The sequence below is a fragment of the Meles meles genome, chromosome 5 (assembly GCF_922984935.1).
Source record: "Meles meles chromosome 5, mMelMel3.1 paternal haplotype, whole genome shotgun sequence".
Lineage (NCBI taxonomy): Eukaryota > Metazoa > Chordata > Mammalia > Carnivora > Mustelidae > Meles > Meles meles.
The window spans coordinates 48628722-48700810 of record NC_060070.1 but is presented as its reverse complement, the minus strand read 5'-3'; the positions used below and the strand labels follow the sequence as shown (position 1 = coordinate 48700810).

At 37.5% G+C, this 72089-nt stretch overlaps 1 long non-coding RNA gene across 1 annotated transcript; it reads right to left on the bottom strand.

Moving 5' to 3' along the window:
• Window positions 1-24888: 24888 nt before the first annotated feature.
• On the bottom strand, window positions 24889-56216 carry LOC123942727. Its single transcript, XR_006818463.1, has 3 exons — window positions 56040-56216; window positions 50646-50721; window positions 24889-24962 (listed from the first exon to the last, which is right to left on the bottom strand). It is a non-coding gene; the product is annotated as an uncharacterized LOC123942727 (long non-coding RNA).
• Between the last annotated feature and the right edge of the window lie 15873 nt (window positions 56217-72089).

Below are 72089 nucleotides of genomic sequence, written 5' to 3'. Positions count from 1 at the left end.
ACTCCACAGTGAATATTATTCTCAATGGGGAAAAGCTGACAGCCTTCCCTTTGAGATCAGGAACACGACAAGGATGCCCACTCTCACCACTGTTGTTCAACATAGTACTAGAAGTCCTAGCAGCAGCAATCAGACAAGAAAAAGAAGTAAAAGGTATTCAAATTGGCAAAGAAGGGGTGCCTGGGTGGCTCTGTGAGTTAAGCCTCTGCTTTCAAATTGGCAAAGAAGAAGTCACACTCTCTCTCTTCGCAGATGACATGATATTTTATATGGAAAACCCAAATGGCTCCACCCCAAAACTGCTAGAACTCATACAGCAATTCAGTAATGTGGCAGGATACAAAATCAGTGCACAGAAATCACTTGCTTTCTTACACACTAACAATGAAAATATAGAAAGGGAAATTAGAGAATCGATTTCATTTACTATAGCACCAAAACCATAATAAACCTAACTAAAGAGGTAAAGGATCTGGACTTGAGGAACTACAGAACACTCATGAAAGAAATTGAAGAAGACACAAAATGGAAAAGATCTGTGCTCTTAGATCAAAAGAATAAACATTAAAATATCTATACTGCTCAGAGTATACTTTCAAAGCAAAATTCCACTGGCATTTTTCAAAGTGCTAGAACAAAGTACCCTAAAATTTGTATGGAAGCAAAAAAGACCCCAAATTGCTAAGGAAATGTCAAAAAAGGGAAATGAAACTGGGGGCCTCATGTTGCCTGATTGCAGGCTTCATTCACAAAGCTGTGATCACCAAGACAGCATGCTATTGGCCCAAAAACAGACACAAACCAGTGGAGCAGAGAGTCCAGATAAGGACCTGCAACTCTATGGTCAAATAATCTGCAACAAAGCAGGAAAAAGTATACAGTGGAAAAAAGTCTCTTCAATAAATGGTGCTGGGGAAATTGGACAGCTATATGTAGAAGAATGAAACTCAACCATTCTCTTACACCATACACAAAGATAAATTCAAAATGTATAAATGACTTCAATACGAGGCAAGAATCTATCAAAATCCTAGAGGAGAACACAGGCAGTAATCTCTTCAACATTGGCCACAGCAGCTTCTTGCAGGACATGTCTCCAAAGGTAAAGGAAATAAAAACAAAAATGAACTTTTGGGACCTCACCAAGATCAAAAGCTTCCGCACAGCAAAGGAAACAGGCAACAAAACACAGACAACCCACGGAATGGGAGAAGATATTTGCAAATGACACTATAGAATAACGGCTGATATTCAAGATCTATAAAGAACTCCTCAAACAACACACAGAGAACAGATAAGCCTGTCAGAAAATGGGCAGAAGACATGAATAGACACTTCTCCAAAGAAGGTATATAAATGGCTAACAGACACATGAGAAAATGAGCATCATCATTAGCCATCAGGGAGATTCAAATCAAAACCACATTGAGATACCACCTTACACCAGTTTAAATGCCCAAAATTAAGAAGACAGTAAACAACAAGTGTTGGAGAGGATGTGGAGAAAGGGGAACCCTCTTATATTGTTGGTGGGAATGCAAGTTGTTGCAGCCACTTTGGAAAACAGTGTGGTGATTCCTTAGGAAATTAAAAATAGAGCTACCCTATGACCCTGCTATTGCCATACTGGGTATCTACCCCAAAGATACAGATGTAGTGAACAGAAGGGCCCTCTATACCCCAATGTTCATAGCAGCAATGGCCACAATCGCCAAACTGTGCAGGGAGCCGAAATGCCCTTCAACAGATGAATGGATAAAGAAGATATGGTCCATATATACAATGGAGTATTATGCCTCACTCAGAAAGGATGAATACCCAACTTTTGTATCAACATGGATGGGACTGGAAGAGATTATGCTGAGTGAAATAAGTCAAGCAGAGAAAGTCAATTTTCATGTTTTCACTTACTTGTGGAGCATAAGAAATAACATGGAGGACATTAGGAGAAGGAAAGGAAAAGTAAATTGGGGGAAGTCGGAGGGGATAATGAAGCATAAGAGACTCTGGACTCTTAGAAACAAACAAGGTTTGGGAGGGGGGATGGGGGGATGGGTGAGCCAGTATTAAGGAGGGCAGGTATTGATTGCATGGAGCACTGGGTGTGGTGTATAAGGAATGACTCTTGGAACACTGAAAAATTTAAATTAAAAAGTAAAAATAAATTTTAAAAATTCTGAATGACAAGTAGGTTTCAGCCAAGTGAAACAGGGTAGGCATATTCTCAACAAAGGGACTAGAATAGACAAGGCACATAATAGTGACTCAGTGATATGATTTGGAAATTGCTAAAAAGTAAAGTGTGCATGATAATGACAACAGTAAATTAGGTTAAAAGGCAGATAAGGAAACTGTGCCAAAGATTTTAAGAAGTATTCTGGAACCTGTTGGGAAGCAATGAAAAAATTTAAGGAAGAATTTGACATTTAAATTTAACAATTACCCTGGAAGTGTTATGGAACACTCATTAAGTAGCAATTGCATAAAGCCATCATAAAAGTGATGGAAACTGAATGAAAGCAAGACTGGATCAGCTATGATGCATATGAGAAAAACTTAAAACATATTTGTTCACCTATTAGATGGAGGAATGGAAGAATAAATGAAAAAGAAAGGTCCAAAATGACCCCAATTTTTCCAGTCTTGATGCTGCAGTGAATAATGGTTCCATTCATGAAGATGAGGCTTTAAAGTAAAGGAGGTTTGGAAATAAAGAAGATAAATTCCATTTGCTCACATTGGATTTAAGGTGACTTCACTGTCTAACTGAATAGGAGGTTATAGAATGTTTGGATCTGGAGCTCAGGAAAGATGACTGGACTGAGCATTCAGACTTGTTACCACACAAATAATAACAGAAGTCGTGGGTTAACATAAGACCACCCAGGCAGAATATGTTGAGTAAGAAGAGTGGATATATTAAAAAGGAATCCTGAGAAGCCAACTTGGAGTGAATAAAGGAAAAGAGACTGGTAAGAAGTACCCAGAAGAATATGAAATGAATTAGAAACTTACAATGTACACAAAAGCCAATGGAAGAATTGTAGAATGTATCACTGATACATTACAAAGTAAATGAAAACATTAATTTGTTTCTTCATAATTTTTCTGAACAATGTCATTTAGTTTCATGATTTAAGTATTTCTTATATGTAGATGACTCCCAAATGTTTATCTGTATATAGATAACTTCTTTCTAAACCACTTTTATGCATTCCATTTACTTTCCAAAATTCTCTATCAGTCCCAAAGCATCTACAAACCAATATGTTGTAGTAATAAGACTGTGGACTCAAGAGCTGGGCTACCCTTTAGATGGACCTGGAGGGTATTATGCTAAGTGAAGTAAGTCAAACTGAAAAAGACAAATACTATGTGATTTCACTCATATGGGAAGTCTAAAAAAACAAGACAAGTCAATAAACAAAAATCATAATCAGATCTATAAATGCAGAGAACAAACTGATGGTTGCTAAAAGGAAGTGGGGAGGGGATGGGCATAATGGGTGAAGAGGAGTGGGAGGTAGAGGATTCCAGTTAGGGAGTTAATAAGTCATGGAAATAAAAGGCACAGCATAGGGAATATAGTCAATGATATTGTAATAACATTGTAAGATGGTAGCTATACTTGTGGTGAATATAGCATAATTTATAGAGAAGTTAAATTGCTATGTTGCACACCTGAAACTAATATAACATTATGTGTCAACTATACTCAAAACAAAACAAAAGAGCTTGTCTACCTTTGTTTGATCCTTATTCCTACACTTAATAGTATATAAAGCTTAGCTCAATTATTTAGCTTTTGTATGCCTTTGTTCCTCATCTATGTAATGAGGATAATAATAATGCCTGATTCACAGGATTATAACATGGATTAATTATTACATGTGAAATAGTTAAGATTTAAGTACTGTGTGTGACACAGAGTGAACACACAATAATTATGTATAAAACTAAATATATTAACCTTTCTCTGAAACTTCCTATTTCTGTATTTACTTTTTATCTTAACAGCCTCATCATATTCCAGTCACTCAGGTTGCAATTTTGGTGTTATTCAGTGGAATGTGAACTCTATGAGGATTGGGACTGTGCCTGCCTTTTTTACTGCTCTGTTGGCATCACCTAAAGTGTTTATTACACTGAGTGTTCAATGACTATCTGTTGAATGAATATTCAGTGTTAATTGACTTATAATTATTCCTTTTCTCCCTTACACTTAACACCTCATCTGTTAAAATTTGTTGATTCTGCTTCTATAATATCATTTACTTTTATATCTTCTTTGTCCACTGTCTCTACTTTAATTCAAATTCTTATTACTTTAAGTTGATTACTATCAAGCTTTCTAACTGGCCTCTCTGTCCTCTCTCCCCCTCTCCACTCAGTTCCCTTCCTCCTTTTCACCTTTTCCTCTCACTCACACACACACACACACACACACACACACATCTACATGGAGCACACTGACACTAGACTAAACTTCTTAAAATAGTTCTGACTCAAATACAGATTTTTTACCCTAGAATTCAAGACCTTTTCTGTTATCACTGTAATCTGTTTTTCAGTCCCAGGTCCTGAATTGGATCAGAGAAAAAAATGGAAAGTTATATATTTAAACAAATTTTCATTGCAATATATGTTAAATTGCAAAATATAGTGAATATATTAAGTATTATCTTATGGGAGAGATTGTTTAGATTGATACAACTAGGAAAGTTTATAATGAACTATAGTTTGGGATTGAACCTTAAAAAAAGGTAGAACTCAGGTAAGCAGAACAGGAAGAGAAGGGTGTTCGAAGACAATAGAAAGAATATGCAAATATAAGAATGCCTACAGAATGTACATGGGCCAGTAGTAGATTTGAGATATTTAAAGAAGGTAAAAAGCATGGGGTTTGAACAGTAATGATGGAGTTCAAATAGGAGGTAACTGAAGAATCAAATAATATATCAGAGAAAGAATTAATTGATCTGAATGGTATATCGAATTCAATAAGAATGAGAAAGAGAAATCTAAAATTATTTTGAGTTATTAGGAGTGTTGATAAATATGGGACCATGTTGAGAGAAAGCTATTTAGAACCAAAAGAAGATAAGCACACATTCGGAACTGTTAAGTTCCAAAAGAGGACTCCAATGGAGATACCCAGTGGGGAAGAGCTTGAGCTCAAGTGGTATTATGGACTAGACCAGAAATTTTGAAGACATCTAAATACAGATGGTTGTTGTAGCAATGAAAATAGATAAGATTCCTGAGAAAAAAAGTTAAGAAAAAATTTGCAACAAATGCTGTGCCCATACTGAGAACTTAAAAAACAAAAGGAATCTATTGTGGAAGACGGATCCATAACAGCAAAGAGAGCAGCTTCATCTATATCAAGGAAAAAAAAAAAAAAGCTGTTAAAGGAATCATTAATAGCATAAGAATTACTGGATTGAAGTGGAAGAGAAGTATTGGTTAGATCATAGATTAAGATCTTAAAGGTAGTCTTAAGGGGAACAGTGTATACAGAAACTAAATCACATTCACTTATTCTATAAATGACTATTGAACATCTATTAAGAGCCAGGGACTGGGGCGCCTGGGTGGCTCAGTGGGTTAAAGCCTCTGCTTTCGGCTCAGGTCATGATCCCAACGTCCTGGGATCGAGTCCCACATTGGGCTCTCTGCTCAGCAGGGAGCCAACTTCCCTTCCTCTCTCTCTGTCTGCCTCTCTGTCTACTTGTGATAAACAAATAAAATCTTTGGGGAAAAAAAAAAGCCAGGGACTGAGTTGAATACTGGAATCATAATAGAGAATAGAATAGGTGAGTTTCCTAACTTCAGAATTTATACTTTAGATGGCAAAATGGACAAATAACCAGGTGGTTAGAATACAATATGATAGGTGAGGGTATAAGTAGGGGGTAGTATGGATCTCCCCCATGCTTATGAGAGCCAACAGAAAGGTCCAGGGAAGTGTTAGCAATGCCGTTACTGCTATTGTTTGGAGAAAGTGATGTCCAAGCCAGACAATGGGGGAGAAATTAGAATGATTTCAATATTGTTCTGATACAAGAGAGAAAAAAGTAATCCAGGAAGAGGAAAATATGTTCACAGATGCTTAGGCATGAAAAAACATGATGAGAACATAGAGTGGAGAGATAGGACATAATTAGAGGTCAGATTGTATAGGACTTTGTGAACTGAGTTAAGGAGTTTCAACTGTTTTATCATAAGGCTAATGAACAATTAAGAGAGGAAATTGCTACAATTGGGCTTGGGGTTCAGAAATGTTCTTCCAAGGATGTGCAGTATGGCAAAAGGTTTGTAAAATAGTAAGACTAGACAGGGGATAAGAAGTGGTGGGAGAAGAAGCCATCAACTGAGAGCGAATATTGGATTGGACTGAGACTGTCCTAAAGACTAAAGTTCCAACTAGCATTGGTAGAGAGGCCATTATGTTTTCAACAAAGACAAATACAGATTTTGTTCTGCTTAGTAAAGGCCTAACCAATGTTAAGTAACCAGAATGCACAATGGATCATTTATCAAATTCTGTAAACTTTCTGCAGCAATGCTAAGTGACCTAGGAGGATTAAGACTCTAAATATGTTCTGGGGCTGGGGATTAGTACAATATTCAAAGTAGAAGGCTATGAATCTCACAGATAAATAATTACCTTGGAACTGCTCATCTTTGGCTAACATCATCCAAAGATGAATTATCTAATAGCATTTACCTTGAATAAAGTTCAAAAGTTGATTTTGGGGAGAGAAGAATGGCAGAGTAGATTTAGAACCCCAGTGTTCTAGGATGGAAATGGAGGCAGACAAGTAGGACAGAACATTGACCATCAGAGGTTGGTCACTTAAATGCATTAGAAGATTCTACCATACAGATTGAGATATGTTGAAATACCATATAAATACAAAACTTGATGATGATGATGACAGGGAATTTTGTCTATTTTGTTCATTAATCTATCCTCTGAGTAGTAAGGGTACACAATAGCTTTTAATATATATTAGTTGAATAAATGACTGAATTTATTAGTAACACTTGACAGGACATAATGGAGCAAAATTATTGGGAGAAAAAAGATCTAATAGAAGGAAATTTTTTTAGTTTTAATTTTAAAAATTAATATTATGGAGCTTGCTGAGAAATGAAGATCTAGTACAGAGAACAAGTCCAAAAGGAAAAAGACTTTTTGAAACAACAATGCACAGAATGTGAATAGATCCCAGAAGCCCTCAGTTTATTGACATATCTTCCCCAGTCTGATTATGCCAAAGCACAGTAAAACCAGAATATTTTCCTCTGCAGCATCATGTTTGTTAAGAAACTTTGGCTATAAACCTTAGTTGTATTTTAGCATATAAGGCCTGTTAGGAAACATTTGACAACATACAGTCAAAGGCTTAACTTTAATACCATTCAAATATTAGAAATATAAACATTGATAGCAATCTATATTTTTTTAACCCATTACATTTACAAATATTCCTCATATCTGTTACCTTACTTACCAGTTGGAACAACTCTATATATAGACAAGACAGAGACACTTTATAGATGAGTGAAGAATGCTCAGGGAGCTCACAGGATTTTACTCTGGACCACCTGATTAGAGGCCCAGTCAGGGACTAGAATTTAGTGTGCCCAGCCCAAACCAGCATTCTTTCCAGTACCCCACACAGACAAATCTCAAACCACAGTTGGGTTACATTTGAGTATGTATGGCTGGTGGTGCACAAGCTCTCAGTCTGATGGTTTAAACACAATGTTGCTTCGGCACAGAGCTTCAGCCCAGTGACCCAGTGCTGTGTCTCAGAGTACGCTGTGGAAATCTGGGTATGAATCCTAAGACAAACACTGTCCTCTTCCAGAACAGTAGGAACTGGCATTCATTAGTGTGCATTTTGTTAAGGAAAGTAATTTTTCTGAGGTCAAGACAGAGCATCTGAGCCATAGACTTCTACCAGCTTTCCTTCATAGCACTAGTTCTGGGTAATGTTATTGGGAGACACCAGGCAATTACCCTTTAGATAAGCAATATAAAAAAATGGAGGTAGTCACTCCAAAATTACTTTATGAAAGACCTAAAAAATACTGTGATATACAAATAAACTTATTTTCCTTTATATCCTTTTTGTTGCATATCCTAGAAAAGCACATATCTTGAAGAAAAGCACATTCCAATCTATAGCAGGTTTGGTTTTTCATTCTTTGCCAGCTATGAGACTTTGATTGAAGCATTTGCTTTTCCTGAGCCGCAATTTCCTTGTAAGTTAAAAAAAAAAAAAAAATCTCTTCAAGGTCCGTGATATCATTTAGGTATTTTAAATATTGAGATTTGATTGTTACATTTAAAATTTTAACACTAAAATACCTGGAGCATAAAAATAAGTCAGAGAAACGTTGAATCATGTTAATACCTGTCAAAACTGGGGGTTATCTCTCTTTTTTTTCAGATCTCTTTTTTTCCACTGTGAGGTTTCTTGGATCCTTATTCCAAGAAAGCTTAATTTAGCATTGGCCTGATTCAGAGTCTTTAGGATTGGATAGGAGAATCTTAAGTGCCACTTAAATGCCACCTTCCATTTCCTGGGCAAGAGTGCTTGGGCTGGCACAACCCCACAGCCCAGCAGGGCAGTGACAGTTGTGGTAGGAGCTGCAGAGGGGTTGCTGTTTCAGCCCCTAAAATTAGTGCCTAGAGAGCTGGAAATTCCAGTAGTCTCTGATCAGATGGTCCGGAACTAGAAATAACAGGAGTGAGAAGTTCATGAAAGAGAAGGCTACAATCCCAAGGGAGATTTGCACAAGTGCTACACACAGCTTTCAACAAAAAGGATTTCTACTCCATTCCTCCCTGACCGTCTACCTCTATATGTTCTGTCATCTCCCAGCTATTAACCTTTGATAGTAAATCATGTGGCATCTCTGTCTAGACTCACACACCAGTCCGGCCCTCACCCAATCGTTTTCCTACTCATTCTTCTTCCTCACATTCTTTTTGTTTTTCTTTGTCACCTCTCCTTCTCTCTGATTGTAATACCTCTAATACAATATATATCCCAGCAGTTCTTACACCTTTTGAAATGTCAGGCAAAGAATAAACACAAGGCAAAATGCACAAACTGAATGTTTAGTTTCTACTTTGCCAGAGGAGGGGTTGTGATTTTGCATTACATATAGGTAATGTTGGTGTCACATTATCTGTTAAGATCCCAGATTAACCCTGAAAAGATCTGTTAAAAAGCTACCTGAGACTTCTCTCCTGGGTCCGATCTCATGGTCACTCACTCAGTGACTGATGAGGTGACTTGTAAAAGTGTACTCTTCCAGTAAAGGGGGAAATTATATAAAACATGTCAGTACTAACAGTCAGTTTTTGCTAGAAGCCCCTTACCTTTTTGAAGTAAGATAAATTTTGGATCTTTAAATTGATATTCAAAGCTGGCACACAGCAGCTCTATCTGGAAATTAGCAGCTCCTGACAGTGTGGCAGGGAGCTGATACAAATAAGAGAGACACTGATGGTCTGATTACTCAGCCATTGAACTGATAATTAAGAGCAAGGCCTGGGATTATCTACATCAAGATACAGAGCTCCAGGAAATTAACCAGTTTGAGAAGGGGAATATCAATTAACTGACTTCTTAACTCTTTTGAGTTTTAGTACTAAACAAAAGAATGACAAAGACCATAGGTATATCCATTTTTACCCATTTTCAATCTGTGCCTATAAATTCAGTAAATCAGAATAATCTATAATTATTTACATGATAAAGGGAAGCTAGTCAATATTGTAGATTCTCTGGTCATATACCTTACACTCCAACTATATGAATTTTCTTACCTTCTTCAAACCACCCTGGCCTATTCAGGGCCACTAAGCATTTGAAAGCATTAACTTCCTGTCTGAACTCCCTTCTCCTCTCCAGGTTGTGGTATACTGCTATGCATTCTTCAAAACCAACTCAAAAGTCCATTGTGAAGCTTTTTTTCCCAATAGACCCCCCCAACAAAGTTAAAAACTTTCTCATGGAGGGTATCCCACAAAATTGATTTCTTTCCTTTTATAGAATTGGGCACATTATATTGTAATTAAGTCTATGTGTGTCACCTGTTCCCATGTTGTCCCTCTCTACCTTACCTCAGGATCTGGGTTTCACTGGAGCAGAGCCATTTCTTAGTTATCTTCTTGTCCCTAGTACAGATGTGACACATAGTAAGTGCTCAATAGATACCGAAATTGAGTTGTGAATGCAGATGAAGTGGTTAGAGATGGGATTGGAGATACATGCCCAGCAAGTAAATTCACAAAATTTCTTGGAGGGTTAGGCTTGGGCAAAGCTCTCATCTCTCCATGGGATGTTAAATAATACCTAAGAGATAATAAATTGTATGTTTGCACTGTGAAATTTTGAAGAGTATTGTGTTCAGCAAAATGGAATGAACTTTCTGTAACCATTTAGAAAAATAAAAGCAAGGAAACCATTCATGAACATACTTCAATGATAAGAAAAGAAAAAGTTAGGTCTGAAGTCTCAGATAAGGACTAATCCCGATTAGTGAATTCTGGGTTTATTCTAACATCCAAGTTTTCAAAATTCAGGAGTGGAACATTTAGAAGCAGTAAAAGATATAAGACCACAAGTAGAGCAAAAACAGTGATGAGTACTTCACAGATATAAAAGAATTGTAATCTGTAGATTTTCTTTCTTTTTACAGAAAACTTACAAATGTTCCCATTCTGCATAATTAATGTAATGATATGAAAAGCTACCACTTATAATTTCCCATAGTTAACCAAATAAGGAGATGTCTGGGAAGGCTGGGAAAAGCTTGCTGTTACCTCACAGATTCTGGGAACAGATCTCACCCATCTGCATGACTTCACACATGTTGGACTTGAATCTCTGAAGCAAAGTCCAAGATAATTTCACAAAAGATGAAACTTAGAATTTTTCAAAAAAGGGGAAATAAAACATCATCCATGTCTGGGCAAGAGCACTAAGGCAAACTCAACATGTGTTTATGAACATGGGAATGATGACTTATGCATGCTTCAAGGAGGCAGAAACAATTTATTTTTCTTTGCAATTATCTCTATGCATTTTTGAGGGACAGAAATTCATAAGCCTTGAGACAGAGGCAGGAAAAAAAAATCAAGAAGACAGCAAAACTCTACCACAGTTTCAACTGAAGTGTGGTATGCAAGAACCTGTAGGCAAAGAGACCGACAGGGGAATTATGCACTGAGAGGCACAGGCATGGCTCTCTATTTGGCTTAGCCTCTCTAAGAAGCACTGAGAAAGAACTTGGGAGGAGAAAGGACAGGTCTCATATGCAGAAATCAACTCTGGTAAGACACAGCTGTAAAGACTGCTGGTTCATCAGAGGACAGGAGGAAGAGCAGGTTTGATAGGAATGATATTTCTGCTGCTGACAGTTCTGTTGTGCTCTGTGCTGCTGCAAAGCTATAAGGGAAGCAGGGACAAAAGGGCATTGATGCTTATTTGGCACTGTCTGAATGAGAGAAAGTTGTGTAAGAGGCCAGCAGGCGGGTAGAATGAATGGCATCATTTAGAGCCAGAAGTCAAGCAGAAGGGATGGGGCAGGAACATTTTCATTTCTATGTTCCATCCACACAGTCCCTAGAATTGTTCCCCATATACTTGGGAACTTGGTCAATATTAATTAGGAAGAAGGAAGAAGCACACTTGGAAGCATGAAGTACCATTGAAAAAGACTGAACGTGGTTAGAGAAAAACAGAAAAAAAAAATGGAGAAGGCATACTCATTTTGGAAAGTTGTGGTCAAATCTGTAAGCTTTTAGCCCAAATGAAAAGCTGGATCCAAGCCTCTTGCATAAACTCAGTTTTAGGATCTTAAAGCAGACGAGGCTGAGTTAGTGACTATAGCAAATAAAAATTTTCCTTTGTTTTCTAATGGAAAGAAAGAGAAAGGATAAGGTCCAGAACATTGGGCATTGATGAAATTCTATGTTATTAATGAACTGGGGGCCTAAAAGGCAAAAAACTCATTAGTGGCTTCTGTGGAGAAGGCTGGGGCACTCAGTGCTAGAAGGAAATGGAAAAGCATCCAGTTAACAGCAGGAACATCTAAATCATCACACTTAGGAGGGGACTTGGAAAAACAAGACAGCATTTTACCCTCCACAGAAAAATAATAGTGAAAGAAAGCTTTCATTGAGTATATATTCGGAATGTCTTAAGTCAGGCTGCTAAATAAATAGTTGCTGTTGATGAAGGCAAGAAGATAAACAGGCATTCATAACGGTCAGAAGGGCAGGGAGCATTGGCTGTGGGATAGAGTGCACCTTCAATCTAGATCACTAAATCTAGGTAATACTCAGAAATGACCATATGATTGCCCCTCAATCTGTGGCAAATGCAAGGTTCAACCTATTAAAATGTAGTACAGCATGATGGTCTGGGTCATATGAAAAAAATCAACCAATATTTATAAACTTTACCATGTGCAAGATACTGTGCTAATCCCTGTGGGGGTACATGGAAGCATCCTTCTTCTCAAAGCATTTCCTATATATGTGGAGAAACAGGATCTAAACACATAAAAGGATAATACAACCAGTGGTATAATTCCCAGCATAGCACTGAATGACCAGATGATGATAAATATTCCAGGAATCGAAAGAAGGGCAAGATTGCCAGAGTATGAGGCATTTGAGTGGACTATCCAGAGACAAAAGTACATTTGAGTTGAAAGGGAATTTAGAAAGCAGCACAGTCCAAAACTTATTAGAGATGATAAAATGAAGGTCCTAAGAAATCATAATTTATCCATGGTATCACAGTGACTAGTAGTCTTTCAGAGGAATTTAGTATTTGAATCCCAACTTTGCCATGTATTACTGGCAAGTTATTCAACCTGTCTACATTCAGTTCATGAATAAAATAAGGATAATAATACTCAGCACAAACCAAAGGGAAAATTAACTATAACTTTTACTATTATTTATTATTACAATTATTATTCAGACATGATGTCCTTTCCCTCTGATCCAAACTCAGCCTGAAAATCTTTCTCAACACAGAGCACCAGTCAGCTTTCCCTAATTGTACAGAATTTCCAGTGATATTAAACATGGTTTTTTTTTCAGTATATCAAGGAGACTTTTACCGTTAATGATGACAAAGATCTAAAGACAGATTTAAAAACACGATTTTTTTTTCCTTTTTTTTTTCCCTTTTTATTAATTTTTTCAGCGTAACAGTATTCATTCTTTTTACACAACACCCAGTGCTCCATGCAAAACGTGCCCTCCCCATCACCCACCACCTGTTCCCCCAACCTCCCACCCCTGACCCTTCAAAACCCTCAGGTTGTTTTTCAGAGTCCATAGTCTCTTATGGTTCGCCTCCCCTCCCCAATGTCCATAGCCCGCTCCCCCTCTCCCAATCCCACCTCCCCCCAGCAACCCCCAGTTTGTTTTGTGAGATTAAGAGTCATTTATGGTTTGTCTCCCTCCCAATCCCATCTTGTTTCATTTATTGACAGATGCTGGAGAGGATGTGGAGAAAGGGGAACCCTCCTCCACTGTTGGTGGGAATGCAAGCTGGTCCAACCACTCTGGAAAACAGCATGGAGGTTCCTCAAAATGTTGAAAATAGAACTACCCTATGACCCAGCAATTGCACTACTGGGTATTTACCCTAAAGATACAAACATAGTGATCCGAAGGGGCACGTGTACCCGAATGTTTATAGCAGCAATGTCTACAATAGCCAGACTATGGAAAGAACTTAGATGTCCATCAACAGATGAATGGATCAAGAAGATGTGGTATATATACACAATGGAATACTATGCAGCCATCAAAAGAAATGAAATCTTGCCATTTGCGACGACGTGGATAGGAGAAGAATAAATAAAACACGATTTTTTTACGGTGCAATCTAACTCTTTCTTAAACCTAAATTATTTCTTGGTTTGATTTAGAGTTTCCAAGACCCACTAGATTATCTCCATTAATTCAAACCAAATTACTCAGAGATCTCCAAAATACCTGTTTGTTCCTAAAGAGTCTGCTTCAAGGTGCAGTTTACTTTTTCACTTTTAGATGTGATAAGCAGTGCTGTGGTTTAAGTTTGTTATGTGGTATATCATGAGGTGGATGTTCATCAGCGCACTTATATAGGAGAAGCTGAGCTCCCCCCACTTCAGCCTTTCAAATGAGGCACAAGCCAAATATAGTCACTCCCAATTATTTTAAATGTTCTCCTCCACTGTCATTTAACTTTTTTTTTTAAATATTTTATTTATTTGACAGACAGAAATCACAAGTAGGCAGAGAGGCAGACACAGAGAGAGGGAGAGGCAGGCTCCCTGCCGAGCAGAGAGCCCGATGCGGGGTTCGATCCCAGGACTCTGGGATCATGACCTGAGCCGAAGGCAGAGGCTTTAACCCACTGAGCCACCCAGGCGCCCCTTAACTATTTTTTATTTAATGGGCAGATTAGTCCAGGAGCCACCAAATGTTAAATGTGGGAAGGGACCTAAGGCGTGATTTAGTTCACACCCATCTAATGCACAGTTCCTTGTCACTGAAGATTATCTTCTGAGGCAGTTAGAAGTTACCCATCCCACTTATTCAGCAGAACTGAATTAAGGATGTGTTTGTCACATGAAGAAAAGTCAAAACAGCTGGCACAGGAGCACCAGTGAAAGAGAGAGAGCTCACCTATTCAGTAATCTCCCTACCAGGCCATCGACTGCTTACCCAATTCAGTGCAATATTGTGTTTGCAGCTGACACCATGGAACTTTGAGAGGCAGGACTGAAGAAACCCTCATATTGAATGATCAACAATATCTTAAGCAAAAAGACAAGACAACGTGAAAAGAGATGAGACTAAAATATGCCTGCCCTTCACGGTTCAAAGGGCATGTTTGCAATGCAGCCACACTCTACTGCAAAAAGGGACAGATGTTAGGATGGGAGTCTGGATGACAGTTCCCTCCAGACTGTTTAATGGGAAGATTGTGTGTTGTATCCAGCCCCATAATGGAGGGAATCTAAAAGGCTTGCTGAAGAAATGCTGATGGAAGTACTCAGCTGCAGACCACTATTTACCTCCTTTGATTCGCTAGGGTATAAATAATCAAAATGATACATAAATTTAATTGTCGGTGTCATGTAGTTATTTTTGAGGAACAGCCACAAATCTGAGATCTGGTATTTAACAAACAACTCAGGCTACCTACTCAGACTAAACACATAGTGTGTTTTCCAGGCTGTAATTTTATAAAAACAAAATGTCTTGAGAGAGAGAACAAGCTAGTACTATTGCTTTAAAAATCACTTTAGGAAAAGTTTCCTTACTAAACTAAAATAAAACGTAGACAATCTAATCCATTTTGCCGGCTGGCCTTGATCCGCCGCCCTGCTGTGCCATGTTATTACCTTCATTTCATTGACATCCCACACAAATGTCTTTCCTCTAACAGTCTTTAGGAGCAGGTAAACTCTTCTCTCTTTCAGGTTTCTGTTTTTGTTTTTTTCCTCCAAGAACAGAAGTTTATAGACATTTTCGTTCTGGACTCTTTAAACTCTTAAAAATTAGAAATCCCAAAGACTTTTTGGTATGTGTGTTGTTTCTATCAATATTTAATGCATTGGAGGGGCGCCTAGGTGGCTCAGTGGGTTAAAGCCTCTGCCTTCGGCTCAGGTCATGATCCCAGGGTCCTGGGATCGAGAGCCCCACATCACATCGGGCTCTCTGCTTAGCAGGGAGCCTTTTTCCTCTTCTCTCTCTGCCTGCTTCTCTGTGATCTCCGTCTGTCAAATAAATAAATAAAATCTTGAAAAAAATATTTAATGCATTGGAAATTAAACACATCTTTAGAAAAATAACTAGTTTAAAGCCAAACACAATTTAGTGAGAAGGGTGGCATTTTTTTTTCACTTTTCAATGTGAATCTCTTTAATGTCTGAATTAACCAAAGAAAGCTGGATTCTCATATTTACATCTATGTTTAATCTGTTGGTATATGTTGTTTTAGTTGAAGTATATAAGAAAATCCAGCCTCATACAGATATGTAGATAGAAAAGGGAAATTTATTCTAATAACCTTTCAGAGAATTATGGATATTCTTCCACTATCTTATTCAAAATCAACTAGTACTAATTTCTTAAAGATTAGTTGCAATGTGAAATCTGGAATATTATCAATCAACTTTTCATATTTTGTTACACTAAAATCCATTGGTATATCTATTTTGAATGGATCTTTTACTTACGTATGATTTTACAACATCCTGCATTAATCAGTTGTTAGCATACAGTAACTTAAAAAAAATCATACACATCTGTGAGGTCACAGTCCATAAGAAGTCTTGAAGTATTAGGAAACTTTCAACTCATGCTGGTGGATATGTCTTCCAAAATTCTGAGTATTGCTTTAAAACTTGTATTTTATAATTAACAACAAATATTGTCAGTTATTTTCCTTGAAGAGTCAGGCTCACTTTGTTCATTTTTGAGAAAATGTGTCCCCACCTCTGAACTACCATGGTCTGTCTGTCAGACATTCTATCAGATAAAAAAATAATGTTCCGTGGGGAAACTGGCTAGTTCAGCCCACAACCGAATTAACTGCAGGAGTGTTTTCCCCAGAGATAACCACCATACTTTTGATATGTAGCAGAAGTGATTTACATGTATCTCCCATAGAATATCAAAATATGTGTGTACTTGGGCACCTAAGTGGCTTAGTTGGTTAAGCGACTGCATTCAGCTCAGGTCATGATCCTGGAGTCCTAGGGAATCTGCTTCTCCCTCTTACCTTCTCCACTCTCATGCTCTTTCACTCTCTCTTATTCTCACTCTCATATAAATAAATAAAATCTTTCAAAAAAATGTGTGTACTCAAGGGTCAAGACAATAAATTTAGTAATTTATGCTGCTTCAGCAAGGACAATTTAAGTGAACCTGCTTTTTTTTTTTAAAAAAATTGTTTGTTTGTATGTTTATTGTTACTATTTGGGGAAGAATACAATGACCCCTAGTACAGTTTGGAACCACTGCCTTGATTTGTGCTAAGGCACCAGCAGTTTTATTCACCATTGTTTTTCTCTAGCAGTGCGAATGTAACACAGTGAGAAATGCAAATAATGCTTAGAATTGTTATGAAAATAATTTTGACCTGCAGACACCCTAAAAGTGTTTCAAGAACACTTAGGAATCCAAGGAACAAAGTTGGAGAATTCCTGTCCTAGAGTACCTCAAAAAATTTGCAAGCCAGCATAATTCTCTCTAACAGGAAGACCATCCAAATGGAGGCAATCATTAAAAAACCGTCTTCATAAATGATTGATAAGAAAGCCAACAATAATCTCAAGATACAAGAATGTTACATTCCCAAAACAAAACCTTTTCCCTTTGTCCCACAAATTTTGCCCATAACTCTTGATTACTTAATCTGTGCCTCAGTTCTTGCGGCTATACAATGGAAATTTAAAAAGTACCTATCTCATAGGAGTGTTTGGAAGATGAGATAATTTCAAATCAGGAGAGTACTTAGCACAGTGCCTGGCACATAGTAAGTACAAAATAAACCTTATTAGCTACTATTTTATCCATAATCCATCAGCCTTAATTTCCCTCACTTTGTTCAAAATGGATATCTTCTGTTGTGAACATTATAACATTTCATTTTTTCACAAGGGCAAGCTCTTCACTGAGGACATCTCTGACTCATGAGTGTAAAGTTATTTACAGTACTCTTCTGTGATAAAAATATAACTGTGTTTCTCCTTCTTCTAGTATTCTCGCATCACAGTGCTGTTTGATAATTTCTTCTTAAAAGATTTTTTTTTTAATCTTATTTATTTATTTGACAGACAGAGATCACGGGTAGGCAGAGAGGCAGCCAGAGAGAGAGGAAGGGAAGCAGGCTCCCTGCTGAGCAGAGAGCCCGATGCGGGCTGGATCCCAGAACCCTGGGATCATGACCTGAGCCAAAGGCAGAGGCCTTAACCCACTGAGCCACCCAGGCGCCCCTAAAAGATTTTTTAAAATAAGTTTAATACTGTCAAGATAAAATTTGAAACAAAATTCAAGGAGTCTATGTAATTAATACCTACTATATTTTATCCATAAGCAAAAGACAAATGGTAGTTCTCAGCCTTTGTACAGTATGACTGTTAACATAGAATGGTGAAAGTTATGGTGAGTTAAGAGTTTCTTCATACAGCTCAAGATTTTAATAGCTGAATAGCATAAAATATTACTCTTGACATGGCTTGACATTTTCCTTTATTAGAAAATATTTTTAAATAGCTAAGAAACAACACCATTAGCAAAAATATTTAATTTTTCAGAATATTACACTGGGTGCTGGCTGGCAGAGGATGAGACATACTGCTCAGTACAAATTCCACAGGCTGAATGAAGTCTTTGAATTTGAATGAATGTTCACATACCTCACAAAATGTTGCCTTCCTTCTGGCTTGGACTTTGAGAAATACCTCTGTCAGTGTTTACACAGTTTTAGGAGGGCTCCATGGTTTATGATCAGATTAGCCTATTTTCCTCCCAGTGCATGGCTCTCAAATCCACATGTGGAAGTGTTTCTCTTAAGGCAGGAATAAGTTAAGCATGTGCTTCAAGAGTTCCTGCAGTCATGAATAATCAAAGTCTAATAAAGGCAATCTGTTTGAGAAATACTAGATTTCAGACAAGATCTTATTTTAGCAAGCTAGATTATAGAGGGGGAAACTTGGGTTCTTAAACAATATTTGAAAGTAAGCTCTCTCTCCCTGAAAGCAAGTAAAACATCTATATGAGTTTTAGGCAGCAACTGCCGTGTTAAAAATGAAAGCTAGATATAGGATTGGCGTAGTGCAAAATGTGGCTAAATCACCTTCTTTGTCTCTGCTACATGCTTCTGAACTGGTGTTGAAATGGGGAAATACTGAGTCAATTGAAAGCCCTCCCAGACACTGATGCACGTCGTAGTCATGTATGGACATGGATGATGATGTTATGTAATCAGTTAAGGATACTGAGCCAGTGAGCAATGCCTTTCATAGAAAAATGTGAAGAAGAGCTGTGCGTTATAGATATCCATGGCTAGAAAACAATAGCGGGAACACATCTAAGCACACTCTATCAATCAAAGTCTTAATATGCACTTAACTGTGTTCAATGGACTTACACTCTGATCATTGGATGATAATGTTCATTTCAACAATGCTTGGGGCAGGGCACCTGGGTGGCTCAGTGGGTTAAGCCTCTGCCTTCAGCTCAGGTCATGATCTCAGAGTCCTGGGATTGAGTCCCGCATTGGGCTCTCTGCTTGGCAGGGAGCCTGCTTCCTCCTCTCTCTCTCTGCCTGTCTCTCTGCCTAATTGTGATTTCTCACTGTCAAATAAATAAAATCTTAAAAAAAAAAATGCTTGGGGCAGATCATGAGCCTAAGAAGGAACCACCACAAGGGGGAACATGTGCTAAAGAAAGGGTGACCAGTGGGCAGAGTGCTCTTGGCTATAGGAAGAAAAGAATATGAAGCTTTGCTCTCCACCTAAGCAGCAACAACATGTCTTCAAATATACACATAAAGATAAATGAATGAGTGAGTATATAGATGAATAGACAAAGGGATCACAAGTAATCCATCAGTAGAAAACCCAGGCATCTCCTGCAACTTACATAGTTACTGTATAATTTACTTTCTTCCTTCATTTCTGCAGCCCCTTGAGCTCAACTTAATCCTTGCATAAAGTGACAGCTGGAAGTAGTATTTCACTTTTATAACTTTCAGAACATTTCTTACAGTTAAGTATTTGGTTTTGTGCCCATGTTTGTTTTTGCACCTCCTTGTGCTACACAGCAACCCTGCCATCTCCAAGCCAAGGCCAGACAGTCTGGGAGACAAATTCCAAATGGCTGACAGTGCCAGGTTGCAGATATAAAAAGGCATCATTCTCCTGTCTCTCTCTTTTTTGGTGACAGAGAGTGATTTCTCTGCAATGTGACATTTGAAATTATGCCTAGCTTTTGCTAAAGATAAGTAGGCTGCCAGCCCTAAAAGAATTGGGAGGACACAGGATTTGAGAGCCCAATAAGTGTTGGGAGGTTTATTCCTCACCCGTTTGTATGATTCTAGTAAGAGCCAACCACACTCAATCACCCTCTCTCCATTTCCAGGATTCTGGACATTCCATTGAGACACACACACACAGAGTAAAATAGAATAGTCAATAATGGGCAGTAGATTAAGAGAAGAGGCTAGACTTTCTAGTAAAGGCAATAAGAAAGAAAACCAGAGACATATTACATATAGCATAAGTAGCTTTGATCATTTCATAAATGTCAAAATTAAGTTTAACATTAATGTTAAAAAAAAAACTGTGGAAGACTAAGATTTAGATTAAAGGCTTAAATGTTTACTTCTGCAAATGGGTTGTCTTCCCTTCCGTTAAACTTACAAAGTATTTAATAATTGTCTGCTTTTGATACTTTATACCAGCATTAAACTTAATAGGCATGAATCACAGTGAGAATTGTAAAATCCGAAATTCTGAGGAATCAAAAGCCGTGATCCTGTAGCTTCTTACTACCTACCCATGCAATTCCCTTCCATTCTAATTACTCTCTGGAAGTATCATCTGGATATTGTCACCTTCTTAAATTTCTATAATGGGTTCCCAGGAATTCCTCAGTTAAAAGCAGAGCTCATGGGGTGCCTGAGTGGCTCAGTCGGTTGAGCGTTCTATTCTTCATCTCAGCTCAGGTCTCAGTCTCAAGATCTTGAGTTCAGGTCCCACATTAGGCTCCATGGTTTTTTGTTTGCTTCTTTGTTTCTTTGTTTTAAGTAGAACAACAAGAAAAAAGACATTATCAAGGTGAATGAAGTCCATACACAAGGAACAGCGTGATGTGCAAGGCACAAAGAAAGAACATGGTTCAGGGAAGTAAAGGAGGAAGAGCATGTTACTGAAGTATAAAAGCATATGTGGAAGGTCATGAAACCATTCTGTTGGGTAAGGGACAACTCACTAAAAGCTCTCATAGCAGTAGATTTTAACTCTAGTATTATGAAGTGACATCAAAGATTTTATGTAAGCGGCCTGAAACATGATAATTTTCATATTTTAGAAAGATTTCTCCAAAAGCTCCATGGAGAACGGTTTGATATAGGACCAATCCGGAAGCTATTATATATATACGGAGAGTCTGGAAAGAAAGATGTAGGCAGATGAAATTTAGAGACCGAACAGAAAAACTCTGGTCACAAATTTTATTGGGGAACTGTTGTTGAGAGAGAGAAATCAAATAAGATTCCCAGTTGATGATTTTGTGACCTTGAAAAATAATCAGGTCTGGTAGGAGATGTAAACTCAATTGTGGACATGTTGTTTTGAATGACTTTTGTATGTGTATAAGTCTTTGCTGTACGGCATGTATTGGAGCAGGAGATACATATTTAAGAGTTATCAGCCTAACAGTCACATCATATTAGTTCAAAACCAGGAAAGTAGATGAGATTTATTTGGGTTTTATACCTAAAACATATAATTAGTGATCTAAAAGGTGAGTCAAAAGACTGATGTCATTGAAATCAAGGGAGAAGAGAGTTTTAAGAAAGAAATGGTCAACAGTATTATATGGCAACTCTGTTACCTTTCCACAACAGTTTCATTCAAATGTTAGGCATAGAAATCAGAGTGTAGGGAGCTGAGGACTCAAAGGCCAGTCATGGAGAAAATATGACATTTGAATCATCCAAGGTGGGGCTAGGTTATGCTGCTGGGGCAACTTTCAAATTTCAGTGACTTGACACAACAAAGATTTATTTTTCATTGTGTTACACATCTAATGCAGGTCATCAGGGGACTCTGCTCAACACAGTAGACTCCAGTTAACAACAAGCATTTGCAATTGTTGTAACAAGAAAAAGAGAGAACTACCAAATGACAACTAAATACTTTTTCCTGGAAGCAATGCTTGACAGTTCATTCTTATTTTACTGGCCAACACAAGTCATATGGTCGCAGAAAGCAGAGAAATACAATACTACCTTGTGTCTAGAAAAAGAACTAGAATATTCATGTACAGCCTTCATGATGGGGTTAGGGCATCATTAGATACAAAAGTTATTAAGTTTAAGGACAGATTTTTGTTTGGTTTTTAAGAGGAGGCAGCCAAAGTCACTGAAGAAATGCATTTTCACAACTCACACTTTTGCTCCTCTGTGCAACCTACAAAGTAAACATCATTCATGTCTAACTTCTTTGCAGAAATATCCTTCCTACTAGATTGGATATATCTTCAAAACTCTGATCAAGAATTACTTCTGGTGTGAAGCTGTCCATGGATGAGACTACTTGGCTACCTGTGTCTAATTGTATTTAGGTAAGTATATTTCTTCCTGTTATCATTGTTGACTTATCTGTGTCTTCACATGTTCATGTTTTGAAGTCTTTCCCCCTAACCCACTAAAGGGTAAGAATATTCCCTTTTGTTTCTTTTCTTTCCATGTGGTAACTGGCAACAAGATATATACTCTATCCATGGTGATTTTTTATAGCCAGAGAAATCCCTTCCACAGATGGGATGGATCTGACCACCCCTGAGGACATAGAGTCGTTTATACAATGGTTTATGAAGAAAACTGCAGCTTGGTTTTTTTTTTTTCTTTTTTTTTTTCTTTTTTTTTCCGTGGCTGAAGAGGCAGGAAATTGAGCAGCAGTGGCCTAACTCTTATGGAAACTCCACCCTGTGTACTGGCACCATGGTAATTTTGCCAAGTCTGCTTTCTGGGACAAGCCCAAACCTGTCAAGTTCTCACTTTAAAAACTTGCAGATGCATCCACCACATATTTATGCACTCACATTCATATGCAAAGAAGTTGCTACTGAGATGAGACACCTCATCAGGAAGGCTTACAACTGAGTTGTTTTTATGATGACAGATTTACTCAGAATTGACTTCAGCCTCTCATCTCGTCCTCCAGGACCATGGCCATACATGTGCAGAGTACCTGTCTGGGTTCCGAGAACAGTCTGGCCCGCAGGACATGTATGCTAACTGTCACCTACATGTCAAAACTATAACCTAGGCCTCACTAACACAATCCAGTCTCCTTAGCTAAAGAACCACAGATATGCAAACTCAGTGGGCTTTGGAAGTGAAACAGGTGCACATGCATTGTGGTAAGGATTTCCATTGTGCTCAGAGCTGAAAATTTAGCTTCAGTCATTAAATTTTTGAGCTAGGAGGAGTCACAGAAATCACCCACACACAAAAAAAATAGGTCAATACATAATCCAGACAGACCAGAAGAGAATTTTTAAACAAAAGGGAAAATTTGTCAAGAAATGTGTTTAGTAGGCAGATGAGTTAGGCAGCAAGGACTGTGTATGATTTGAGAAAAGCTAAGCAGCAACTTTTGGGTTGTGTCCTAAGGACGGGATCTACTCTGATCCAGTAAAGCTACTGAAGGTCTTTCCCACAGAGGTGAGAAAATACAATTTTTGGCCCAATTCCAGTTCTTTGATTCAGGGTAAAAGAAATACTAAATACTAAAAGAAATGCCACCAAATTGTAATTATAATTTTCTTCTCAAGTGAGTTGACTCCAGTTGGCACTTATCAGCTTATAGGTCAGCACAAATGTTTTTATAATGAGCCATAAAAGAGGAAAGTATAGTCTAGACCGGCACTCAAAAAGCCTACTGCTTTCTTTCTTTCAGCAATTCAACTGAGTCTGACTCACGGTAACTGACTGACCCAAACTGATAATATCAGGTCCCTGACATGCTAAGGGGGCAGGATCTTACTTTTTAAATGGTGTAAGTTCTTGTAACAATGAGCAGTGTGTACTTCAGGGCTGGGATGTCTGGGCCACTGAGTGGCTCCCACAGAATTGCTTGTGCCTTTCACCCTATCCGTACCTCTGCAGCTAAGCACACATTTCTTTTTATTCGTTTTTTCTTTCTACTCCTGCCTGTCTCTTTGTTCAGATTGTCTCCAATCTGATGCATTTTAGTTTTGCTAGTGGTTCCCACTATAAGCTTCATGAAAAGGTTGAAGAAGTTGCTGTCACATCATCTATAGTGAAATGCTCTAAAATGGAAGCTCCATGGGGTGAAAATCGTGTCTGCTTTGCACATATTAGGCCCCAAATAAACATAGATATATGGTCTTTAATAGGTTTTCTGTAGTTGAAACACATTTCTCTTAAGGTATCTGATGAAAATATGTGTGAACAATATTGAGATACTATATCCCAGCTCCATTCCCCAAACATGCTAGGAACAGAAAGCTGCTTGTTATACATTGCAACCCCCCAAAAATTCATAAATTGAAACCTAATCCCCACTGTGATAGTATTTGGAGTGGGGCCTTTGAAAGGAGATTAGATCATAAAAATGGGGTCCTCATGAATGGAATTAGTGTCCTTATATGAAGAGATCAGAAAGCTAGCTAGCTCTCTTTATCCCAGAATTGGTCCCTCACCAAAGCCTGACAATGCTAGCCCTCTGATCTCAAATTTTCAGCCTCCAGAATTGTGAAAAATGTATTTCTATTGTTTATAAACCACCCAGTCTAGGACTTTGTTATAATACCCAAACACACTAAGATATGGAGTATCAAGTCTCTGTTTCTAGCCAGACTCTCAATCAGTGGTTCTATTTCAGTAAAATCAAGAGAATAGAAATGGCAGTAGAACCAGGAAATAGTTTGGATGTCCCTAACTCATTTAGAACAAGACTTCACAGGATTTTGGAAACTCATGTTGTCACTCTTGCCTTTTTAATATTTTTCCCAACAGCTAAAAATATTATAACATTTTAAAGGGGGGGGCACAAATACAATATGAAGTCTGTAGAAAACTCAGAAATGTGAGCCTCTTATCAGAGAGGTGCTGGGATACAGTTCAGCAGACTTGTTGCATGAAGATAGGTCCAAACTGTAGAAGAAGGAGACAGCAATGTTTAGCCCTTCTGATCTATAAATGAGGGAAGATGTTTTCCAATTTTGCACTTCCAGTACCTAATCTCCTGGCCTATCCCTTCAAATTCTATTGACTGGTAACTAGCACAAGCCAATTAACTACTACTTCACTAAGTACTATGGTGACCAATGAAGCCCTCCAAATTACTATTCAGTTTGTTTTTATTTTTTATGACATATTTTGAATTTAGAGACCAACATACTAAAATCACCTACTATAAATTTAGACTTCTGTTTTAAATGTGGAGCTTTATTTTGACAAGAGAAAGAGAAATTTTAGAGTAAACCATCATTAGCACAGCCAGCATTCTACCTTCCAAATTGTCTTCAGGAAAATCAACATTGTACAACCTTGACATTCTCTGAAAACAGAAAAACAAAAAGTTCTACCCAGGACACCCAGAAGGTTCTTTGCAGATATATGTCATTCCTACAATTTAAATGTAAATAGAAGGAAATGACTTAACAAATACAAAGATCTGTAATTTCCTATAGCCCAGTCAGGTGAAACTGAGTCTCACTCCATGTACCAATAGGATGACGAAGTATTTTAACTCATTATCACAACTTAATTTTGTGGCATACTTTTTGGCTACTACATACTAATGCAGGTAGTCTAGTAGTGCTTTTCCCAGTTCCTGTGTTAACTTAGGAATGCCCATCAGAGCCTGCCCCTCAAGGAGGGAAGTTAGTATTTTCCAAAGAAAGAGAGCCCAAAAGAATGACATTGTGATAATATCACCCCATCTCAACATGCCCCTTTTTATGTCAGATTACTCTTTTAAATCTAGAAATGTGGTGTTCACCTCATATCTCAGCATATCTTACAATAGGAATCCCTAAATACCAAGAGCCAAAATTATAAACCAAAAAGTAATATTTACTAGAATAATTTGAAACCAAGTCTTAGCTCCTATCAGGCACTGAAAAGAAAAAGAAAAAGTTGAGAAATAATGAAATATTCTAAACTCACAAATAAGATATTATCATAATCAATACATTTAAGTGGACATACCCTGAACAGTGTGACTCAAACATTTTTCACTTTTAGAAAACAGATAAATTGATTGTTCTTTAGGGGATCCAAACCATTCACTCTGAGAAAGAATATGAAATAGCCACTTTCTATTAAGAAAAATGAGGGTTTTTTTTAAATGTTGTTTTTCTAAGTGTTCCAACATTCATTGTTTATGCATGACACCCAGCGTTCCATGCAATATGTGCCCTCCGTAATACCCACCCCAGGCTCGCTCAAGCCCCAACCGCCTTCCATCCAAAACCATCACATTGTTTCTCAGAGTCCACAGTCTTTCATGGTTCCTATCCCCCTCCAATTTCCCCCAACTCCCTTCTCCTCTCCTTCTCGCAATGTCCATATAATTCCTTATCCTCCACAAGTAAGTGAAACCATATGATAATTGACTCTCTGCTTGATTTGTTTCACTCAGCATAATCTCTTCCAGTCCCATCCATGTTGATACAAAAGTTGGGTATTCATCCTTTCTGAGTGAGGCATAATACTCCATTGTATATATGGACCATATCTTTATCCATTCATCCGTTGAAGAGCATCTCGGCTCCCTCCACAGTTTGGTGATTGTGGCCATTACTGCTATGAACATTGGGGTACAGATGGTCCTTCTGTTCACTACCTCTGTATCTTTGGAGTAGATACCCAGTAGTGCAATTGTGGGGTCATAGGGTAGCTCTATTTTTAATTTCTTAAGGAATCTTCACACTGTTTTCCAAAGTGGCTGCACCAGCTTGCATTCCCACCAAAAATATAAGAGGGTTCCTCTTTCTCTACATCCTCTCCAACACTTGTTGTTTATTGTCTTGCTAATTTTGGCCATTCTAACTGGTATAAGGTGGTATCTCAATGTAGTTTTGATTTGAATCTCCCTGATGGCTAATGATGATGAGCATTTCTTCATGTGTCTGTTAGCCATTTGTATGTCTTCTTTGGAGAAGTGTCTGTTCATATCTTCTACCCATTTTTTTTAAATTTTATTTATTTTTTCAGCATAGCAGTATTCACTGTTTTTGCACAACACCCAGTGCTCCATGCAAAACGTGCCCTCCCTATTACCCACCACCTGTTCCCCCAACCTCCCACCCCTGACCCTTCAAAACCCTCAGGTTCTTTTTCAGATTCCATAGTCTCTCATGGTTTGTCTCCACCTCAGATTTCCCCCAACTCACTTCTCCTCTCCATCTCCCAATGGCCTCCATGTTGTTCCTTATGCTCCACAAGTAAATGAAACCATACGATAATTCACTCTCTCTGCTTGACTTATTTCACTCGGCATAATCTCTTCCAGTCCTATCCATGTTGATACAAAAATTAGGTATTCATCCTTTCTGATGGAGGCATAATACTCCATTGTACCTATGGACCATATCTTCTTTATCCATTCATCTGTTGAAGGGCATTTCCGCTCTTTCCACAGTTTGTTGACTGTGGCCATTGCTGCTATGAACATTGGGGTACAGATGGCCCTTCTTTTCACTACATCTGTATCTGTGGGGTAAATACCCAGTAGTGCAATTGCAAGGTCATAAGGTAGATCTCTTTTTAATTTCTTAAGGAATCTTCACACTGTTTTCCAAAGTGGCTGCACCAGCTTGCATTCCCACCAACAGTATAAGAGGGTTCCCCTTTCTCCACATCCTCCCCAACACTTGTTGTTTACTGTCTTGCTAATTTTGGCCATTCAACTGGTGTAAGGTGGTATCTCAATGTGGTTTTGGTTTGAATCTCCCTGAACGCTAATGATGAGCATTTCTTCATGTGTCTGTTAGCCATTTGTATGTCTTCTTTGGAGAAGTGTCTGTTTATGTCTTCTGCCCATTTGGACAACCTGATAAAGTGTAAGCAAATAGAATGAAGTGGGTTGGAGGTTTTATATAAATAAAAGCAACTTGACAATTCATATCAAATAAGAAATTTAAACAGTATTTGCCAGTTAGATATAAATTGTTGCCAGAGTCAAATCTAAGAGTTTAAATGCTTTAGTTATTAACAAGTTATTTTAAGGAAAAAGATACATTTTTAATCCTGAATATGTGCCTCAAATAGCAACTGCACAACCCTTGGGGATTTTCATGGCCACAAACTCAGTAAGAACCTGCACTGTCCAATGGTAGACAAAGAAAGGAACCAGTGCAATTGTGGGCTATGTTAATAGGCATTAAATGACCAGATAAATCCCAGAGATGATCCCCATTCTACTATGTTTGTCAGCTTCCACTCCTCTTCCATATCCCACTTCAGGGGCAGAATATATTATGTGGCTCAATGGAAGGAGAAATAGGAAGAAATACTAAAAAGATTGGGAAGAGTTAAAAAAAAAAAAAAAAGCTCTGACTTTCTACTCACTTTACATGAGTAAAGCTCTCACTTTTCTTTTGCTCTCCAACTTCCAGGGTCAAGTAGAGAATGTAATAATCCAGGGAACTTCCAGAAGATGGGGACTGTGGATGATAAAGGGTCTGAAAATCACATTTTATGAGGAAAGGGTGATGTTTAGCCTAAAAAATATATGAATTAGATCAGGGGATTTCATGTGTCTACACTTATAAGGGGCTTTTATGTCTGTAGGTTCAAAAGGGCAAAGCAAAGGGGGAAATGGTGGAAATTATAGGGTGACCAAATATGTTTCCAAATTGGGGACATTAAAGCAATTCTAAAGTGAAAGTTTTGCCTAATGGAGCTAATGAGGGCCCATTGATGAATGTATCTAAACAAATATTGAAAAGATTATCTTATAATTCATTTTAAAAATTCATGTCATTCCTTCCTTCATTCATTAATTTTGTGGAGCATCTGGTGTCGGGTGTTCATTCTGGTTGCTGGGGAGGCTAAGAACAATAAAGGATGTTCTGACAAACAGAAACCTCTTATCTGGAGGATACTGATATCATGTAAGAAGGCAAGCTGGCAGACTAGGAACCCATGTAGACTAGCAGGGCTTGACTTAAGAGATAATTCTAGGGGAAGGGGCATAGAAAGAGAGTGCCAGCCCTCAAAACCAGAACAGCTAACCTCCTTTCCCTATCTATAAGTTGAAAAATCAGCAACCCAGAAATGCTAATGAATCAAGATTTTTTAAAGCCCGCAGCAAAGAAATAGAAGTTATCAAAAAGAAACAAATTTAAATTTTAGAAATTAAAAATATAACAACTGAAATAAAAAGCTCAGGAGATAGGCCTAACAGCAGAGGGGAAGGGGCAGAGGAAAGAACCAATGAACAAGAAGCTAGAACAATAGAAATTAGCCAACATGAAAGGAAAGAAAAAAAGGAAGGAATAAAGAAAGAAAAAGAAATAAAATAAGAAAGAAAGAAATTAACCAATATGAGCAACAAACCAAGAGAAAATACAGTAGAGGGAGAAGGGGGCAGGGGAGGAAGAGAGACTCAGGGGCCTATGGGACTATAATAGAATACTAACATTTGTGTCATTGGAATCCTGGAAGGGGAGAAGAAAGAAAGTGGTGCTGAAATCATATACTTTTTAAACTTATACTTTACCCAGCTTGAAGTAATAATGGTTGACAACTTCCCAAATTTCATAAAAGACATAAAGTAACAGATTCAAGAAGCTTAGCAAACCATAAATAGAATAAAGCCAAAAAAATCCACTTCCAGATACATCATAATTAAACTTGAAGTGACATAATATTTTTAAAGTGCTGAAAGAAAATAACTGTCAACTCTGAATCCCATCCTCAAGAAAAATATTCTTCAGGAATGAAGGAAAAATCAAGAAATTCTCAGAAGGAAAACAAAAGAGTTTGTTGCCAATAGACCTACCCTAAAAGTATAGCTAAGTAAAGTTGCTAAGAAGAATGAAATAATAAAAGAAAGAACCTTAGACCATCAGGAAGGATGAACAGTACAACAAGCAGAAATATGGGTTAAAGAGACACACTTTTCGAAAAAAATAAATAAAATGGGGAAAAAAAAATAAAGAGACACACTTTTCTTCTCCTTTTGAATTTTCTAAATTAGTTTGGTGGGTGAAGCAAAAGTTTTCATATTGTATTTTGCACTTCTAAGTGAATGTAAAGGAAACATTTAACACAAGTATATTATAAATTTGATAGGATAAAGGGATGTAATGGGAGGATTCCTATACTTCACCCAAACTTGTAAAATGTCAACATAAGTAGATTGTGATGTTATGCACATATAATAGAATAATACCTAGACATATGAAAACCATTTTTATAGTTACACAAAGGGATACACTAAAAAAATACTATAGATAAATAAAAATGGAATTCTTAAAATATATGCAAGTAACCCACAGGAAGGTAGAGTATAAAAATAGAAATGAAAAACTGAGGAAACAAACAGAAACCAAGAGGAAAATGTCAGACTTAGGTTCTAATTTGTCGATAATTGTATTAAATATAAATACACCAATTAAAAGACAGAGAAGACAAATTCATAACTTAAAACTCCCGCAAAAATATTTTCATTTCATTTCATTTCATGAAAATGTTTTCACTCTAGAGTCTTTTACCAAGTATATGTAAGAATTAAAGCCAGTTCTACACACTGTTTTGCAAAAAATAGAAGAGAAGGGAACATCTTCCAACTCATTTTATGAGACTAGTGTTATCTTGATGCCAAAAAAAAATATATATATATATATATATATAAAAACAGTACAAAAAAAGAAAAAAGACTAATATTGCTCATGAATATAGATGGAAAAACACATAGCAAAATATTATCAAATAGAATTCAGTAATGTATAAAAAGAGTTATACACTATAACTAAGTGGGGTTTATTCCATAAATGCAAGCCTAATTCAATATTCAAAAATCAGTCACTGAATTCTACCATATTAACAAGCCAAAGATGATAAATGACATGATCATATCATTGACATAGAAAATTAGACAAAACTCAAAAACGATTCATGTTAAAAATTCATATCAAAACAGAAATATAGGAGAGCTTCCTTAGCTTAAGAAAAAGCATCTAAAAAAAAAAAAACTATAGCTAATATTATACTTAATGATGAAAGACTGAGTAATTTCCCCCTAACATCAGGAATAAAGTAAAGATGACCCCTCTTACTATTGTAATTCATCATAGTGCTTAAAGTTCTAGTCAACACAATAAGGCAAGAAGAGGAAATAACAAGCATACATGTCAGGAATGAAGAAATAAAACTGTTCCTATTTACGGATAACATCGTGATCTACATAGAAAATCTCAAGTAACCTACAAAAAGACTATAAGAGCTACTGATTCCAGCAAGGTCATAGGACATAAAGCAAACATATAAAAGTCTATTGTACTTCCATATACTGGCAGAGAGCACACAGACACCAAAATTAAAAACACAATACAATTTACAATTGCTCAAAATATGAAATACTCAGATATAAATCTAGCAATACATGTGTAGGATTTAAACGAAAAACTACAAAATGCTGGTGAAAGAAATAAAAGGTTTAAATAAATGGGGAGACATACTATGTTCATGGATTGAAATACCAGACATAATTAAGACAAACTACAGGCTGGGACGAAATATGTGCAAACCATATATCTGACCAAGGACAAGTTCTCTCTGAAATTGATATATAAATTTAACATCTTTTTTTAGCAAAATCCTAGTGACACTATTTGTACATATAGGCAAAGGTATTCTAAAATTCATGTGTAAAGGCAAAGGAGTTAATATAGGTAAAATAATTTCAAAAAAAAAATAAAATGAGAGGAGCAAATCTATCTGATTTTAAGACTTATTACATGGCTACAGTAATTTATCCTGTGGTATATATGTAGGGATAGATACATAGATCATTAAAACCAAACACAGAACTATACTTATATAAATATGAGAAGTCAATTTTTGACAAAGCTGCAAAAACATTTCAATGGAGGAAATACAGCTTTTCCAACAAATGGTATTAAAGCAATTGAACATTCATTGGCATGGAGAGAGAACAAGAGAGGCAGAAAGAAGAAGAGGAACAGGAAGGAAAAAGAGTAGGAAGAGGAAGAAGAAGAAGAAAGAGGAGAAGAGGAGAAGGGGGGAAGGGAGAGGAAGGAGGAGAAAGAACTTAGTCCTATGTCTCACACTGTATACAAAAATTAAATAAAATGAGATCACAGGCTTAAATGCAAGACAAAACTAAAATTTTTAGAAAAACATAGGAGGAAATCTTCAACATCTAAGGCCAGGCAGAGTTCTTAGACTTGAAACCAAATACACAATCTATAAAAAGAAGCAACTAAACTGTACTTCATCAAAATTAAAAATTTTGGCTCACACAAGATTCTGTTAAGAAGATGAAAGACAAACTACAGGCTGAGACAAAATATGTGCAAACCACATATCTTACAAAGGACTGATTTCTAGAATATATTAAAATTCTCCAAACACAGCAACAACAACGACATCAAAATCCTATTAGAAAATGGGCAAAAGACATGAAGAGATATTTTATGGAAGAGAATACACAGATGGCAAATAATAAGTACATGAAAGATGTTTGGTATCATCACCTATTAGGGTAATACAAATTGAAACCACAATAAGACATCACTGTGAATCTATGAGAATGGCTAAAATAAAAAACAGTAGTAACATAGACTGTTGGCAAGGATACAGAGGACTTGGATCTCTTGTGTATTGCTGCTGGAAGCATAAAATGCTATAGCCACTCTGCAAAAACTGTTTGGATGTTTCTTTTTAAAAGTAAACATGTACTCATGTGGAATTTAAGAAACTAGACAGATGAACATAGGGAAAGGAAAGGAAAAATAAGATGGAAGTAGAGAGGGAGGCAAACCATAAGAGATGCTGAATTCTGGGAAACAAACTGCGGAGTGCTGGAGGGGAGGTGGGTGGAGGAAAGGGTAATTGGGTGATGGACATTAAGGAGGGAACTTAATATAACAAACTATAGAAATGATCCCTGAAAGTATAGTTTTAAGGAGGGCACGTGGTGTAATGAGCGCTGGGTGTTACATGTAGGTGATGAATCACTAAATTCTACCTCTGAAACTAAGAAAAAAAATTTAAAACTTTACAAAAAAGTAACTATGCAACTATCATGTGGCCCAGTAACTATACTACTGGATATATTTTTCTCCAGAGAAAAAAGACATGTTTATACAAAAACTTGACCACAAACTAAACACAAATTTTTATATCAGCTTTGTTCATAACAGACCCAAACTGGAAAAATCCCAGATGTTCAACAGATGAATGGTTAAACACACTGTGGTACATCCATACCATGAAATACTACTGAGCAATAAAGTAAATTATTGCTACACAGAATGATCTGGATGAATCTCCAGAGAATTATGCTGTGTGGAAAAAGCCAATCAAAAAGGTAACAGGGCTCTTGAGTGGCTCAGTTGATTAACCGACTCCTTCGGCTCAGGTCATGATCCTGGAGTCCAAGGATTGTGTCCCACATCAGGCTCCCAGCTCCACCATCACATTGCTTCTCCCTCTGACCTTCTCCTCTCTCGTGCTCTCTCTCACTGTATCTCTCTCAAATAAATAAATAAAAGCTTTTAGAAAAGAAAAGAAAACATACTACACGGTTCCATTTTTATAGCATTCTTGAAATGACAAAATTATAGAAATGGCGAACAGATCAGTGGTTCCCATGGGTTAAGCAAGGGATAGGGGTAGATGAGAAATGGATGTGCCTGTAAAGGACAATGTGAAAGATCCTGTAGTAAGGGATTATTTCGTAATTGACTGTATCAATGTCAGCATCCTAGTTGTGATATACATACTCTAGTTCTGCAAGGTGTTACCTTTGGGGGGAATTGAGAAATGGGTCCATGTATATCTATGTATTATTTCTTACAATTGCATATGAATCTATAGTTTTCTTTTTATATATATTATTTATTTTTTATTAATTTTTTTATAAACATATAATGAATTTTTAATCCCCAGGGGTACAGGTCTGTGAATCGCCAGGTTTACACACTTCACAGCACTCTCCACAGCACATACCCTCCCCAATGTCCATAAACCCCCTCCCCCTCTCTCAACCCCCCCTCCCCCCAGCAACCCTCAGTTTGTTTTGCAACCCCCCATGTTGCATGTCCACATCCTCATATCAGGGAGATCATATGATAGTTGTCTTTCTCCGATTGACTTATTTCACTAAGCATGATACCCTCTAGTTCCATTCCTATCATCGCAAATGGCAAGATTTCATTTCTTTTGATGGCTGCATAGTATTCCATTGTGTATATATACCACCTCTTCTTTATCCATTCATCTGTTGATGGACATCTAGGTTCTTTCCATAGTTTGGCTATTGTGGACATTGCTGCTATAAACATTTGGGTGCATGTGTTCCTTTGGATCACTACGTTTGTATCTTTAGGGTACATACCCAGTAGTGCAATTGCTAGGTCGTAGGGTAGCTTTATTTTCAACTTTTTGAGGAACCTCCATGCTGTTTTCCAGAGTGGTTGCACCAGTTTGCATTCCCACTAACAGTGTAAGAGGGTTCCCCTTTCTCCGCATCCTCGCCAGAATCTCTCATTTCCTGACTTGTTAATTTTAGCCATTCTGACTGATGTGAGGTGATATCTCATTGTGGTTTTGATTTGTATTTCTCTGATGCTGAGTGATGTGGAGCACTTTTTCATGTGTCTGTTGGCCATCTGGATATCTTCATTGCAGAAATATCTGTTCATGTCCTCTGCCCATTTCTTGATTGGATTATTTGTTCTTTGGGTGTTGAGTTTGATAAGCTCTTTATAGATTTTGGACACTAGCCCTTTATCTGATATGTCGTTTGCAAATATCTTCTCCAATTCTGTCAGTTGTCTTTTAGTTTTATTAACTGTTTGCTTTGCTGTGCAAAAGCTTTTGATCTTGATGAGGTCCCAATAGTTCATTTTTGCCCTTGCTTCCCTTACCTTTGGCAATGTTCCTAGGAAGAACTTGCTGTGGCTGAGGTCAAAGAAGTTGCTGCCTGTGTTCTCCTCAAGGATTTCGATGGATTTCTTTCTCACATTGAGGTCCTTCATCCATTTTGAGTCTATTTTCGTGTGTGGTGTAAGGAAATGGTCCAATTTCATTTCTCTGCATGTGGCTGTCCAATTTTCCCAACGCCATTTATTAAAGAGGTTGTCTTTTTTCCATTGGACATTCTTTCCTGCTTTGTCAAAGATTAGTTGACCATAGAGTTAAGGGTCTATTTCTGGCCTCTCTATTCTGTTCCATTGATCTGTGTTTCTATTTTTGTGCCAGTACCATACTGTCTTGGTGATGACAGCTTTGTAATAGAGCTTGGTGTCTGGAATTGTGATGCCACCAACATTGGCTTTGTTTTTTGATATTCCTTTGACTATTCGAGGTCTTTTCTGGTTCCTTATTGATTTTATGATTATTTGTTCCATTTCCTTGAAAAAAATGGACAGGATTTTGATAGAGATTGCATTAAATATGTAGATTGCTTTAGGTAGCATGGACATTTCACAATTATTTGTTCTTTCAAACCATGAGGATGGAACATTTTTCCATTTCTTTGTGTCTTCCTCAATTTCTATCATGAGTACTTTATAGTTTTCTGAGTATAGATTCCTTACCTCTTTGGTTAGGTTTATTCCTAGGTATCTTATGGTTTTGGGTGCAATTGTAATTGGGATTGACTCCTTAATTTCTGTTTCTTCTGTCTTGTTGTTGGTGTAGAGAAATGCAACTGATTTCTGTGCATTGATTTTAGATCCTGACACTTTACTGAATTCCTGTACAACTTCTAGCAGTTTTGGAGTGGAGCCTTTTGGGTTTTCCACATATAGTATCATATCATCTGCAAAAAGTGATAGTTTGACTTCTTCTTTGCCAATTTGGATGCCTTTAATTTCTTTTTGTTGTCTGATTGCTGAGACTAGGACTTCTACTATGTTGAATAGCAGTGGTGATAATGGACATCCCTGCCATGTTCTTGACCTTAGCAGAAAAGCGTTCAGTTTTTCTCCATTGAGAATGATATTTTTGGTGGGTTTTTCATAGATGCCTTTGATGATATTGAGGTAAGTGCCCTCTATCCCTACACTTTGAAGAGTTTTGATCAGGAAGGGATGCTGTACTTTGTCAAATGCTTTTTCAGCATCTGTTGAGAGTATCATATAGTTCTTGTTCTTTCTTTTATTAATTTTTGTATCACATTGATTGATTTGCGGATGTTGAACCAACCTTGCAGCCCTGGAGTAAATCCCACTTGGTTTTGGTGAATAATCCTATTTTTTTTTTAAGATTTTATTTATTTACTTGACAGATAGAGATCACAAGTAGGCAGAGAGGGAGGCAGAGAGAGAGAGAGAGAGGAGGAAGCAGGCTCCCTGCTGAGCAGAGAGCCTGATGTGGAGCTCGATCCCAGGACCCGGGGATCATGATCTGAGCCGAAGGCAGAGGCTTTAACTCACTGAGCCACCCAAGTGCCCCTGGTGAATAATCCTTTTAACATACTGTTGGATCCTATTGGCTAGTATTTTGGTGAGAATTTTTGCAGCTGTGTTCATCAAGGATATTGGTCTGTAATTCTCTTTTTTTTTAAGATTTTTATTTATTTATTTGACAGAGAGAGATCACAAGTAGGCAGAGAGGCAGGCAGAGAGAGTGAGAGGGAAGCAGGCTCCCTGCTGAGCAGAGAGCCTGATGTGGGACTCGATCCCAGGACCCTGAGATCATGACCTGAGCCGAAGGCAGCAGCTTAAACCACTGAGCCACCCAGGTGCCCCTGTAATTCTCTTTTTTGATGAGATCCTTGACTGGTTTTGGGATCAAGGTGATGCTGTCCTCATAAAATGAATTTGGAAGTTTTCCTTCCATTTCTATTTTTTGGAACAGTTTCAGTAGAATAGGAATTAATTCTTCTTTCAGTGTTTGGTAGAAGTCCCCAGGACTTTTGTTTGTTTGGAGATTTTTGATGACTGTGTCAATCTCCTTACTGGTTATAGGTCTGTTCAGGTTTTCTGTTTCTTCCTGTTTCAGTTCTGGTAGTTTATATGTCTCCAGGAATGCATCCATTTCTTCCAGATTGTGAAATTTGTTGCCATAGATTTGTTCATAATATGTTCTTATAATTGTTTGTATTTCTTTGGTGTTGGTTGTAATCTCTCCTCTTTCATTCATGATTTTATTTATTTGGGTTCTTTCTCTTTTCTTTTTGATAAGTCTGGCCAGGGGTTTATCAATCTTATTAATTCTTTCAAAGAACCAGCTCCTAGTTTCATTGATTTGTTCTGTTGTTTTTTGTTTGTTTGTTTGTTTCTATTTCATTGATTTCTGCTCTGATCTTTATGATTTATCTTCTCCTGCTGGATTTAGCCTTTTTTGTTGTTCTTTCTCTAGCTCCTTTAGGTGTAGGGTTAGGTTTTGTATTTGAGACCTTTCTTGTTTCTTGAGAAAGGCTTGTACTGCTATATATTTTCCTCTCAGGACTGCCTTTGCTGTCCCATGCATGGATTTTGAACCATTGTGTTTTCATTATCATTTGTTTCCACGAATTTTTTCAATTCTTCCTTAATTTCTTGGTTGACCCATTCATTCTTTAAAAGGATGCTGTTTAGTCTCCATGTATTTGGGTTCTTTCCAGCTTTCCTCTTGTGATTGAGTTCTAGCTTCAGAGCATTGTTTTCTGAAAATATGCAGGGAATGATCCCAATCTTTTGATACCAGTTGAGACCTGATTTGTGACCCAGGATGTGATCTATTCTGGAGAATGTTCCATGTGCACTAGAGAAGAATGTGTATTCTGTTGCTTTGGGATGAAATGTTCTGAATATATCTGTGATGTCCATCTGGTCCAGTGTGTCATTTAAGGCCTTTATTTCCTTGTTGATCTTTTGCTTGGATGATCTGTCCATTTCAGTGAGGGGAGTGCTAAAGTCCCCTACTATTATTGTATTATTGTTGATGTGTTTCTTTGATTTTGTTATTAATTGGTTTATGTAGTTGCCTGCTCCCATGTTAGGGGCACAGATATTTAAAATTGTTAGATCTTCTTGTTGGAAAGACCCTTTGAGTATGATATAGTGTCCTTCCTCATCTCTTGTTATAGTCTTTGGCTTAAAGTCTAATTGATCTGATATCAGGGTTGCCACCCCAGCCTTCTTCTGATGTCCATTAGCATGGTAAATTATTTTCCACCCCCTCACTTTAAATCTGGAGGTGTATTTGGGTCTAAAATGAGTTTCTTGTAGGCAGCATTTTGATGGGTTTTGCTTTTTTATCCATTCTGATACCCTGTGTGTTTTGATTGGGGCATTTAGCCCATTTACATTCTGGGTAACTATTGAGAGATATGAGTTTAGTGCCATTGTATTGCCTATAAGGTGACTGTTACTGTATATTGTCTGTTCCTTTCTGATCTACTACTTTTAGGGTCTCTCTTTGCTTAGAGGACCCCTTTCAATATTTCCTGTAGAGCTGGTTTGGTGTTTGCAAATTCTTTCAGTTTTTGTTTGTCCTGGAAGTTTTTTATCTCTCTTTCTATTTTCATTGATAGCCTAGCTGGAAATAGTATTCTTGGCTGCATGTTTTTCTCGTTCAGTGCTCTGAATATATCATGCCAGTTCTTTCTGGCCTGTCAGGTCTCTGTGGATAAGTCTGCTGCCAATCTAATATTTTTACCATTGTAAGTTACAAACTTCTTTTCCCGGGCTGCTTTCAGGATTTTCTCCTTGTCACTAAGACTTGTAAATTTTACTATTAGGTGACGCGGTTTGGACCTATTCTTATTGATTATGAGAGCGCTTCTCTGCACCTCCTGAATTTTGATGCTTATTCCCTTTCCCATATTAGGGAAATTCTCTCCAATAATTCTCTCCAATATACCTCTGCTCCCCTCTCTCTTTCTTCTTCTTCTGGAATCCCAATTATTCCAATATTGTTTTGTCTTATGGTGCCTCTTATCTCTCGAATTCTCCCCTGTGGTCCAGTGGCTGTTTGTCCCTCTTTTGCTCAGCTTCTTTATTCTCTGTCATTTGGTCTTCTATATCACTAATTCTTTCTTCTGCCTCATTTATTCTAGCAGTAAGAGCCTCCATTTTTCATTGCACCTCATTAGTAGCTTCTTTGATTTCAACTTGGTTAGATTTTAGTTCTTTTAGTTTTCCAGAAATGGCTTTTATCTCTCCAGACAGGTATTATCTCTGATTCCTTCCATGCCTTTTTCAAGCCTGGCTAGAACCTTGAGAATTGTTGTTCTGAACTCTAGATCTGACATATTACCAATGTCTGTATTGATTAGGTCCCCAGCCTTCGGTATTGCCTCTTATTCTTTTTTTTGTGATGAGTTTTTCCACCTTGTCATTTTGTCCAGATAAGAATATATGTAGGAGCAAATAAAATACTAAAAGGGTGGCAAAGACCCCAGGAAAATGCACGTTAGCCAAATAAGAAGAGACCCCAAATCATGGGGGGGGGGGGCGGAGAAAGGGGATAAAAAGAAGTTCAGAAAAAAAAAGAAAACAAATTTAAAAATATATAAAAAAGAAAAATATATATATATTGGACTGGTGACCAGAACAGTGTCACCCACTTAATTTGGGGGGTATTTTGATCTCTTAGAAGAAACTACCTCCCAAAATTTTAAAGAATGAAAAACACTTATAAGGGTAAACACAATGAAGGGATGGAATATGCTTATAAAGATGAAAAAAAAAAATTTTAATTTCTAAAAAAGTTGATAAAGTTAGTTGGTTGGGAGAATAAAGAAAAAGAAAGTGGAGAGATTGTGCTCGGGCTGGAGACTAAAATAAGCCCAGAGCTAGATTTAGGGCATATTTTGATCTATTAGAAGTTGTACCCCAAATTTTTTAGAAGAAAAATCCCTATGTGTATACAAAAATAAAGTTAGATACAATGAAGGATAAAATATGACTATAATAATGAAGGTTCAAAAAAGATTATTATTATTTTATTTTTTTATGAAAGGTATTGTTAAGATAAACTAGTTAAAAAACTTTAAAAGAGGAAAGGGTAAAAGTTTAAAAAAAATAGAAGAAGAAAAAAATTAAATTAAAAAAATTAAATTAACTGCTAGACTAAGGAATCATGGGGAGAAAGCCATGAATCCATGCTTTGCTTTCTCCTCTTCTGGAATTCTGCTATTCTCCTTGGTACATGAACTGGGTCTTGGCTGGATTTCTTGTTGATCTTCTGAGGGAGGGGCCTGTTGTAGTGATTCTCAAGTGTCTTTGCCCCAGGCAGAATTGCACCGCCCTTATCAGGGGCCGGGCTAAGTAATCCGCTTGGGTTTGCTTTCCATAGAAATCCGGAGGACGGGAATGAAAATGGTGGCCTCCCAATCTCCGGCTCGGGGGCCCCACTCCTCAGTGTGCCCTCAGTGACAAGCGCTCAATCACTCCCATGTCCCTGGCCTCTGGCTGCACTCTGAGCTCACCCAGCCTGTGACCAGTTTAAGGTAACCCTGAGCTGAGAGCTCACTCCTCGGCTCTGTCTCTGTAGCCGGATTCCCTGCTCTAATACCTGTGAGCCCTGTGACACTCTGACACCCTCGATCCTTCTGTGACCCCGCAGGACCTGGAGCCACGCTGACTGGGCTTCACCCCAGTTTAGCCTCTGGAGTGATGTCCCTCAGTGGAGCAGACTTTTAAAAGTCCTGATTTTGTGCTCCATTGCTCCACCACTTGCCGGGAGCCAGCCCCTCCCCCCGTGGTCTATCTTCCCGTTGCTTCGGATTCACTTCCTACCTTTCAGAAAGTGGTTGATTTTCTGTTTCTAGAATTGTTGCTGTTCTTCTCTTCAATCTCCTGTTGGATTTGTAGGTGTTCACAATGGATTGATAAGCTATCTAGCAGATCTTCTGATATAGTCTCAGCCTGCTACTTCTCCGCCATCTTGACTCCTCTCGAATCTATAGTTTTCTAAAAAAAAAAAAACTCTGGTTTGCCTGGGCATCTGCCTTCAGCTCAGGTCATGATCTCAGTGTCCTGAGATGGACCCCTGCATCAGGCTTGCTGCTCAGTGGGAAGCCTGATTCTCCCTCTTCCTCTGACTGTCACCCACTCCGCCCCTGCTCATGCTCACTTGCTCTTGCTCTCTCTCTCTCAAATAATTAAAATCTTTAAAAAAGAAATTCCAAAAAAGCTTAATCCAATAAATAAATACATAAATAACCAAGAAGCCTCCAAAATAAAATAAACAGGTTATTTGAAAAATACACATTTTGAGTTGTAACTATATGTACTTGGTATCTTCTACCCAGGTATTTAGAAACTGAAAATTTTGATCATGGAGATTAAATAATTAATGTTATTTTTTTAAAAGAGAGAGAGACCTGGAAGAGGTATTGTAAATAGTATTAACTCAGAGGCATTCTTCTTTTTTTCTTCTATTTTCAACCATTTTGAGGATATTTTATTTTATTTTATTATTTTTATTAACATATAATGTATTATTTGCCCCAGGGGTACAGGTCTGTGAATCATCAGGTTTACACATTTCACAGCACTATAACCCAACCACCCTATCCCTATACCGCTACCCCCCAGAAACCTTGTTTGTTTTGTGAGATTAAGAGTGTCTTATGGTTTGTCTCCCTCCTGATCTCATCTTGTTTCATTTTTTTCCTTCCCTACCCCCTACAACCCCCACCCATAGTTTGGCTGTTGGGGATATTGCTTATGGGAAAGGGAGTTATGGTGAAAAAGCAGTGTCTGTCATGGGCCTTGAAGGTGGAGGGATCTGCAGCCCATGTGCCATGTAGTTGTCATTCCTGACCTGGAGTTTGGAGATTTAACTTAAACGTTTATCAGTAGGATCTCTGACAGCTTGGGAGCTCCAAAGACTAGAACTTTCCAAAACAGCACTCATTTTAGCTTCCCTCAGAACCTAGAGTTTAAAAGTGTCTAAATCCCCTGGGCTGTCACTCTGGCTGGGCCCAGTAACATCCCCAGGCTACAGAGTTGGCCGTTTAGTTGATGTTCCACAGTGATCATTTACTGGCCCCCAAATACATTATGGAGTTCATTGCTCAGGAAAATTTTCACTTTGTTTGAGTTACAGGGATTAAAAGCATTACAGTTTAATCCCTTTGATGTAACCAGGCCATTTTGAAATTGAATGTTTTTCTATTAACTCTCCTACTGGGAACCAATTCACTGCCACTGTAGCAACAGAGCCAGGCAATCCTGATTAATTACAGAATTTCTGCCCTTCTGCCTCCACAAGTCTTTTCAAAATATCTAATAACAAAAGCACTTAAGTAAATCTATGGGTTTAATCAATATTTCATGTAATTTGGAATAAGAAACCTCAAAGTCTTTCAATAAAAGATAGTGGTGGAGAGAGATGAGAATTAGTAGATTGAAGAAACCAGTGTTTAAGAATTCATATTATTAAAGGCTCAAGGCTTGTCAGCTTGCAAACTCACAAAAATTGAATCCACATTAGAAAATCAGCATACATTTGGGTTATTACAATTGTTGAAGTGAAGAACATGAGTGTATAAGGTAAACTGTACATTTAATTCAGAAGCTGTAATTCTGCTGCCATATTTGTAGCCTCTAATTTATAGAGACCAAGGCGTAATAAACTGTCAGGGAAGTTGGTTGTCTGCTCATCAGATCTGCCTTCAGAAGCTGGGTTAGACTGAACATTCTCCATATGGGAACCCCAAGATGAATGATGATTCGACTTTGCTTTCCTTTGTCAACAGTGCCTGTGGAAAGAACTGTATTGGAAGATCCCACCTGATATAGAAAAATGAATATAATATTTCACTTTCTACACTATAGAAAATGGAAGAAATTACAGGGGAAAATTTAAGCATATCAAACACAGGCTACCCATGTGGAAAAATAAATCTGCCCTTTTAATAACAAAAGAAAAAGTGGTGATTTCAAAAGATTTAGCATCATAGGAAGACCACAGCATGGACTCTGTTTCTATGCTTGAAAAACAGAATTGAGGGGCACCTTGATGGTTCAGTGGGTTAAGCCTCTGCCTTCAGCTCAGGTCATGATCTCAGGGACCTGGGATAGAGCCCCGCATCAGGCTCTCTGTTCAGCAGGGAGCCTACTCCCCCAACCCCCGCCTGCCTCTCTGCCTAGGACACAGAGTCCTCAGAAATGAATTTAGCCATTTTTTTGTGAGTACAATGGGATATAACTCTTTGAAATTTGAAAAATGAAGTTTCTTTATGAAGAATCATTTGTCAGTCTCATAAGAAAACCATCATCTGCTTATCCCTAAATATTTTCCTGGGAACTATGCTCTTTCCTCAAGATCATCTGTGCATTCAAATGTTATAAAATTCATTTCTTTTATTTAGCAAAATTGATTTCTAACAAATATTTTTATTCCCTTTTTCTTTTCTACTTTCTTTTTACCTTTTGTAATTTGAATGTAATCATGTTTATCAGCATTATTTAGCTCCTATATTTGCATAAGCATTATGCTAGATGCTGGAAGACATATGTAGTTCAGTCATGCTTTCCAGTCTCCAGGTATCTTTCCTTCTACTGGGAGGAAAAAGTCATATAAACCAAACACAGGGAGCTTGACTGAAAACTTTGCTGCTCAGATGGTTGTTCTCAGAATTCTCATCTGAGAGTTTGTTAGAAATGCAGACTCTGATATACTTTCCCATTCAGTAGGTTGCCTTTTTATTTTGTTAATGGTTTCCTTCTTGAAGACACAAAAAGATGGAAGACCATTCCATGCTCATGGATCGGAAGAATAAACATTGTTAAAATGCCTATACTGCCTAGAGCAATCTATACTTTCAATGCCATCCCAATCAAAACTCCACCAGCATTTTTCAAAGAGCTGGGACAAACAATCCTAAAATTTATATGGAACCAGAAGAGACACCAAATTGCTAAAGAAATGTTGAAAAAGAGAAACAAAACTGGGGGCATCACCTTGCCTGATTTCAAGCTACAGTATAAAGCTGTGATCACCAAGACAGCATGGTACTGTCACAAAAACAGACACATAGACCAGAGGAACAGAGTAGAGAGCCCAGATATGGACCCGCAACTCTATGGTCAAATAATCTTTGACAAATCAGGAAAAAATATACAGTGGAAAAAGACAGTCTCTTCAGTAAATGGTGCTGGGAATTGGACAGCTATGTGTAGAAGAATGAAATTCAACCATTCTCTTACACCATACACAAAGATAAACTCGAAATGGATAAAAGACCTCAATGTGAGGCAGGAATCCATCAGCATCCTAGAGGAGAACATAGGCAGTAACCTCTTCGATGTCAGCCACAGCAACTTCTTGCAAGACATGTCTCCAAAGGCCAAGGAAACAAAAGCGAAAATGAATTTTTGTACTTCAAGATCAAAAGCTTCTGCACAGCAAAGGAAACAGTCAACAAAACAAAGAGTCAACCCACAGAATGGGAGAAGATATTCACAAATAACAGTACAGACAAAGGGCTGATATCCAAGATCTATAAAGAACTCCTCAAACTCAACACACACAGAACAGATAAGCATGTCAAAAAATGGGCAGAAGACATAAATAGACACTTCTCCAAAGAAGACATACAAATGGCTAATAGATACATGAAGAAATGCTCATCATCATTAGAGTTCAGGGAGATTCAAATCAAAACCACATACACAATGGAGTATTATGCCTCCATCAGAAAGGATGAATACCCAACTTTTGTAGCAACATGGACGGGACTGGAAGAGATTATGCTGAGTGAAATAAGTCAAGCAGAGAGAGTCAAGTATCATATGGTTTCACTTATTTGTGGAGCATAACAAATGACATGGAGGCTATTGGGAGATGGAGAGGAGAAGGAATTTGAGGGAAATTGGAAGGGGAGGTGAACCATGAGAGACTATGGAATCTGAAAAAGAACCTGAGGGTTTTGAAGGGCCGGGGAGTGGGAGATTGGGGAACCAGGTGGTGGGTAATAGGGAGGGCACGTATTGCATGGAGCACTGGGTGTTGGGCAAAAACAATAAATACTGTTACGCTGAAAAAATAAATAAATTAATTAAAAAAAAAACACATTGAGATACCACCTTACACCAGTTGAATGGCCAAAATTAGCAAGACAGTAAACAACAAGTGTTGGAGAGGATGTGGAGAAAGGGGAACCCTCTTATACTGTTGGTGGGAATGCAAGCTGGTGCAGCCACTTTGGAAAACAGTGTGAAGATTCCTTAAGAAATTAAAAAGAGAGCTACCTTATGACCTTGCAATTGCACTACTGGGTATTTACCCCACAGATACAGATGTAGTGAAAAGAAGGGCCATCTGTACCCCAATGTTCATAGCAGCAATGACCACAGTCAACAAACTGTGGAAAGAGCGGAGATGCCCTTCAACGGATGAATGGATAAAAAAGATATGGTCCATATATACAAGGGAGTATTATGTCTCCATCAGAAAGGATGAATACCCAACTTTTGTATCAATATGGATGGGACTGGAAGAGATTATGCTGAGTGAAATAAGTCAAGCAGAGAGAGTGAATTATCATATGGTTTCACTTACTTGTGGAGCATGAGGAATAACATGGAGGACCTTGGGAGATGTAGAGAAGGGAGTTGGGGGAAATCGGAGAAGAAGACAAACCATGAGAGACTTTGGACTCTGAGAAACAAACTGAGGATTTTGGAGGGGACGGCGGTGGGTGGTTGGGTGAGCCTGGTGGTGGGTATTATGGAGGGCACGTATTGCATGGAGCACTGAGTGTGGTACATAAACAATGAATTTTGGAAGACTGAAAAAAAAAAATAAAATGAAATAGGGGCACCTGGGTGGCTCAGTCGGTTAAAGCTTCTGCCTTCAGCTCAGGTCATGATCCCAGCATTCTGGGATAGAGCCCCACATCAGGCTCTCTACTCAGCAGGGAGCCTGCTTCTCCCCATCTCTCTGCCTGCCTCTCTGCCTACTTGTGATCTCTGTCAAATAAATAAATAAAATCTTCTAAAAATAAAGAAATAAAATGAAGGAAAAATCGTTTCCATCTCTATTCAAAAGCTTTTACCAAATAGGTGTAGTCCCTATAGTTTGTTTTTGCTGTTGTTTCCTTTGCTTCAGGAGATCTATCTAGAAAAATGTTGCTATGGCCTATGTCAGAGAAATCACTGTGTATGTTCTATTCTAGGATTTTTATGTTTTCAGGTCTCACATTTTTTTTCCTCCAAGTTTTTATTCAAATACCAGCTAGTTAACACACAGTGCAATATTAATTTCAGGGTAGAATTTAGTGAATCATTAATTATTTCACACCTAGTGCTCATCACTATACATGTCCTCCTTAATATCCATCACCTGTTTAAACCATTCTCACCCTACTCTACCCCCCATCCACCACTGGCCATCAGTTTGGACTCTTTCCATAATTTGGCTATTGTTGATATTGCTGCTATAAACTTTGGGGTGCATTTATATATGAATCAGTATTTTTGTATTCTTTGAGTATCTAGTAGTGAAATTGCTGGATAATAGGATAGTTCTATTTTTAACTTTTTGAGGAACCTTGATACTGTTTTCCAAAGTGGCTGCATCAGTTTGCATTTCCACCAACAGTAAGGGTTTGCCTTTCTCCACATCCTCGCCAACACCTGGTATCTCCTATGTTGTTAATTTAGCCATTCTGACTGATGTGAGTGATATCTCATTGTAGTCTTGATTTGTATATACCTGGTGATGAGTAATGTTGGGCTTCTTTTCATGTGTCTGTTAGCCATCTGTATATCTTCTATGGAAAAATGTCTGTTCATGTCTTCTGCCCAGTTTTAATTGGATTATTTGGTTTTGGGGTGTTTAGTTTTATAAGTTCTTTATCTATTTTGGATACTAACCTTTTATCATATATGTCATTTGCAAATATCTTCTCCCATTCTGTAGGTTGCCTTTTAGTTTGTTGATTGTTTCCTTCACTATGCAGAAGCTTTTTATTTTAATGAAATCCCACTAGTTTATTTTTGCTTTTGTTTCCCTTGCTTCAGGAGACATCCAGTAAGAAGTTGGTACAGCTAATGCCAGAGAGATTACTGCCTTGTTCTCCTCCAGGATTTTGATGATTTCCTGTTTCACACTTAGGTCTTTCATCCATTTTGCATTTATTTTCCTATATGCTGAGAGAGAATGGTCCAGTTTCCTTCTTTCACATGTAGTTGTCTGTTTCCCAACACTTTTTGAAGAGACTGGTTTTTTTCCATTGGATATTCTTTCCTGCTTTGTCAAAGATTAATTGCCCATATAGTTGTAGGTCCATTTCTGGGTTTTTTTTTTTTTTAAGATTTTATTTATTTATTTGACAGACAGAGATCACAAGTAGACAGAGAGGCAGGTAGAGAGAGGAAGGGAAGCAGACTCCCTGCTGAGCAGAGAGTCCGATGCGGGGCTAGATCCCAGGACCCTGGGATCATGACCTGAGCCGAAGGCAGAGGCTTTAACCCACTGAGCTACCCAGGCGCCCCCCATTTCTGGGTTTTATATTCTGTTCCATTGATCTATGTGTCTGTTTTGTGCCAGAACCATACTGTCTTGATGACTACAGTCTGTAATATAGGAATTGTGGTGCCTCCAGCTTTGCTTTTCTTTTTCAATTTTACTTTGGATATTCAGCCTTGAGGTCTTTTGTGGTTCCATACAAATTTTAAGATTGTTTGTTCTAGCTCTGTGAAAAAAAGTTGATGGTATCTTGATAGGGATTATATTAAATGTATAGATTTCCTTGGGTAATATGGACATTTTAACAATATTTATTCTTCCAAAATTAACATGGAATATTCTTCCATTTCTTTGTGTCATTTTCAATTTCTTTAGTAAGTGTTCTGTAGTTCTCAGAGGACAGATCTTTTACTTCTTTGGTTAGATTTATTCCTAGGTTTCTTATGGTTTTTGGTGCAATTGTAAATGGGATCAATTCCTTGAGTTCTCATTCTGCTACTCCACTATTTCTGCATGTTGATTATGTATACTGCAATTTTACTGAATCCATGTATCAGTTCTAGCAGGTTTTTTTGGTGGAGTCTTTTGTATTTTCTATGTAGAATATAGTGTCTTCTGCAAATAGTGAAAGTTTTGCTTCTTCCTTGTCCATTTGGATGCTTTTTATTTCTTTTTGTGTTCTAATTGCTGGAGCTAGGACTTCCAGTACTATGTTAAATAACAGTGGTGAGAGTGCACATCCATGTCTCATTCTTGTCATGTCTCACATTTAGTTCATTGACCCATTTGAGTTTATATGGTGTAAGAAAGTGGTCCAGTTTCATTCTTGTACATATAACTGTCCATTTTCCCCAGCACTATTTATTGAAGAAGACTGTCTTTCCCCTTTTGTATATTCTTATCTCCTTTGTCATAGGTTAATTGACCATATATGTGGGTGTTCACTCCTGGGATGTCCATTCTATTCCTTTGATCTGTGTGTCTCTTTCTGTGCCACTACCACACTGTGGAGAAAAAGGAATCCTCATGCATTTTTTTGTGAGAACGTAAATTAGTACAGCCACTGTGGAAATCAGTATGGACTTTCTCAAAAAAATTAAAAATAAAAATACCATAGTATTTTTATACATACATAGTATAAATATACATATATACATAGTTCCACTACTGTTATTTACCCAAAAGGGAAAAAACCACTAATTCAAAAAGATACATGCAGCCATATGTCTATTGCAACATTATCGATAATAGCCAAGATATGGAAGCAATCTAAGCATCCATTGATAGATGAATGGATAGATGCCACAGTTCTGCCTGTAATTTTGTATATCATATTTTTAAATATAATTCAGAATTTTTCTGACATCACTACCTTACAAGTAAAAATAAGGTCAGACTTACTTTAATGCTAAAATTACATAGATTTCTAGCTCCCTAGTGATCAGAGGAGCAATGAAGTTATTCACTGACCCAACCTCTAACACCTTACTAACTTAAAAAAAATATTATAGTAAAATACAGATAAGATTAAATTTACCATTGTAACCACTTTTAAGTATACACTTCAGTGGCATTAAGTACATTCACATTGTTGTGAAACCATCACCACTATCTATTTCCAAAACTTTTTCATCACTCTAAATAGAACCTCTGCACCTAATAGCAGTAGGCTCTTGCCTCTTCTGCCAGTCCCTGGCAACCACCATTCTGCTTTGTCTTTATGAATTTGACTATGCTAAATACCTCTTATCAGTGGAATCATACAGTATTTGTCCTTTTATGACTGACTCATTTCACTTGGCCTAATGTTTTCAGGATTCATCCATGTTGTATTATATGCCAAAATTTCATTCCTTATTAGAGGTTAATAATATTCTATTATCTGTACATAACATTTTTTGTTTATCCACTCATATATTAATAGACATATGGACTGTGTCCACCTTTTGGCTATTGTGATAATACTGCTATTTTATATTTTACTATTTTATATTTATGAATATAAAGCTATTGAAAGCCACTTTTGTCTTGCTATTAAGCTGGGCAAGTTAGGTACATTCCATGGAAAATGTCACCACATACATAATGGAGCCCTTGGGGGAAATGTATCCCATTCCACTCTATTGTTGCTGAAGTTCAGCATCATTACCAAAACCAAGATACTCCACAGCAAGTCTAGCAACCAGTGTTGCTGTTATCTTTTTCAAAACATAGAATTTCTGGTGGGAAGAAGACACCTCTCCTCTGCCCAGCAGTAAGCTTACCCTCAAAACCGACCTGGTTGCTGCATGTACAATACTGGCATATACTTCCTATTATTCAGAGGCAGTCAATTCTCCCAAAACACTCCATGGATGGGTTAGGGTAATCCCAGTGCCAGGCAGAATATTCCAGAATCAGAGGTGCCTGGGTGGCTAAGTCAGTTAAGTGCCTGCCTTCGGCTCAGGTCACAGTCCCAGAGTCCTGAGATCAAACATTGCATTGAGCTCCCTGCTCAGTGAGCAGTGTGCTTCTCCCTCTCCCTCTGCCTGTTGTTCCCCCTGCTTGTGCTCTCTCTCTCTGTCAAATGAATAGATAAATCTTTTAAAGAATGATAAAATAAAATAAAAAGAATATTCCAGCATCAGTTCTCTATGCCAATAACCAATAGCTTAGGGTGCAAACTAAGAAGCCAGTCTGGATCTCCTTTCCTTCAGTTTCCCTGGGCTATCTCTTAATGACTTTAATTTCAAAGAAGTTCAATAGTCTTTTCTTGCCATCTCACCTCCATAAAGATTACTGCTAGTTCCTCGGATGTGTTTTTAAAACTTTGAATCACAAAGTGAAAGAACTGAGATCTGAAGTATTTTCGTCCTGTGACGACTCTGTGTAGCAGTTTTTGGAATGTGTATCTTATAACCTCTAAGATCTATAGACCACTAGGAGCACAGTGAGGCATGAGGATTCCATCTGCCTACAGAACTAGAGCCAGGCTTGTCTGCATCAAAAGTCCCATTGTATTCTCTGCAGTACATGGATGAGTATTTGCTTTATTTACATCTCTATGAAACTAAAAGATGCCATAAAAATGGTTTTTCCCATACCAAAGGAGTCCACCCGAAAGAGAATGGACAGATCCTCTTCATGAGAAAAGATAACTTATTTTAAATGATTTTCCATCCTATAAAAAATCTGAATCTGATTTCCTCCGGCTACTCTATTAGACATACATACACTTACCTTTGGAGGTCTGCTGGGGGAGGCCTACAAGAACTTTATCAAATAAAGGAGTAGTCCTCTGAAGGAAGAACTCATCCTGGGGGGAAGAAGAATCAGGCAAATGAGTCTGACCCAATAACTAAACCTCAGGTGTTTGAGAGTCATGGCAATTCTGAATGCAGCATGGGCATCTGTCTCTCAGCTCTGACCCCAAATACACAAACAGCTGAGTCTAGGGGAATAGGTATTCTAAGAAAAATTATAAAAGTTCTCTTTACTAGAGAACTCTAAGAAACTGACACTTAGCAAGTGCCCTGGTAGTGTGTATATGCTATCATGCGACCCAAATTGTTGGTTTGTAGGGAGAGATCACTCCAGTTCTGCAAGGAACAGATAAAGTTTTGGTGCCTGCATGACTTGAGGCACCTAATCGACCAGTATACAGACTACAGTTTCTGGAGCAAGTGTGCAGGTGGAGATGAGTGACAGAGAGTGGCATTAGTGTGAGCAGAGTGCTTTCAAGCCTGCACATGTATTGGTGCTCACAGAGAGGCTGATGCCAGCTGATGGAAGTATCATGTTTAGAAAAGGCTGGTGGGGAGCAGTTTCATACAGTTTGGCTAGTCATAGCCTTTGCTTAAGAAGACTGGAGCAGCAGTGGGTTAAGCCGCTGCCTTCGGCTCAGGTCATGATCCCAGGGTCCTGGGATCGAGTCCCGCATCAGGCTGTCTGCTCAGCAGGGAGCCTGCTTCTACCCTGCTCCCTCTCTCTCTCTCTGCCTGCCTCTCTGCTTGCTTGTGATCTCTGTCAAATAAATAAAATCTTTTAAAAAAATTAAAAAAAAGACTGGAGCAGGTGAACAGAAAATGGTACATGCTATGGTGTGTCATAGTATCTGCACCTCAGCATGTGTGAGACACTCCTAGGGACTCTCAATGAGGATGAGATGAAATTCTGACTCATACTATCTAAGGGGTCCCATTACTTTTATCAAGAATTTCCTTGGATTTCGGAGGCACATGGTTCCTTAAATTAGGCACAAATAGAAAAATTGGAGAACATTTCTTTAAGTTACTCAGATGATCAAATGTTCACTTCTTACCTCATCTCTTAGACGGGACTTTTTTTTTTTTTTTACTATACTATTTGTTTCTAGTAGTGTCTTTTATGTTTCTAAGAATGAGGATCAGGTACCTTTGGTAGCTGTTAAACAGTGAGCTGTTTACTCCTTATAATACAGAGAAGGGTCAGAGCTTCATGGACAATGGGGTGAACGAATAGGTATATATGTGAATGAGTGACACAATGATTATAAGATAATAGGGCATGGCTGGAGAAAGTGCAGTCCTTTTCTAAAGGCATGCTATTTCACTGAAAACAAAACCCAAACCAGAAACTTTGCTAGGCCTAACAAAACCTGTTTATGGGACATATTAAGCCAAGAAGCTGCTCAGGATCATCACCCGATCTATCTTCATCTTTCTAATCCTCACCACAAAGAAAGTTGCACAACACTACTGGGATCAATGACCTTTTTCATGGTTAACATGGGTGAAAACCAGCAGAAACATATTATATTACTCCAGTTATCCTAAAAGCTGAACAAAAGCAGGGACCCTGCTACTTTATCTTTGTATTCTGTGTGCATAACCAATTTACAAATACCAGGCATCATGATTTCATGGGGAAACCAGATCAGATATATAGGAGTGATAATACCTGACAAACACTGAGTGCTCATTTCTTGCACACATGCTCATTGTACCAAGAGTGTACCATATGCTATCTTATTTACTCTTCCCAGCTAACTTACTATAAAAGTACTGTCATTATCCCAAATTTACAGATGAAGAGACTAATGCTAGAGTTAAAAAAAAAAATGGTAAGCAGAGATTCCATGACTCCAAAGTCCATGATTTTAACCCAAATGTAAATACTTATGATAAAGCAAGAGTGTGAGTCAGCAGTTCAAGTATTGTGCAATCAGGTAGAGCAAAGATATTGAATGTAGGTAAAATTTAACAGGGAATTATTACTTGCAAACATAGACCTTTGGCACTTTACACAGAATGCAGGAGTAATGGATCCAGTGGAAATTGGACAGGAGTTTGGTGGTGATAGGGGGATGTCAGTGGGGTAAAGGCAAAGTGGGGTCTAACCAGGGGTATATGGAGAGAGCCTTGAAGCCCAGCTGTTCTTCTACCATAATTTCTCTCTGTCTATCCCTCCTCCTCCACTCTTCATCTGTTCACTTATACAGCTTCCAACTAAGAAGAACTAAACTAAAACTTGGGAAAAAAATACTCTATTTCATATATTTAAAGCACATTTAATTTTTCTATCCACCTCCCAACCCACATATGAAGATCTGGCCTCTATCAAGATAGCAAAACAGAAAAATGTAAACTTTATTAATGTAGAGAAAAGGACAGAAAACTTTCCCCTTCATAGCACACCAGTTATGCTCTAGGCAGTGAGTTTGATTATATTGTGGATGTTTCCCTCCGAGGGAAGGGCTGGAAGAGATTAGAGAGGATGAACCCCAGCTCCTATAGGATCTTGAGAGGCAGAGCAAATTGCTGTTCGGTCTTGTCTCTGGACTCTGTGGTGGGGGCGTGCGGAGGCACAATTTGTAGCACTGATGTTTCTGACAATGAGGAGAATCCTCCCACACTTCCTAATGTCACTCTCTGATGGTTAATTTTATGTATCAATTCGTCTAGGTTACAGCACCCACATATCTGGTAAACCATTATTCTAGATGTTTCTGTGAATATATTTTTTATATGAGATTTACATTTAAATCCATATTCCTTGAGTAAGGCAGATCACCCTCCATAATGAGGTGGGCCATATTCAATCAGTTGGAGGCCTTAATAGAAAAAGACTGATCTCCTTGGAAGAAAGGTTAATTCTACCAACAGACAATACACCTCTGGACTCAAACTACAACTCTTCCCTGAGTTTCCAGCCTGCCAGACAGCTTTCAGATTTTGGATTTTTTAAGCTTCTTTAATTTAATTTAATTCTTAAAAATCTCTCTTTCTCTTTTTATATAGATAGATACATATATACATTTACAGATATATGCAGGTATATATATCTGTGTGTGTGTGTATACACACATCTTGTTCTATTTCTCTGGAGAAACTTGACTAATACACTCCTTATTTTATCACTTCTTTTTTTAAGATTATTTATTATTTATTGGGATGGGGGAGAACAAAGGGAGAACGAGAAGCAGACTCCCTGCTAAGCAGGAAGCCTGAGGCAGGGTTTGATACCTGCACACTGGGATCATGACCTGAGCCCCAAGGCAGACACTTAACCAACTGAGCAACCCAGGCACCACTGTCAGTTCTAAGATATACTTTTCTTTTTCTTTTTTTTTTTTTTTTTGCATTTTAACATATCTGAAACCATAAGGTATCTTAAATCGATATTGTTTTAAATGAAATATGATTTTTCTTAGTTTAACAGAATATTCAGCATTCCCCCAACTAGATCTTAATTTGCAACGTGCAGGCCAGTAGATTGCAGTATTGAGCCAACTGATTATAGTATAACCACCATCTATGACATGTGTAGTTACGCAGTAACTTTTCTCCAAGGACCTAGGAACTCTGTGAAGTTTTATTTTTTTTATTTATTTATTTGAAAGAAAGAAAGCATGAGAGAGGGGCAGAGGGCAGAGAGAGGGGCAGAGAGAGAGAGAGAAGCAAATTCCCCACTGGGGCTCGATCCCAGGACCCTGAGATCATGACCTGAGCTGAAAGCAGATGCTGAACCAACTGAGTCACCCAAGAGCTTCTCTGGGAAGTTTTAAATAATTGTGTTCCATAACCCTATCATTCAACTGCCATATGTAAACTCTGAAAAATAATTTTTTTCTAGAGGACGAATGTTATGAATTATGAATGTTAGAGGAATGAATGTTATGAAGGATATAGTCTTAAAGGAATATTTTGAAAGGGGAAAATAGGAAAGGACAATACAAGGTATTTCTCTTTAAGTAAGCTTCATTGCACTACTTAAGTCCCCTTGCCTTTCAGTACAGGTTTCTAGTACTTTAGCCACTTTACTCTGTTGCAAATGGTAACATTTTGTTTTTCTAAAGGGTAAATTTTCAAAAGGACTGGATAAATGGCCAATACTACAACATTTTCTTAATATATATATTAATTTGTTACACAAAATTGAGAGATCCTTGAAGGTAGGAGTAGATCTTAGGTGTGTGCATATCTCTAGTATTTAGCATGTATACATGGTATACACAGACATTCATCAATACATGCATGTCACTGAATGTGTTGACTACTTCATGAATCCAAGGGAGATTATCTCTTCTAGGTTGTGGAACCCTTGAAGGCAGCTTAGTCAAAATAGCAAAGGTTTTGATAAAAACACTGATTTGGGGACGCCTGGGTGGCTCAGTCCGTTAAGCAACTGCCTTCTGCTCAGGGTCCTGGAATGGAGTCCCACATTGGGCTCCCTGCTGAGCAAAGAGCCTGCTTCTCCTGCCTGCTCTGCTCCCCCTGCTTGTGCTCTCTCTCTCTCTCTCTTTCTCTCTCTCTCTCTCTCTCTCTCTCTGATAAATAAATAAATAAATAAATAAATAAATAAAAAGCTTTAAAAAAAAAAACAAAACACTGGTTTGAACACATATAGGCTGGGTGACTTTGGAATATTAGTTTATTTCTCTGATCTTCAGTTTGTTGCACTTGGAAAAGAAACATCATAATATCTATGTTGAAGAGTTTTGTTAGGGTTAAAGTAACTTGAAAGAAATGGGCACTTTGTACTCTCATAGAAATATGATAGATTATCTCTTTGTTCTGTCACTCCCCTCTTCTTGCTTCCCTGCTGTAACCCTAGGCACAGTGCCTAGCACTTGAAAGATATTTAGTCGTGGGACACCTGGGTGGCTCAGTGGATTAAGCCTCTGCCTTCAGCTCAGGTCATGATCTCAGGGTCCTCAGATAGAGCCCCGCATTGGGCTCTCTGCTCAGCAGGGAGCCTGCTTCCCTCCCTCCCTCCGCCTGCCTCTCTGCCTACTTGTGATATCTCTCTCTCTCTGTCAAATAAATAAATAAAATCTTTAAAAAAAAGATATTCAATCGTGTTTGTTAAATGGATCACAAAAAAGTGTCTTGACAAATACACACACTATTTTTGGCTTTCTATACAGCAAGCAATAAATTTTACAACTTGACTCATAAATAAAAAGTAAAGATTCATTCATGATATGATTCTTTTTTACTTCAAATTTTCAATATTTTCAACTGTTGTAGAGCCATAAGCTCTGTTATATTACTCATATTCTAGTCTCTCTCATGTATAAATATCATCTTAATTTAAATGAAAAATAACCAACCATCAAACAAAACCACAAGTACTTTAAATCACAGAACTCACCTCAAGTTTTTGGTATTGCTAGGTTGAATTTTCACATGGGGAATCAAAATGCTTATTTCTACTTTTTAAGAGATAATCACAACAGTGATGTTTTAGTGTCAAAATTATTTCCTCTCTTTACTTTCCTCTTCTTTCTTTCCTTCCTTTTTCTTGTGTCTTCTCTCCTACCCACATCTGTTCGTTTGGAAGTTCAATGAATGAATCATCCAACAGGCGAACGAACTCTGGATGACACATTACTTGAAGCCACATCTGAAATGAATTGAAAGTTTAAAAGGCTACATAACATCAATCGGTGTGCACGCTATTCTCGCTGAAAGACAATCAGATGCCAGAAGGGCCTTTTGCAGCACTGTCCCAGGATCTATCAGTTCCAGCATCCACATGTATATTCTTCATGCAAAACATTGGCAGCCATTTTGTACTTACTGGTTTTTTTTTGTTTTTTTTTGTTTTTAAAGATTTTATTTATTTATTTGACAGAGAGAAATCACAAGAGAGGCAGGCAGAGAGAGAGGAAGGGAAGCAGGCTCTCCACTGAGTGGAGAGCCCGATGTGGGACTCGATCCCAGGACCCTGAGATCATGACCTGAGCTGAAGGCAGCGGCTTAACCCACTGAGCCACCCAGGCGCCCCTGTACTTACTGTTTAAGTTCATAATTCTTCAGATAAATGACTCACCACATTATGGTAGCATTAAGTCAGAGAAGTGAAACTAATAGCTAGGGGACAATGTCAAAAACCAAATTTCAGGTGGCAAAAGAAAGAACAAAATCTAGACACTAGAAGATGAGGGCAGATAGATGGAAGGAAGTTAAGAAGGAAGGAGACGTGGGTTGGTGGATGGATTTAGGGCCAGATTAGTTCAAAATCCTGAATCAAATTTCAATTCTAAGTTGTGGAAACTGAGCAGAAGCTCAATTTGTTTCCAAACAATCTGTTTCTAAACAGAAACTTTGTATATTCAGTGGAATTGGAACCATTTAATAAATACTCTGTCAGATATTTAAGACATGGAGGATATATGACTGAACAAAATAGAAATCTATAAATTCAGAGATTTTGTTTCAGTAGGGAAAGATATAATAAACAATTAACATAATGAACAAATAAATTATAAAGTATATTGAAAAAGGAAGAGAAGTGCAATAGAGGAAGAAAAAATCAGAATAGAGTAATGTAAATGCCATAGTACCAGAGTAGAAGTTTCAGTTTAAATGATGTAGTCTTAACATGAGGATTACTTAAATATCAATTATTTAAATGATCGAAAATGGTAGAATCACAAAATTTTTTAAAAAGTAACATTACACAAAGAGGAATTTTATGACATAAAAAACACAATTTTTAGTAAACTTAAAATAAAGCCCTGAAAACATTTCAGAGATAATTGCTTATCTATATATTTTTTTAAATAGAACTATTAAAACAAAGAACACAGGTATGTGACTTTAACTTACTGGCAAGGTTAAAGTCCTTCAAAAAGAGACTCATCTCATCATTGTCCATGTGACTGATACTATTATCCCTATTTTAAAGGTGGGGACATTGAGGGCCAAAGAATGTTTATGACTAAACACAATGAGTCAGTGGTAAGGATTATGGAAAATGCATGTCCTAGGCAGCATGCAAATGACTTCATCTTATGTGGGTTTGGCTATGTAAGTTACATTATCTCAGCAGTTTTGTGAACATGGCTTTCTTCGTGATTATGCCTCTTCCTGTCTGGTTGTTCCAAGAGACCTGGTTATTGAGAAAAGCTCTGTGAGAGCTGAGAATGAGTGCAAATGTCTGAGAGATACCATAGCCATATTCAGAATGTGCCATGCTACAGTTTCTCTAGTGAAGGAATTCAGGAAAAGACTAGCTACTGCAAACCAGCTTAAACTCCAAAGTTTTTGTTTTTTTCTTTGTGTTTTGTTTTTTGCTTCTAGAAAAATGCCTTTTTGGCTCTCACTTCATAGGGAAGTGAAAAAGTCTTTACAGTAAGTCAGTCCATTATCCTCTTTCACTTTTTAAATCTTAAGAACTGGGGCGCCTGGGTGGCTCAGTGGGTTAAAGCCTCTGCCTTCAGCTTAGGTCATGATCCCATGGTCCTGGGATCGAGCCCTGCATCAGGCTCTCTGCTCAGCAGGGAGCCTGCTTCCTCCTCTCTCTCTGCCTACTAGTGATCTCTGTCTGTCAAATAAATAAATAAAATCTTTAAAAAAAATAAAATAAATCTTAAGAACATGGTTAATACCATGTATGTGTGGTTCAGCTAATGAACTCACTGATTACACTTGACAAGTGACAGCAATGGCAGCAACTGCACTAAACTTAGACAATAATGATTTCTTTAAACTTCGAATTCAAGATAACATTGAGAAATTCATCAAGGAGGGGTGAATTTTTCAGGTTGCTCTATCACATAATTTGAAATTTTAGGCCAACAGAATGCAGCTAATTATTTATTTTCTATAACTGGATCATTCTGAAAATTTTCCAAGTTACTGCAGACTAAACTTAAAACAGGATATTGTATTAATCAACTCTTAAATATGGTTTAAGAACTTATGCCAAACTGGTTTCCTTGAAATGCCTTTCATTTTTGTTAACCTACTATTTTCCCATGAAAGAGTTGAATATAAATGTGCAATGCTGTTAACCCATTTTGCTACTTGGATTATTATGTTCACACACACACACAGATGGAGTACCTAATTATCCAGAAAAAAAGGCAGCCTCTGAATATACAAACTATTTTTGCCCAAGATTCCTTAATTTAGCCATCTTCATTCCATTAGTGGCCATTTTCCTTCCCTTGATAGGTATCAGAATTAAAACCCCAGGAATTCCAAAATAAACAACTCCTCTCTCCCTCTGTCATCCTTGTTCTGCTGCTTCTGACCTTGACCCTAAAAACTATTCACACCTTATTAGAGCCAGGCAAGCTGGCTAGGGTTAAGGTCAATTTAATTAGAACTTGAGTGTGCCATCAGGTGTGTGAATTTTTCCCCATTCCAGAAAGAGGTTAGAAACATGAGAATGGAGCCCTGGTCTGGTTTGAGAGAAAATAAATTGGTTTCACTGTGACCATGGTGATGTCTGGCTAATTTCTCAGTTGAATTACAACTAGATGTCCTACACAAGGCTAATCTCAATAGCTACACAAGACTACCAGAAGGAAACTTTAACTGGTGAGAATGCTGGAGCTGGAGCTGTCCAGGAAACTGGGAATAGGGTGACATCAGCTGGCCTCCAGAAGTTTTGAGAACTTCCATTTGGCTTCCAAGAACAATTCAAGGTGTTAATTTTGATTTATAAAACTGTCTGTGTTTTGGATGCTAGTTACCTTAGAAATGAGCTCTAAGGTTGTAAAGAGTTCCCAGCTTTACACTTTAGATACCCAGTAGCAACACCCTTCATTTTGAAAAGCCAAAATGACTAGACTTAATAGCAGCCTTAATCTGACAGAATCCTATTTTGTACATTCAGTTCCCATTGCTGACCTTGGCTTCCCTTATTGAGTAGAAATGTGAATGTGGGAAAACTTTGGCATTAACAGCTTAATATTATTGAGTTTTTAAACATTCAAGGTCCAATTTTAGAAGAGTTTAACAATAAATTCAAGTGTGTATTTTAATAATTTATTTTTATAACACTTATCACATGTTTATTTTTATTAGATCATGTATTTAAACCATTATCTTCTCACTGGTAAGCACACATTCCCATAAGCAATGAGATTTGAATACTTTAGGTGTCACTCTCTGTAAGCACATTTTTTTTAAAAATCTGCCTTATATTTATACCAGGTTTTTAAAAGGATTTGGCAGAATTCTTGTGAGATCAATTTAACCTGCATACATCTGTACCTTTACTATTATATCTTACTCAACTATCATCTCATTCTTCCAAGAAATTCTGAAAATTCTTTGACCCAAAGAGTGAACTGTTGAGGCTATCTGGTAATTCAACCTAAGTCTTCTCTGGAAGAAGCAGTATCCTCAGCACTCAAAGCTACTCCTTTTTAATATTCTACAGAGTGTTCCAGGACCATTCTGCAGCATTCTTTTCATCTACAGCTTGTCTTCCCCATATTTTCTTCACAAAAAATAGAACAGAAGCAAGCTGGTTGAGAGGCTTGCTTAAGGTCATCCAATAGATTAATAATAAAATAGGATTGGCATACCCTATTTCCTTGAAGAAAGTTTTTTATCTGTATACATTTTTCTACCAACTAAACTATCCTGTACACTATCAGCAGATAGTCTCAAAACAAACTGTTCTTGCTGTTTTGTTAAATCATGGATATGCAGTGTACACATATGAGAAAGTCCTATAGAAAAACAAGAAATAAGTAGATAGTCAATTCAACATTTAGGTATGGGTAAAATAAATAACTGAAATTATGTACAACTGAATGTGCATAACTTTGAAATTGCACAATTACTGATAGCCTTAAAGACTCTTGCATTGGTATCAAAAGCAAAGAACTGCTGTGCTAACACACTAGGAAGACAAACAGTTAATCATCCCCCCCTTTCATAAACTCACCAGTACAGTCACTAGCATATAAATTAAAAATTGTTAGCAATGCCTAACCACATCATTGCCCAAATAACCGTCTTTTCTTATTGTCTTGAGCATGAAGGAAGTGGCAAACCAGTAGGACTGTAATCTGTTATCTGTTATCACTGAGAGCAATGTCATGTTGTGACACCAAGAGAGAAAAAGTCCAGAGAGACATAGAGGAAACTCATCCAATAAAAGCTGTGCTAGACGTTGCCTTCATATTCCCTTCAAATGACTCACTTATAACTGTGAGAGTACTGGGTGTGTGTGTCCATGGGAAGAAGGAAAAGAGAAATATGTGAAGAAATGTTTAGAAAAGCTAGAATAGGGTGGGCAAGGGGTGACTGCACCAGAGTAGGTAGTCTCCTGGTCCTGATCCACATGCCTCTGAATCAATTTCATGTGTGCACACACAACCCCATGAACTAGTTATTCCTACAGATTACAGGATGGAGGAGCCCAGACACTCAGTGGCAGAACACATGATGAATCCTAAGGGCAGGACCCTTGGATATACATACAGTGGATTTTGGATAGCACACATCAAAGGCAACTTGTTCTAGTCACTAGAGAGCACACGAATAAATGTAAATGCAAAAGGAGCTGAATTGTAATGCTGTTGTAAAGCTCCCCTAGCTGCCAAATATGCTCAAAACAACTTTTTGTTTGCTTGTTTTAAGCCCTAGAGTTTGTAGCTGTTTGCTTTTATGATTAAGACATCAATTTTGAGAAAATCCTTTAATTGTTATGCTTTTTAAAAACCTTAATGCCTGGATACTACTCTATAAAGATTCCCTTGCCTCCCTTCTGTCCTAGTCTGTAAAATGTCAGCTCCACAGTTCCAGGATCTAGCACAAAGTGTAGATCATAAAGATCTATAAAATTAGATCTATAAAACAAAGATCATAAAATTAGAGGGTCACAAGCATTAAGATAAAATAGTTCTTTCTCCCATGAACGAAAAACTAGTGTAAACTTTTGTAGAGTTAAAACTTAAAGTTAAGCTTCAAATAATCCTAGAGAGTCAATATAGGATAATAACAGTGAAGAAATCATGTTTTTATAAACAAGTTATTTCTGTAGAAAACCATTTTTAAACATTCTTAATGAAACGTTTTAAGAGCCTAAATTGAAAAAAACACTGGAAGTATTACTATGAAGTCTGGTTGACTTATTTTACTAAAAATTGGAAATAAAATATAGATGCTAAATATCCATTATCAGTTTGTAACTGATCTTTATAGCTTTATATCAAATTGTGTGCTGTGTCAGCATATTCTGATTGGACCCTTGAAGATCTATGGACAGAATTCAGACAGAATAGCCTTTATAACTATGAAAAAATCATGCACCTATGTGAAGCTATCTTCCATCAAACTTCAGATGGTTTCAAGACATAAATGAGAAAGCTTTAAAAACGCTGACCTAAAGGCTACATCTTACACAATTCAAATCTTTTTAGTAACCAGTACTGCTTTTCTTTTAGGAGTGGTTTTCCAACTAAAGATTATTATACTTACCCAATTAGTAAGGCATTATCTCAAACTTTTGTAATATTTGGTCTACCCACCCCTTGCACAATGCAAATTTCTTTTCATTATCCATGCTCTGTGGAGAAAAGGAAAGAAGTGTCTGATAGAATAAAGACTAGTTTATAGGCCAGTAAGAGTGTTCTTAGAACCTTAGAGAATTTATTTAAAACCAAAATGAAAAGCATGTATACTGCCCAATATTATTATCTATAAATTACAAACCAGTTTCATTTTTTTTTACTGTCTTTCAGAGAGAGAAAAAAGCTTTCTTCCCCTGTGTTTTAAATAAATTCATAGGCACTATGAGTATCTTATAAAAAGTTATTTGGCAATATTTAATGACTTGCAACTAAATAGTAACTTTAAACTATACAGACTTTTTTACTTAAACTAATAGGCAGTGTTTCATTTCCAGAACAATCTCATAAAACAACAACAACAACAACCAGAATAGTTTTTCTTCTTTGCTGTCCAAAGGAAATGAGCAAAGACCAGGAGATCTTTATCCAAATTTTTCTTCTCCAGATTTCTTTTTTTTTTTTTTTTAATTTATTTATTTAGGGGTGCCTGGGTGGCTCAGTGGGTTAAAGCCTCTGCCTTCGGCTCAGGTCATGATCCCAGGGTCCTGGGATCGAGCCCCGCATCAGGCTCTCTGCTCCTCGGGGAGCCTGCTTCCTCCTCTCTCTCTGCCTGCCTCTCTGCCTAGTTGTGATTTCTCTCTGTCAAATAAATAAAAAATATTTTTTAAAAAAGATTTATTTATTTATTTATTTGAGAGAGAGAGAGAAAGAGCGTAAGCAAGCATCAGGGGTGGGGGGGCGGGGGCAGAGGGAGTGGGAGAGAGAAAACCGAACAGACTCTGTGCTGAGTGCAGAGCCCGTCACAGGCCTGATCTTATGACCCTGAGGTGAAACCAAGAGTCTGATACTCAACCAACTGCACCTGGCGCCCCCTTCTCCAGATTTCTGTACATCTAAAGCATCCTGCCTATGGGGGACAAAAAGAGTTTTCACAAAGCTGATAGTCCAAAGTTCCCTGTACAATGGCAAAGGACTTGTCAACACAATTAGAAATAAATATTAAATGCTTGATTGTCAATGTGCATCATGCAGACGAAAAGAATGCATGGTTCTTTGACGATTTATTCAACCAGTTTTATTAACTTTATATAAACACAATTCAAGAGATGTTTTGAAGAAGCCATAGACTCCCAGTATTGAAGCCTTATCTTTATATATATTCTGATTAAGTACCAACAAGTTTTGAAGCTGACTATAGACTCACATAACTCATAAGGCATTATCTCAAATGTTTGTAGTATTCGGCTTTTGCACATATTATGTCCCAGTTTGTCATAAGTGGACTCCAAAATCAAAAGAGAAAAAAAATATCACAGGAGGGAGATAAACAAGATGTTTGAATATTTCACTTTTTGGTTTAATTTTCAAGGGTCTGGTTATTGTTTTTCTATAAAATATTACCCTGCCTAATAATTTCTGAACTCCTTATACTTTATGTTCAACTTTTTTGTAACTTTATCCTAAAAATTGCACGTCTAGATTTGTCCCCAATTTAGCAGTGTGCTTAAGGTTTTGGGACCAGAGAACCTGAATTCCAGCTCCAGGTCCACCATTTGCCTACTGATGGACCTCAGTCACTTGTTTCATGTCCGTAGGCCTTAGTTTTCTTATTCATGAAATTTATTGTCTCATTTACACTCCAAAAAACCTGGCTCATAATGTTTCTGTGAAGATTAATTGAACTTATTTATATGAAGCTGTTCAGTGTCTGGCACAGAGTAACTGCTTAGTAACTATCAGCCATTGTTATTAAAATGTAGTTATACAAATGTTCTGTTCCTGCCAGTTGCTTACTCATGATATAGTAAAATGTATTCTGCCTCATCTTCATGCCTTCTCAGAGGATGCCACACATCCAAATGCTAATCATACATCAAGTCTGTCTGTCATACATCCTCATAAAATCATCCCTCAGAATATTTTTTTTAAAGATTTTATTTATTTATTTGAAGAGAAAGATCACCAGTAGATAGAGGGGCAGGCAGAGAGAGAGAGAGAGGGAAGCAGGCTCCCTGCTGAGCAGAGAGCCCGATGCGGGACTCGATCCCAGGACCCCGAGATCATGACCTGAGCCGAAGGCAGCGGCTTAACCCACTGAGGCACCCAGGCGCCCCATCCCTCAGAATATCTTCACTCTTTTTTCATCAGGTAATTATTGACTACACATATCATTTGATAGTTCATTTTTTACTGTTATTTATCTTTACTTCCCTAAACTATTATTTATACTATTATTTCAATCTTTGTGATTTCTGGTGTTAAGGATTTATGTTCAGTATTCCAAACCAGACTGTAAATTCCTTAAGGACAAGCATATCTTACATTTTTTATACTCTGTTATACCTAGGAGAATGTCTTGTTCTGTATATACTATGTAGTGTTGATTTAATTTTTAAATCTGTAAGATAAAGAAGGAATCGAAAATTATCTTAAATATATGTGTTTTACAGAACCCATGCTTATTGAACTGACTACATAATGGGATTTGGAGTCCTGAATACTACAGCCAGTGATGTGCTGGAGCTAAACTCTACTCTTACAAGAGCCAGTGGTGTGTATCTCTTTCCCAGTTCTGCATGCAATGATGTCTCATTGGTAGTTTGAAACAATCCATATTAGGAGTATTTATACTATGGGAATTGGCAAACACTACAAATCTGAACTTTCTATTTCTCATCTCTTTTGTTCACTTTCATTTTTTCTTTATTCCTTTATTTCTTTCCTTCCTTTCTCTTTTTTTCTTTCTCTTTCTCCCTCCCTTCCTCTCTCCCTGTCCCTTTGTTTTTTTCAGAGCAAATTATTATATATTTCCCAGGATACCACTGTTTAGAACCCACAAAGATAGATATAGAGCCATTCATAATGTGTATAGATTTAAATACCTCTTAACTATTGAGCAAACTCAAATAATCTAAGACTCTTTTCCAGAATCAGAAGGCATTCTGTGAACACAGAAATAACATATTTGTGTATTATAATTTACAATTACCACTTAACTATTAATATCCTCTGCAGGTTTCCTGTCTCACCTTTAGGTCTTTCATCCATTTTGAATTTGTTTTTGTGTATGTTTTTAAGAAAGTGTAAGAAAGTCCAGTTTCAGTCTTCTGCATGTTGCTGTCCAGATTTCCCAACACTTGTTGAAGAGACTGTCTTTTCCATTGGTTATTCTTTCCTGCTTTGTCAAAAATTAGTTAACCATATCGTTGAGGGTCCATTTCTGGGTTTTCTATTCTGTTCCATTGATCTATGTGTCTGGTTTTATGCCAGCACCATACTGTCTTGATGATGACAGCTTTGTAATAGAGCTTGAAATCTGGAATTGTGATGCTTCCACCTTTGCTTTTCTTTTTCAAGATTACTTTGGCTTTTCAGGGTCTTTTGTCATAAAAAAAGAATGAAATCTTGCCATTGCAGTGATTTGCATAGAGCTAGAGTATATTATGCTAAGCAAAGTAAGTCAGAGAAAGACAAATACCATATGATTTTATTCATGTGGAATTTAAGGAAAGAAACAAATGAACATGGGAATAAAAAAAGAAAGAGAGGCAAACCATAAAACAGACTCTTAACTGTAGAGAACAAACTGAGGGTTGCTGGAGGCGAGATGGGTGGAGGATTGGCTAAATGGGTGATGGGTATTAAGGAAAGCACTTGTGATGAGCACTGGGTGTTATATGTAAGTGATGAATCACTAAATTCTATTCCTGAAACTAATATTATACTATATGCTAACTAAATAGAATTTAAATAAAAACTTGAAACAAAAAAATATGCTTTGCAAATGATCTTGATATTTGGCAGAGAGTCCCTATGTTTGTATAGTGTAGCTATGGCCTTAGTAGCTATTTTCCAGGGATTTTATGTATGTATAACCTATAATCCTTCTAAACCATGAGCTCCTCAGAAGAATTTACTGGATTAAAGACAAGTGTCGTTCAAGAGCTATACTAATGACTGTACAGGGCTCAAAGTAGTCACTCAGGAAAAAAAATGTATGTCCATTTATTATTTAATTTTAAAATTTAACATTTTTGAAGATGAGAGGGAATTTAAAAGAAAAAGAATATGTTCTTGAAACTAAATAATTACCAGTGCACAATTCTTAGCCTTGGAGTTACAGATAGAGATTGCAACAGCTTTTTTTTTAATGTCTCCTTTTGTCATTTGTTCTATAATTCAAGCTTCAGTGTTTAAAAGTTTCCATTGTCTGCATTAGGTCAGCAATATAATCCTTGAGAAGCTTATCTCTGTTTAAAACCGTCAGCTTGATTTTTTTTTTTTTCCCCTAAAGCACCTCCAGTTCAGGTCCTGGAGTCAGCTCTAAGCCTCTCTGTATTGCATTCAGGAGTAATATTCTTGAATGTGAGAGAGAAAGGAACAAGAGGAGGACAGATTAGTAAAATCTTGGTTTGTATGTGATATATTTTTCTGCATTGAAAAGATTTGTTAAGAAGGCTGATATAAAATACCACTGAAAATAAAAATATCATTCCATATCATAATCACATACTAACAGTCCAGTGATCCATCAAACATTCAAGACAATACTTTATTGTATGTGAGCCTAGAAATCCATCTCTTATTTCAGGAAAACGAGAAATTGTCTTACCACAGAGGCACTGTGTTTAAATCATCTTGACCAAGAAATCCAAAGGAGAGCTGAATCCCCAGTATACAGTGAAACAGACATGGGGTTCTAACTCCCTTGCAATAAGTTAAACTTTAATGACCGGATTTCCTCATTTGCAACTTCCCAATTTTGACAGTTCAAGTTTCTGGTCCTGGAACTCTCCTGTGCTCTCTGCCGGGGCCTGATTGCCTTGTGCTCCCATCCTCCAGCAGCAACTGCCTGCAGACAGACTGAATCTAGGACCTAACTTCTCTGTTAGAATGAAGATTAACAGGTGTTAAAGACATGTTAGTATTTAGATGAGTGGCTCACCCAGATGTAAACAAAAGAGATTAAAGAATATTTGGGGTAGGGGCGCCTGGGTGGCCCAATCATTAAGTGTCTGCCTTCAGCTCAGGTCATGATCCGTGTCTGGCTCCCAGCTCAGTGGGAAGCCTGCTTCTCCCTCTCCCACTCCCCCTACTTGTGTTCCCTCTCTCTTTCTGTCAAATAAATAAATAAAATTTTTAAAAAAAGAATATTTGGGGCAGAAACTGCATCTCTGGAATATATAGTGTGACAGGATCAAACATTCCAAGTATTTGTCTTTTGTGGGATCACTGGAACCTTCCTGCTCACATTCTAAATGAGGAGAGTATCCGCGATGGGATGTCTAAATAGAGACCCAAGATTATGGTGCTTACTGGGGTAAAGCAGCAAGGAAAAACATCCAAACTAAAGCTTACTCTGTAAACAGTAATTTTAAATTGACATTTGACTTTAGATAAGTTAAAACATCTGAGCCTAACTCCCATGCCAAATTAAAACATACATAAAAACCATACTTTGGGGTTGCAGACCTTTCAGAGATGGAGTGGTAGTGTAAGTATATTCTTTACCCAGACCTGTTCCTAATCATTTATCTTCCATGTTTAAAACCTTTCAATTGTTTCCTGTTTCACGGTAGACAAAGTCCAGAATGGCTGGCAAGCCCTAATGATCTGACTCCTCTTGCCTCACAGTTCACTCCTTGCCCCCAGATATTCTCTGGGCTACTCATACCACATTTCTCCCATTACCTTGCTTTCAGGCATTTTCACAAGATGTTCTTTACCCAAAGCTCTGACTGATTCCTATATATCTGGGAGGACTTAGCTTGGGTCTTTCTCTTGGGAAAACTTTGCACACTCCTAAAGGCATGGTTAGGTGCCTTTTGTTTTTTCTCCATATCCCAGGTACTTCTTCATGTAATGCAATGACGTATTTTAAGTGTCCATTTACATCTCTCTATCTGCTAATAGGAAGTCAACTTCATAAAGGCAGAGGACAGTTCATTTGGTTCATGCTGTGTCTACATACATACTACCTGCCTGTCAGTAATCACTGCTCACTTCATGAATAAATTAAGTTCTTGTAACATCCTTGTGTCATCGCAAGGAAATTGTGAGAGAAGAGAACCTGTTCTGTTCATTGTATACCCAGCACTAACATCATACCTGCCAATAGTAGATGCTCGATAAATATTTATTGAAGAAAAATTTGGAATACTGAATAACATTAAAACTATAATGCATTGCCTTTGATGTAATGGCTAACATGACATTAACACTAATAGCTCTAACAAGAATGCTAAACGGTTTCAGATTTGTTAAAATCATAATAACCCAGAGGGAAAAAATACCATTCTTGTTATAACAATCATTACTACCATAAATATTAATTATTTTGCCCATTAGAGATCAAGAATTTTTCCCCCTCAAGTATTGTCCTGATTAAATATTTGTAGTCTATTGAGTAGTGTTTTCAGATTTGCATCTTTGATTTTTAGTAATATCTAGGATCCGTGAAATATGTTATTTTTAAGCTACAAAAAGCACTTCTTGATTCCTACATAGGAACATGGTTGGGTTTCTACATTCCTCAAAGAGAAAACAAAAGAAGTTATTTGTACACATCTTCACCTAGAAAACTTCTGGAGAAAATCAAAACGTTTAGCTAGAAAGGTACCTGAGGGATGATCTTGTTCAGCATCACACTTAGGGATGAGTGGCTTCTTCCTCCTTTTAAAGAGAAAGGCAACTAGTATTTAACTAGTCTGCTCCAAAGAGTTAAATATTATTCCTTAAAAATAATGCTCATCCACACACCCATACACATCACTCACAGTCATTACCTCTACATATAGTGTAGACAATTTGCATTACTACTTTAAATGATGAAAACACTTACAAATCTACCTGATCAAGGAGAGGTAAGTAGAGTGTGCATAGATTTATGGTAATCACATCACATCCACACAAGTGGTATTCTCCACCACTCCCCATCCCTACTATTGGAGTGAAAGAATCTCTTTTATAGTCCTAAGTCAAGAAAATCTATTGAGTCATAATGATTATTGTCATATAAATTATATTATTATAAAAATATACCCCTTCATTTTTTTGAAGATTTTATTTATTTATTTATTTGACAGAGAGAGACACAGCTAGAGAGGGAACAGAAGCAGAGGGAGTGGGAAAGGGAGAAGCAGACTCAGTGCTGAGCACGGAGTCCTGATCCCAGAACCCTGGGATCATAACCTGAGCCAAAGTCAGATGCTTAACAATTGAGCCATCCAGGCTCCCCCCTAGTTTATTTTTAATAAAGTAAAAGGACAACAGCAAAAATTATTTGGTATTCATTTCTTATCTTGAGAAGTGCTTGAAGTTTGAGCTTCCCATTTAAGAAAAATGAGCAAATTACAAAGTTAACAAAGTCTTCCTATTTCCTCTCTCTCACATAGCACTCTGTTCCTTACCTCCATAGTTCCTCATTTAGGCCTGACTTCTTAAAATGTTCTTTTCTCTCTTTGAACTCAGGAATCATCAGGCAAAGCTAGTAACATCAGAGGTGTCCACTGAATAGCTGAGTTGAAAAAACCCACCTTCTGGAAGCAGAGTGAAAGTGGAGCCACATGGTTGTCTGGGGAATATGGCATTTCCATTCACAGTCCAAGCAACAGGAGAAACAAGGTGAGAGCATGAGCGTTGGACATCTTAAGGCAGTGGCAAAAGAAGAGTTTCAGGAAATCAAGGTGGAGATGGTGGCTATCCAGTAGGTTACTTATTATGTGGTATGTCAGGAGCCTGCATTCGCATTCAAAGTCAGGGACTCAGGAAAACAAACAAGAATAAATTGGGGTCCAAGGCCAGGGGGAATGTGGGTATAAAGAAGGGGACTAGAATAGAGCTTTGAACACAAGGATCAAGGTAGAAGATGCTTATCAAGCTTGGGTCTATACTGGATGGCTGAGAATGCTGAGCCACTGAGTGTTGGTCTAAATGACTCAGAAAGATCCTGGGAAAAGGTGTGCTGGGCCTTGAAACATATTTCGAGACACCAGACTTACAGATGATGGGAAGGTAGAGTATTGGAGTTGATTCTAGACCTTTCTCTCATCTCATGATTTCCTTCAGAATTTTCTGCACTGGTCTCAGGGCTTTCTCTACATATGATTAATCCTTTCTCCTCATTCAATCTTAACTATAGGATGGCCCCTTACCAGTTAAGACTGTCCCTTTCCACATCTCCAGAAGGCCCTCACAAGTTAAGGAAGAAGCAACCTGTCAGCAAAATCAGTCCCGTGAGCACAAGAAAATACTGAAGCTGCTCCACCTCTGCTTCTCATATTTTTGATCTCATACAGGATGGCAGTCAGAGTAGTAAAGTACACTCAAGAAAAAAATACATTGCTCTTATAAAAGGTAAAATGCCTGACGAAATGTACTTAGGGCAGAAATAACAATGGCTGACCATTAATCAACTATGTATCCATATCACTAAAAATAATCTATCACATATATTCCCTCTTCCCTCTTAGCTGTCATCATCCTTGATCAAGTCTTGTTATTCCTAATTTGCATTCTTAGAGGTCTCTGTTAGACAATCACATAGCAACTGATTTTTCTCTGCTCTAATTCTATCTATATATCAAAGCTACTGTGATTTTTATCACTCTGTTACTCCATATTTTTCAATGGTTACATATTGTCTACCAAATTAAGTTCACTTTTTAAAATCTGGCCTAAGCATTTTTGCAATATTACTTTCCACCATTAATCTGTACCCAATAAATCTATAAAATTTTATTATTCCTGTTTTCCCATATACAGTTATCTCTTTCTCACATCAGGCCTTAGTTTTTGCTGTCCCCTGCTGAGCATGTCCTGCCTCCATCTCTACCTGATAAAGTACTACACATTCTCCTAGATTCTGCTTAAATGTCTAAAGTATTCCCTCTCACCTCTTCAGTTTTCCATGGCTCTCTGTCTCTCATGTCAACTTTACTCATCCCATTCTGTGCTGGATTGAGAGTTTTCTGTGTCCATGGCATAAGGCTTGCTCCTCTTAATATTAATAAACCTTTGAATTTAACTGAATCAAGCATGATTCTTATAGACACACACATATGAGCCACACACAAACAACACTATTTTATAATAGAGTACTATGCCCAATAAATTTAGAATTTTTTTAAAGTGATACCTGTACACTAAGCTTCCATGGAGAAAGTACAAAGATTTAATCTTACAGAGACATGGTCACCATGCAGAGTGTATTTTCAGTTTTCTAAAGTTTGATTTTGACCATCATCCTCTTGAAAAGTCTCATGTCTACAAAATGCTTTCAGAATCTTTATGGAAACCACCATGTAGTCAAATGAAAGAGGAGAATTGAACTAATAAGGAAATCATAAAAATCATATTTTAGCCATTCAGTCATTCTGGTAAAATCTGTGGAAACTGAACATAGTAGCCAGGGGCTTTTTTTTTTTTTTTTTTTTTTTTCTTTATCAAATCATGCAGTTGACTCGAAAGGAAATCTCCATGACAAGGTTTGTTTTGTTTCTTTAGTAGTGGTTTCATAAGTATGGGTCATGGGTCAGGACAGAGGTAAATGTTAAAGCCCTCTTAACTTACAGGGGCACCTGGGTAACTCAGTTGATTAAGTTGTCTGCTTTCTGCTCAGATCATAATCCCAGGGTCCTGTGATCTAGCCCCTGTTTGGGTTCCTTGCTCAGCAGGGAGCTTTTTCTCTCTCCCTCTGCCTGCTGCTCCTCCTGCTTGTGCTCTCTCCCTCTGTCAAATAAATAAATTAATTAATATTTTTTAAAAATCCCTCTTAATTTAGAAACTCCAGCCCCTGTCATCTTGGTATCTAAATAGTGCTAGGAAGAAAATGACGTATTCCACATGAATCTGGAAGTAAACATGATCAATATCCTGAAAAC